At 33.5% G+C, this 72,089-nt stretch overlaps 4 protein-coding genes and 1 non-coding gene across 6 annotated transcripts; 3 read left to right on the top strand and 2 right to left on the bottom strand.

Annotated features, from left to right (window-relative positions):
• The first annotated feature begins 3,939 nt into the window (after positions 1-3,939).
• LOC107624620 (secretory carrier-associated membrane protein 1) lies at positions 3,940-11,430 on the top strand. 2 transcript variants are annotated; one of them, XM_016327078.3, is made up of 14 exons: positions 3,940-4,458; positions 5,622-5,678; positions 6,965-7,072; positions 7,171-7,233; positions 7,649-7,682; positions 7,767-7,889; positions 9,650-9,712; positions 9,803-9,896; positions 10,120-10,165; positions 10,259-10,326; positions 10,778-10,826; positions 10,959-11,024; positions 11,105-11,192; positions 11,273-11,430. In XM_016327078.3, exons 1-13 carry the CDS (start codon positions 4,405-4,407, stop codon positions 11,189-11,191), a joined length of 912 nt encoding a protein of 303 aa, XP_016182564.1. In that variant the 5' UTR covers positions 3,940-4,404; the 3' UTR covers position 11,192; positions 11,273-11,430. The 2 variants fall into 2 exon arrangements, with proteins under 2 accessions (XP_016182564.1, XP_016182563.1); XM_016327077.3 differs by having other exon boundaries at positions 4,000-4,458; positions 11,105-11,430.
• A 12,097-nt stretch (positions 11,431-23,527) lies between these two features.
• Positions 23,528-24,027, top strand: LOC107634252 (uncharacterized). Its single transcript, XM_016337802.3, has one exon. The coding sequence runs from the start codon at positions 23,592-23,594 to the stop codon at positions 23,796-23,798; it is 207 nt and encodes a 68-aa protein (XP_016193288.1). The 5' UTR covers positions 23,528-23,591; the 3' UTR covers positions 23,799-24,027.
• A 4,472-nt stretch (positions 24,028-28,499) lies between these two features.
• On the bottom strand, positions 28,500-28,606 carry LOC148570009 (small nucleolar RNA R71). The gene has a single exon (XR_015908650.1). It is a non-coding gene; the product is annotated as a small nucleolar RNA R71 (small nucleolar RNA).
• A 16,582-nt stretch (positions 28,607-45,188) lies between these two features.
• Positions 45,189-48,208, top strand: NAF1 (nuclear assembly factor 1). Its single transcript, XM_016332833.3, has 3 exons — positions 45,189-45,932; positions 46,617-46,694; positions 46,901-48,208. Exons 1-3 carry the CDS (start codon positions 45,405-45,407, stop codon positions 47,963-47,965), a joined length of 1,671 nt encoding a protein of 556 aa, XP_016188319.1. The 5' UTR covers positions 45,189-45,404; the 3' UTR covers positions 47,966-48,208.
• Positions 48,209-48,664: 456 nt separating this feature from the next.
• LOC107629892 (protein ULTRAPETALA 1-like) lies at positions 48,665-52,400 on the bottom strand. Its single transcript, XM_016332834.3, has 3 exons — positions 51,792-52,400; positions 50,712-51,027; positions 48,665-49,466 (listed from the first exon to the last, which is right to left on the bottom strand). Exons 1-3 carry the CDS (start codon positions 51,997-51,999, stop codon positions 49,292-49,294), a joined length of 699 nt encoding a protein of 232 aa, XP_016188320.3. The 5' UTR covers positions 52,000-52,400; the 3' UTR covers positions 48,665-49,291.
• Between the last annotated feature and the right edge of the window lie 19,689 nt (positions 52,401-72,089).

The raw sequence follows: 72,089 nt of genomic DNA, 5'->3' as shown, positions 1-72,089 counted from the left end.
GAGCTTTGTAGCGTACAACTTCATTTTTCTCATTTCATTTTCTCACAAATACCCATCTGTATCCAACAGGTTTTACATCTTCTGGTGTACGGACTACATGTCCAAAGACTTCACGTGTTGCAAGTGAGTTTAACTCAGCTTTCATAACTTCTTCCCATTTTGGCCAATCATTTTTTTGTCGACATTCTTCAACTGTTCTTGGCTCAAGATCCTCACTTTCATGCATGATATTTAATACCACATTATATGGAAATATTTTATCAATAATTGTCTTATTTCGATCTCATTTCTCTCATGTAAAGATATAATTTATCGAGATTTCATCATTTTCAGAATTTGAAGGTACCTGAACGTCTTCTGACGTTAAAATATATCAGAATTTTAGACAATTGCAGGTGTCTCTACTATGCCTTTTTCAACAGGAATAGTATTTACTTCTTTTTTTCGAGAATATTTGTCTTTGGAACCGACAGGTCTACCATGCTTTTGGCGTGAATTTGTTTCAGTGGTCACTTGTCTAACTGGGACATCAATTCGAATTGGGACATTTTTTGCTGGTATATAAGATTTGGTTATCCTCTTTGTATCAAAAAATGCATCAGGCAATTGATCATTTGCTATTCTTTGCAAATGTATAATCTTTTAAACTTCTAATTCACATTACCCTGATCGAGGATCTAAATGCATCAAGGATGATGCATTCTAATTAATTTCCTTTTCAGGAAGCTTATTCTCTCCCCCTAATGTTGGAAATTTTGATTCATCAAAATGACAATATACAAATAAGGTTTTAAATACATATTCAGTTTGTATCTCAATATACCTCACTATAGAGGGAGAATCATATCCAACATATATCCCTAATTTTCTTTGGGGTCCCATTTTGATGCGAGACGGTGGTGCAATGGGAACATATATCGCACACCCGAATATTTTTAAATGAGAAACATTTGGTTGGTGGTCAAAAGCTAATTGCATAGGCGGGAACTGATGGTAACTTGTTGGCCTCAAACGAATAAGTGCTGCGACATGTAAAATAGCATACCCCCAAGTCGAGGTTGGGAGATTTGTTCTCATAAGTAAGTGTCTAGCAATTAATTGGAGGCATTTAATAAGTGATTCTGTTAACCCATTTTGTGTGTGAACACGAGCTACTGGATGTTCAACACTTATTCTATTAGCCATACAATAAGCATCAAAAGCTTAGGAAGTAAATTCACCAGCATTATCAAGACGAATTTCTTTGATTGAATTTTCTGGAAACTGTGCTTTTAATCGAATAATTTGAGCAAGTAATATCGCAAACGCCAGGTTGCCAGAAGACAATAATCACACATGTGACCATCTTGAAGATGCGTCTATCAGGACCATAAAATATCTAAGCTCCACATATATCGCCTTGAATTCTTTCTAGAAATTCAGGGGACTCAAATCCAATCTACTAGTGATGGCCTTAAAATTATTAGCTTTCCTTGAGAACATACAGCATAACAAAATTCACTAGATTTAAGAATCTTCTGGTTCTTTAGTAAATGTTCATAAGAGTTTTCAATAATTCTCCGCATCATAGTTGTTTTTGGATGACCCAATCGATCATGCCAAGTTATGAATTCATTTGGGTTAGTAAACTTTTGGTTTACAATGACATGTGATTCAATTGTACTAATTCTAGTATAATACAACCTAAATAAAAATGAGGGTAACTTTTCTAATATAACCTTTTTATTTAAATCATGAGTTGTGATACATAAGTACTCATGATTTTTCTCATTTATTGTTTTAATATGATATCTATTTCGGCGAATATCTTATCTTTGAAACTCAATAAGTTTCTTAGAGACTTAACAGACAATAGTGTATTATTTATTATGAATTTTGTCCTCCAGGAAACAAAATTATAGCTCTTCCGGAGCCTTCTTTCACATTGTCTGAGTCAATAATAGTATTAACATATTCTTTTTTTGGCATAAGATGAGTAAAATATATATTACTTTTGAGAATAATATGCGAACTTACACTATCCGCAAGGCAAATCTTCACTATATATTCTTGTCATTTTCTTCAAAGACAAATAATAAAATGAGTAGAAGTATATGTGCATAAAATTATTTTCTTGATTACTTTTCTAAAAAATACTGTACATAGTATCATATACTAAAAAAATTATTATTATTATTTTAGAATTTAACACATTTAATAATTTTGAAATTCATAAATACTTTATTATACATCACACTTGAAATTCAGATGTATAGAAAATAAAATTCAACAATAAGTTTTTTATATTATTTATTTACATGAATACTTAACAATCCCACATATTAAACTATTCCATCATTGATCAAATGATCAATATTTCTTTCAAGATCCTCAAAAAAATCAGATACATAATAATGAGTGGTGGAATTTGCAGCATCATTTGAAACGAAATTCGTCTCCTTTCCTTTGTCGTCCTTTTTCAAGGATACTTGATAAAGATCGACTAGGTGCATTGGGGTACGACAGGTATGCGACCAATGGTTCTTTTCACTACAACGGAAATATATATCATCTGTTGATTTATTTTGCCTAGTATTTTTTTCTTTATCCCACTTCTGGTGAGATCATTTCTTGTGAACATAATTTTCCTTCCTTCCATCATTTTTCTTGTTGCCAAAACTTTGCCATTTACCTCTTCTAGGGTTATTATTTGTCGCATTTGCTTCAGAAAATGGGGCGGCGCTAGCTAGGCGCGCTTCATGATTTTTTAAGAGCAACTCATTGTTGCGTTCAACAACAAGAAGGCAAGAAATTAGCTTATAATATTTTTTAAATCATTTTTCTCGATACTGCTGTTGCAGGAGCACATTCGAGGTATGGAAGGTCGATAAAATTTTCTCTAAGGTCGATAAAGTTTTCTCTAACATATCATTAGCAGTTATCTTTTTCCCACATAATTTCATTCGTGAGGTGATTCGAAATATTGCTAAATTATATTCATTTATGGATTTAAAATCTTGTAGACGCAAGTGCGTCCATTCATATCGGGCTGAGGAAGTATCACTATCTTTTGATGATTATACCTTTCTTCAAAGTTTTCTCACAGATCTGTAGGATCTTTTAGTGTGAGATATTTATTTTTCAATCATTCATCAAGATGACGACGAAGGAAGATCATGGCCTTAGTTTTATCCTTCTGGAATGCATTATTTTCAGCTTTAATGGTATCTCCAAAATTCATTGAATCAAGATGGATTTCAGCATCTAGTATCCATGATAAATAGTTATTTTCAGATATATCAAGAGCATTAAATTCAAGATGAGAGAGTTTTGACATAATAAAAATTTGTTACATGAGTCTTCTTAAAATTTGATCAAAGTCTCGTGCTGATAACGTGTTGTAAAATAAATAAGGAAGATCAAATATATATAAAATAAAAAAGCGTAAATAGATAACTTTATTATTAATATTTACCAATATAATTATTTCAAGGCAACAATTAATGAATGCTAAATAAGACAACTTATAACTGTTTTTGACTGATTTTCTTTGGTTACCAAATATTTTTGATATCTATTAATATATGTAGCAATTTATTTGCAAAAGAGAGAAAGAGAAGAATAGTATAAAGAAAGAGAGAAAATAATTTTATTATTACTGCTGCTGTGTATATTCTGTCTCAACTACCCTCTCTTATTTATATACATATAAGGAGTCACTTTTTTAAACTTAATTAATTGTAATTTCTGTTGATATTATGATGAAAAATGGGCATCCGCTTCAAATTATGTTATCACAACAAATAAAATAAAATTTATTTTCCTAAAATAAAACATTTATTTAACCTCTTATTATTGAGTCAATATTTTACTGGTTAAATATAGAATTGTTAGCTCGACTCTTATCCCTTACCTTCCCTAAATATAGATTTTCTTTATTTTTGTATTTGTTAATTACTTAATATTTTTGGAAAAAAGAAACGGTGTGTACTTGCTCATCCTCATCTCTTACCTTAAAATGCTTTTGTAAAGGCACTCGTAAGTCGTAAACAGGCTGCATGAGTTCCCATATTCTCTCCCCCGACCTATTTTCTCGCCGTATCTCTTCACTTTTCCTACTCTCCAAACAACAAAACAAATCCGCAAACGAGAAGAACCCGTAGATTCCAACGCGCACCCCCCTTCTTTCACTTTCTCTTTCTCTCTCTTTACGGCACACTAAAAAACAACACCAGTAACCGCATTCCACATTCCCTTCACTCTCTTCATTCTTTGTCTTCTTAGTTCTTACCCTCTCACTTATCAAATTCACTTTCACTTTTTCCTTTTCTTTATTTTCTTCTCTCTCTCTCTCTCTCTCTCTCGCACATTCCGATTCAGATCTCTTCACTGCCGCTCAGTTCAGTTCAATTCACTCCTTGAATCATGAGCCGTTACGATCCCAATCCCTTCGAGGAAGACGAAGTTAATCCGTTTGCGGTGAGTTTTCCCCTAACTGCTTTACTTTATTTTATTTTTTAATTTTTTTTATTTAGGAACTGAAGTTTCATTGTTTAACTTGATTCCGTGTCTGTTTCAATTGATATTTGGATGTTTCTGGTTTGCGAATGCGTAAATGATGCTGTCTTTTGGTTAGTGGATTTGATTTGACTAGATCCGTTTGTGGTGTTTGAGATCATTCATGAACTGAAAAATCTGTGTTAAATCTTGTTTGGATGTGGTTACCTGTAGTGATATATGTATGAATCTGTAGATGCCATTAAATGTAGCTCTTGAATGAATTTCGGTATATAATGCAGATTCGAGGTTCTTCAATTTTGTGTATAAAAAATTGTCCTCAAAAAATAAAGCTTAATATCCAAATAACTGTTGAGAAACTTGTTTTGTTGTATTTGTTACTTCACTTTTTCTCTAACACTATTAATGCTATTGAATTGATTTAAGGATTTGAGATACAGAACTATGATATATTGTGATAATGTTTCATAGGTTTCTCAATGACATCATTAATATGCAATGTCGTACATACTTGAAAGAAACTATCATTTGTCTTCTTATTGCAAGCTTCCTGCATAAAAAATTGGGGTCAATCGTTTTACCTTTGAACTTCCATATGTCATGATACTATCTGTTATACTGGATTAAAAAAAAAGCATGTCTAATAAATTTCAAATGTCAATGGATATGTTAGTAAGAACTGGATAATTCTTGTGGTATCCACAATATCACTGAGGCCACTATTTCGGATGAGGTTAACTTATTTCTAATTGTGCTCACCTGCTGTGCCTATACCTAAAAACGAAGCACTTGAAAATCTGCAAATGCACCTACCTAATGGAAGAGTCAATGCCTTGTTTCAGAAGAAGCATTGGGAGCCTTTCTCTCCCCATCCCTAATGCCTTCAATCTTTTCCCAACCAGCCATTTTGTTTAAAACCGAATTGATATTTGTTATTTCTAATTAATCGTTTTGTAGTTGTGTATTGGAGATTGTTAAGTAGCAATTGATAATTTAATTATATAATGATGATTTGAAACTGTAGATATGCCACCTCACACATACTAAGTTCTTGTACTCTTGTTTTCTGATTTGATTGTTGTTTTAATGACAAAAAACTTATGCATTTTCATTAATTATATTAGGCTGGAAAAAAAGGTACAGGGCAGTCAAGTTATGGTGGAGGTGCCTTTTATACTACTGTAAGTTTTTCCTTTCCTCTACTGAGGTCATTGAATTAATATACCAATATAGCATAGGTTGATTCATGTGTCATAATCCACAACTGCTCAAATGCAAGTTCATGGTGAATGGTCATGGGTTATTCACCTATTCATGTGAAATAGTGAATGAGAACATGTTTTACTCTTTGATGGACACATAATGTACATGTGTACTTCCTTTGGATGGTTCCTCAATTTTTTGTAGCCATAGGCTGATGTAGCAAGATGTTAGCCTCATCCAAGATGATATGAGTGGTGGGAATGTTGGAAGACAGTTGTCTCAGGTCCTTTGTAAAGCTAAATGTTGTTTTAGTATATTTGAGCATGGGGTTGTCAAGGTGAAGATTGGGCAGAATATGTTCATAGAGTATAATTTGTCTAGGTGCCTTAGCAGCAAAGTTTACCATGGTTCCTTGGAAAGCTTTCTTAAGATATTCTTGGTTGGGAGTTTGGAGGCTGTAAAATGTACATTTGATCAATGAATAATATAAGGAGTGGAGGTTGCTTCTTTTGAATTGCTGTTCTATATGCTTCCAGACTTCTTAGTTGAATAGCATAAGTTCGCAAACAGAACTTAATGACATGATGGCAGGCCTAAGAAATATGCTAAGGGTCAGTAAGAGCCAAGTATTGTGCTGTCTCCTATTTTTTGTTATGATGTCTTATATCTGAGAATCCTAGAAGTTTGCTATCATGGAGTTTGGTAGAGATAGCCCTATGTGGTGTTTGGAACCACAACACCGCATTGTTATTAATGGTATCGATATTAATGTTGACCAACAAAGGATTTAACCAAGTGAGCTCTGAACTAACATATAAGTTTATCAAGAGGAGAAGAGGTTCTACTCAAGGAATGACTTTGGAATTGAAAATATGATCTTAGACCAAATATGAAGGAGCAGTTAGCTGAAAGATATTTGATTTAAATGTCTTCTTCTTTGTCATCGGGAGTCATTTTCTAAGACTATTATTTATTTATTTATCTACTTCTACTGTATCTACTATATATCATGAGAATTGAGAGAAGTTTGGTACATAAATCCATTAAAAAAAACGAAAAACCTTTTGCTATTTCTGAAACTTGAACCCCACACCTCTTAATTAGAATGTAAGATACTATCTTAACTAATTTCACATTTGCTGTTATTACACACATTTAGTAAATAAAAAAAAGTAGATTAATTGGCATGAATGTGCATACTAATAACTAGTTTATTTATAACATCTGTACTGCGTAAGAGGTTATTAACACACGTTATCTTCAGAACCCTGGAAGTGTTCCTGCAGCAACCTCAGTGCTCTCACCACTTCCTCCTGAGCCATATGATCGTGGGGCAACTGTTGAAATTCCTCTTGATAGCTCAAACTCAAAGGTTGACTAGATTATGAAAAATGCTGAAATAAATGTCTGAACTATATATCCCAATTCTGTTGTTCACTGAATATTTGATTATGCCCTCTTCAACTATAGGACATTAAAGCGAAAGAGAAGGAACTTAAAGCTCGAGAGGCTGATTTGAAAAGAAGGGAGCAGGTGATTAATTTTCATATCATGTTTGGTAGCTTTAGGAACAAATATGAATGGCTTACATTTTATGAGTTAGAGCCTTATATTTGTCACATTCAATGTCATATAGGACTATTGATTTTGCTAAATTTTAAGAATCTAACGATTCTCTGTTATTCATGAACCTAATTGTTTACAGGATTGGCTGTTGTTAATTCTATAAACATGGCTAGTTGTTTTCCTCCTTTTCAATGTATTGATATTGATACTTATTGTATAGTCGGTAAACATTCTGTTTAGAATTCAGTTCAGGTTACACTAAATCTCAGTATTTTCTGATTTTTAACGTCACACGTTCACTTTGTCCTTGCTTTTCATTTAGCTGCTATGTTATGATACCATATGTTTTGTTGGAAATTGACAGTCTCATTATATTTTATAGGAAATAAAACGAAGGGAAGACGCTATATCACGCGGTATTTCATTTTGGATTCCTCTGTTTGAAAACCATTAAAATCAATATTTGTAGTTTAGCATTTCTCACATCTTTCTGTTTGCAGCTGGGATAGTTATAGAGGAAAAAAATTGGCCACCATTTTTCCCCATCATTCATCATGACATTGCAAATGAAATACCAATACATCTTCAAAGGACCCAGTATCTTGCATTTTCAACGTGGTTAGGTATGTTGAACTCTTAAGGTGTTTTCTAGAATTTTTTAAAGTCACAACTACTTTCTTTTTTGCTTGGTGACTGATATAAAAGCTTTTAGTATAATTTGCAAGGCATCTTCATATATGCTCAACACAACTACAACTTACACTGATATCATAATTGAAATAGAAAAATACTCGTGGTTTTTTTGCCTTACATGTCCAATGTGGGTCTCTAATTTAGTTTTTCCACACATTTTTTTACCTGTATTTCCTTCTTATTGGATGTCCCTAAAGCGACTATTGCATATTTATATTTGTTTTATGCCAGTTGAATGAAATACCTATGCTTTGGAATATAATACTTTCTTCTTCTTTTTTAAGCTATGTTGAAATATTACTTTGTTTCCTTGATACTGAAGCAAATGCTGAACTTAGTCTCTAAATTAAGCTCCATGTATTAAGTTTAAGACAAGGGAAAAAAATGTTGGTTCTATAGGAGGTGCAGGTTCTATCTTAGAGGGGTAAATTGGAGACCATACCATATCACAAGTCACACAGGTTAAGCGTGTTATGGCCATCGTACAAAACAACAAAGAAAGAGTGAGGTGTAAACCATAGGATTCTAGCTGGGTAGATGAAATGGAGGAGTGCTTTGGGTTGTTTGTAATGGAAAAGTACCACTCAAACTGAATGGAGAAGTTTATTACACAATTATAGCAATTGTGGCTAACAAGAGAATACACTCAGTTTCGCATTGATGACAATGTTATGTTAGATAAGCAAACAAGCCAAACCAAATAAGATCAAGAACGAATGCATTAGGAACAAAGTAGCAGTAATGCCCTAAAAGAGAGATCTTGAATAGTATGGGATGCCCAAAATCCCACATTGATAGTATGAGATGCTTGCTGTATATTCAGGAGCAGAGGATCCTTTATAGTTAGCTTTTAAGGGTGTGGTTCCTCACTTCCTCAGATGCTTATTAATGTTATCAGATCTGCTGGCGACAGCACAAAGACAGCTACTTGAGGAGGGTTTTGACCGGGAAGAGTTCGAGTGAAATACCACTGACCAAAGTACTGCACAATGCAGCTGCCAGGTTGTTGGCTTTCTTGGGGCAGTGTGTCGATAGAGAACTTGGTTAGCATGGGATGCCCAAAGTCCCATATTAGATGCTTGGCGTTGTATTAAATATTTAGGACAATGGTTCTCCCCCTTCATATCCACTTTCCCTGGGTGCTTATCATGGCCATTCCCATAAGAATTCAGTAAGATCTCTCCTTAAGTGGTTTGGTCATGAGTAAGGAAGACCTATAGAATTCCCATTGAAGAGTTACCCAGTAGTTAGAAACGGAAGGACCAAAGGAGTTGAAGAAAAATTATATGTACCATTAAGACTGCATAGATTTGTAGACATAGTTTGTAAGTGGCCATTATGGCTTTGTTTGATCTATGTAGCTAACCCAAACTTCTACGATAAGATTTGGTTGTTGTTTAATTAAGTGAAAGCAACTCAAACTGTTTTTGTTCCGGTGAAATTGTTTTCATTTCTATCACATCATGTTCTATGGACTATAACAATCTACTTGCATGTAAAATAGGCATTGCTAATTAGTTATAGTAGTTCTGTGAGATCTGAAATGTGTCCCTCGCCCATGTTTCTAGATGTTTTTTGCATGGTTATCTTTTTAATATATATTTAATTTATCTTCATGTAATCACTGTAGAGTGTATATGCCTGTGATTCTGTGAATTCCTGAATTTTTCAACTTTGTACCACATTGCAGGTTTGGTTTTGTGTCTTACATGGAATATTGTGGCAGTAACTACTGCTTGGATCAAAGGAGAGGGTATGTTCTACTTATTACAACTTGATATTGATCCCTCACTCGTGTAAGTTCAGGCTTAATTTACACGCAAGGATTTGTCTTTTCTTGTAGGTCCAACGATCTGGTTTCTCGCTATCATCTACTTCATATCTGGGGTTCCAGGATCCTATGTACTGTGGTATCGCCCTCTTTATCGTGCAATGAGGTGGTGTTCCCTTTGATTTCATGCAATTTTGTAGTTTTGTAAAGAGGCAGTTGGACTATTGTGTTGCTTCACCTTGTATCGAATTGTATCAGAAAAGCATTGACATGTAAATGCTTTAGTATCAGGATTATCCACTTGTATAAAATTCTCCATTTATTTTATAATTTTATTCCCCATTGTGGTATCATTTCCGTTTTATAATTATGTGTTTCTCTTGTTTCAGGACTGACAGTGCTCTGAAATTTGGCTGGTTTTTCTTGTGTTACCTGGCAAGTTTTTAACACTTTCTCACTGCAGTCTGTGTAGTCACTCGTTTTACAAAAATTTTAAGTTCATCTGAATTATCCATTTTCTCTATGCAGATTCACATCGGCTTTTGCATTTTTGCAGCAGTAGCTCCACCAATTATCTTCAAAGGAAAATCTCTCACGTGGGTATTCTAATCTTGCATTGATTTGTACATAGTTTTGCACATGATATTCTTCTCTGCCTGTTCTTTTTATTTGAGTTTTGGTTGCAAGGAAAATGGTTGGAATGGCTTCATTATTCAGCTTATTGATTTCTTTTATGGGGTTGTCCTTAAACTATTTAACTGAAGGGGCATAAGTTGCTAGAATTTGTTCTCTGCACGATTGTGTCTACTTGATATAATAACAATCCTATGTTCCTCTTTTTTTTTTTCCTTTACTTTTTCTTTTTTTTTTTAACATTACTGTTGATGGTATGTCTTCATGATTTCTTGTAGATCATTTATATGACAAGTCAATAGATTATCTCGGTTTTCTTCTGTACCCCCCAAAATAACAAATTTTGATAGTGCGCTATTCCACTTCTACTGAAACTAACGGTTGTATTTTATGTTATTATGTTGTGCATGACAGAGGGATTTTGCCTGCAATAGATGTTTTGGGCGACAATGCACTGGTTGGGGTATGTACTAATTGTGTATTTATTGGGTTCGACAATATCATTAATTTCTTGGATGCTACATTAAATGGATATTATCAGTTCAAAGTCGTGATTTCATATTGAAATAAGGTTAATATTTGTTCTAAATTGCAGATATTCTACTTTATTGGGTTTGGATTTTTCTGTCTGGAGTCGCTGCTCAGCGTCTGGGTTATTCAGGTTTTTATAATCTTAAAGCAGTACTTTGGTATTCTATCTTGATTCATAAGCTTTTTCTTACTATGTTTATTTACTTGCAGCAAGTATACATGTACTTCCGTGGAAGCGGCAAGGCTGCAGAGATGAAGCGTGATGCTGCTAGAGGGACCATGATGGCAGCACTATGAGGTGGCACTTGCAAATGTTATACCCAGAATTTGATTTCCTCGGTTACTCAGTATTAATATTTTCATGTGTTTTTTCCGTAGGTTTTGGCCTTGGATTGAATCAAACACATATTAAGATAGAAGTTTTAGTTGTTCATACATACAATGATACAAACATTTGATGGCTCCCTCTTGACAACTGACTTTGTTTCAAAGAATATTTGTTTATAATTGTATCAACAAATGGTTCATTGATTCAACTGAGTTCATGTTTTGCTCTCTTGACAATCGGATCAAGGCACTCGGCAAAAAGAACGAACCAGAACAGCCGGTTAATAATATAGCGCATAATTAATCAATAAATTCTATATGTGGTTAGGCCTTTGTTATGGGTAAGTTCATAAATAGTAGGTCGCTATGGTAGTTTACATTGTAGATGGTGTGTTAATGTATGATAGGGTTGGAAGGTTATATAGAGCTTTTTTTACAATAGTATATAAGTACCTTTTGGAATGATCTTACAAACAAGAAAAGAATCATATTAGTCAATTAGTTCGCTCTTTCCTTTTCCATAGCTTTAGCCGATGATTTTGAATTACTTAAGTTTTGGTTCATACTTCATAGCACTATCAAATAATTTGGTTTAAGTGGTTGGCAAGTTATGACAATATTAGTGTCTTGAATGCACACGTGAAGAGTATTATAATGATCACTAAATCAAATTCGTTTAGATAATTTTTTAAGTAGTGAGTTTGAAAATAATTTTGTTATAATAATATGCAATTAAATGTGTGTATAAAATTTTTGTACATTATCAACACAAAAGATAAATTAAAAAAAATAGTTGTGGTAGTAAAGTAATATTTTTGAACTCGAGTATGGAATAATTTCAGGAGATTACAATTATGAACACAGGGTGCATACGGGTTGAATGAGGTCAAATTTGATTATATTTCAATTCAACTTGAATATTTTATTAAGTCTGTTTTAAAGATTCAGATCTGAATCTAACTCTAAATTAAAGCACAATATTATGGATTAAATTGGAGGAAGAAGGGACAAAAGTACACCTGAAAGTTCATACGTTGGACAGTAATACACTTGAATCGTTTAATGAGTTATGCGTGCACAATAATTATACACTCCGGTGCATAGTTGTAAAAACCGGTGAACCGAACCTTGTACTGGTCCGGTATATTGACCGCTTAAGGAAATGAACCGGTCAAAACCGGTACGAACTGCTCAAACCGGTCAAAACCGACACGGACCAGAACTGAACCGGTCAACCTGCGTACCGATGACGTCACGCTGACGTCAGCATGCGGGTTTGAAATTTGGAAAAATGCATTGCAGGGAATAGAAGTCAAACTTGGATCTCCTGAATTACAAACCAAGTTGGCAACCACTACACTATCCCATTTCATTAGTATTGCTAATGCTTTTTATAATATATATTTCAATTCTTTATAACTAATACATATATACATATACATGGAAATACTTAACTCAATATTTTTTAAATTAATTATTTTTTAATTGAAGTACAAATTAATTAATTTTAAAATAAAAAATAATAATGAATATAAAAATAAAATAAAAATTATTTATTCTGAAAAAAAATTAATTTATATAATTATTTAATTATACAAAAATATTTAAACCTTGAAATTATTCTTCGAATATAATTCATAGATTGTTATTCTTATTGTGTCTAATTAAGATACTATATAGTAGTATGAACTAATTATATGTCTATTTTTGTATTAGTTATTTATAGAATTCGACTTAATTGTTCTTAAAATGTTAGTAAAAATATATATATTTTTCAAAATTTAATTTTAGGTTTTTGACTATTTTTATTTTTTATTTGCATAGTATCGAGTCAACCGGTTCAACCAGTGACCCACCGGTTGAACCAATAACCCAGTGACCCAGTGACTTGATCGGTTCGATTACCGGTTCGGTTCTGACAACTATGCTCCGGTGGACAGAATCACCATTCCGGCGATCAGCGTGTGGCGTGGTTAGTGAGAGTGGACAGGTGGCTCTATTTTATCCCTGCTGACACGTTAAGAGTTAGTGAGTTGGCCATTTAGTGCCAACTCAGATAAAATATTTTATTTTAATGTTTAATTAGGCAAAATTAACCCTGAAACCCTAACACCTTCGTTCTCTTTTATCTTCAGAAGAAAGAAGCTCTGTGTTGAAACCCTAACACCTTAACCAATAACTAAGAACATGGCCTCACTCAAGGAAAAATCAAGCTCTTTATCCCTAAATTGTGGCAGCGCTGTTGGTGGCGGGTCTTCGTTGTTGAGGAACAAGAAGAAGAAGAAAAAGTTTGAGTACAACAACGGCAAGTGTTTGCACGGATTTGAAGCTGTGGTACTCAAGTCTGAAACACAGTGGAATCCAGACAGATTATTTCTGCGATGTCCTCTGTGGGAGGTAGGTTTCGAAATTGCCTTTCTTCTTGTTACTGGCGTTATCCGTTTGTTTCATTCTTCACCCCTCCTTGGATTGTTGTGTCTAATCTTCAGAGTGCTGAACATCGTTGTGAGTATTTTGTTTGGCTGGACGAAGTAGAAGGAAAAACAAGAAACGTGTGGGTAGAGGTTGTATATGAAGAAAGGCCATTGACACAATCATACAAGAAGATGAATGAATTTACAGAGTGTTCCAGCAAGTTGGAAGAAGATGTGCAACTGTTACAGAAGACAGTTGATATGATTAGGGGTGAAATAACTTGTATTAAGAATATGGTTATGGGTATTTGTTTAGGATTGGGTTTTTGGGCATTGTTGATTGTGATGATATATTCTCAGAAGTGAGGATCCTGTGTAATAACTTTCAAACTTTCAAAGTTGCATTGAATAAATGGAAGAAAAAAAAAAGGTCTCCTTTTTTTGTGAATCACATTTTGTAAGTGGTGTAACATCAACCATTGACATAAGAGAAAAATGTAAACCTGTGAGAATTTGGTTGAAAATAAGCAATTCATAACCAAGCTAACTCATACAATATCCAACAACATCTTGTAAAATCAGAAGTCTTTGCTTCATTGTAATCACAAAATAGGCAGAGTAGTTACCATAATCATTGAGTTTTCATACAAGCCAGAAATACCTGATTAACAAGCAAAGTCACAATGTATATAACATAACATACCACATACTACTAGATTACAAAAAAAGGTCCCAAGGTTTATGCTGATAAACAAAACAGCCTTCCCCACAAAAAACAAAACATGCACATTAGTTTTCAATAAAGGTTCTATGTCTCTGTTGCAGCCCCTTGCATGGTCCCACCTTCACTTGGGCCAACTTGATCAGTTGCTGCAGCTGGGCCATTGCTTCTTCCAGGAACTCCTCTTGGGACTAGTTTTGATGGTCTTGGGCCCGGATTTGGTTGGTGCCTCAGAGTTGGAGTTGGCATAAATTGTTCAAACCTCTGCCTCATTGCTGGGCTTGCAGCATTCATGGTTTCAGTGGAGACCATAGGTTTAGACTTGGGTCTTGGAGCAGTAGCAGCATCATTAGGGTTCTGTTGTTGGGGTGGTGGTGGCTGTGCAGGGTTATCAGTAGCAGCAGCAGCTTCCTCTGCTTCCATAGCTGCAACCTCATCATTCATATCAGCATGCTTTTTTTTACAACCCCTACTATTGTGGCCACTCTACAACATATAAACATGAGAAAATGTAAATACAACAGTATCAGTGATCTCTAGAACAAACTCATAAAACATGATATTCATACCTCTCCACAGTATTTGCAAATGATTGTTCCATATCTCCTTTTAAGCTTATGTGGGTTGGAATTTGGCCGTACCTCTCCACTGTCATCCCCTGCCCATGTGGGAGTCCATTTATTACTTTCTTCTTTCTCTCTCTCAAGCCTGCTAAGTTGTCTTGGTGCAACAGAACCAACATAGCCACTTAGAGACCTTTTGTTCCTCGCCATAACCCTCATGATATGAACTCTGACTTCCTCTAACATTGTTATGATTGGCTTGCCTCTGTATTCGAGAATCTTACCATTGAAAGTCTCACAGTTGTTGTTAGTGACATTGTTCACCTTAGGCCACTCACTGAAATGTGCCTTTGTCCAAGTTTTTGGGTCAAGTCGATCTAAGTATTCTCAGGCAGCATTGTTGATTCCCTTTAACCTCATCATTGTAGCCTCAAATTCAGTAACAGTGGTGGCTCTACAACATTCCCACACTGCTCCTTTCAACTGTTTATCCTTCCATCTTTTAGTGAAGTTGGCCCAAATGTGCATTGCACAAAATCGATGATGCACTCCGGGCATAACCTGCTCCATGGCTGGTATCAGACCCTGCATTCACACAGACAACAACAATTAACAAGCTGAGTAATACAAATCAACCAGGAAACACATTTAACAGTTACCTTCTATTGGTCACTCATGAAGTTCCAACCATGCACCCTATAGTTTCCCAAATCACGATGCAGAAGTTCTAGAAACCATCTCCAGTTATCTCTTAACTCTGAGTCAACGACTGCATATGCAATGGGAAAGATCTAATTGTTAGCATCTTGTCCCACTGCCGTAAGCAATTGCCCAATGTAGTAACCTTTTAGGAATGTACCATCAAGTCCAATAAATGGTCTGCAACCTTGTATGAAACCTTTTTTGCAAGCGTCAAAACATATGTATAGTCTCTTGAAGATCGGGAGGGAATCAGGCATAGGGGTAGTGTCCATATCAATAGTTGCTCCTGGATTAGCTGTCAACAAGGCAAGTATGTAATCCCTCAACTCAGCATACTGCTCCCTCTCAGAGCCCTCAATATTCTCCCTTGCCTTCTTCATTTTCCTTTGTATTTTTTTGTAGTTGATGGTTACATTGAACTCTCTCCTAAACCATGCCTCAGCTTCAGATGTTTTAAAGTCCCTTTGGTCCCTCAACTTCTCCTCCAGCTGTTCAATAACCCACTTTCTATCAGCTGACTTGTTGGTGTGGCTTCTTGCACAAACATGTTGGTTGACAAACGTCTTAACTTGAAAACTCTTTGGTTCATTAGACCTCAAAAATCTGGCTGGTTTTTGACTCTTTTGTGCCCTCTTCTTTATCCTCCCCCCAGGTGATTTCACACTCTCTACATTTACATTGGCTGTTTCAGGGGTAAGGACCTCTTCCGCATCTACATCAACCACCTCAACCTCAGTTGGAATGTCTACTGTATGCTCTCAATACACATGTACCACCCTATCATCATTTCTAATTGCATCCGCATACATGTTCACCACATTCCTATCTAGCCTAAGTAGCTTAAGAGCAACACCACCTCCGGCATCAGGCTTTCTCCAGTAAAATTCCTTCCACTGAATATAACCCAAATCCTTGAACAACCCCTCCATGAAAAACAGGTTCAGCGTATCCACATTGACTCTAGGTATTAAGGACACTTGACCACCGCTGTATACTGTAACCCCTTTAGAATTTCTCACCAACCTCCCCCCATGATGGGATACACAAGTGTGATGTGAGTTGACATCTACGAAGAAAAACAAAACCCTCATAACCACAACTAAACCCAGAAAACCCTAACTTTTTTCGGACAGCCACAAACTAGTTACTAAACAAACATCAAATAGCATGTTTGATCATAATAGGTACAATGGGAAGTTCAAAAGATGTTATCTTTAGATCGTCCCTGCCTCCAGTGCGTGATCGTCGCTGTGGTCATGTGGGTTGACTTCTTCGAGTACTCCTCCAATGATGAACTGACTCACCACTTCAGAGCAATGCCATTGCTCCTCTGCTAGGGCTGTCTAATTCTCTCAACGTGCAAACTATGTTACCACCAACAAAACCTTGAAGTTCATAATTCGATTAAAGAGAACGAAGCGTCTCAGGGTTAATTTTGCCTAATTAAACATTAAAATAAAATATTTTATCTGAGTTGGCACTAAATGGCCAGCTCACTAACTCTTAACGTGCCAGCAAGGATAAAATAGAGTCACCTGTCCACTCTCACTAACCACGCCACACGCTGATGGCCAGAATGGTGATTCTGTCCGCCGGAGTGTATAATTACTGTGCATGCGTGACTCATTAAACGATTCAAGTGTATTACTGTTCAGCGTATGAACTTTCAAGTGTACTTTTGTCCCTTCTTCCTAAATTGGATTAATTCGTATATAATTTTTTTTAATGTAAGATGTATATAATTTTATAAATCTTATATTTAAAGATTAAATTTAATAAATATTATATCATATTTATATTAAAATAAATTATTTTAAAATAAAAATAATATTATGTAATAGTAAAAATATTAATTAAACTATAAAATATAACTTTGGGTTACACCGAGTCTATTTGAAACATGAGTCGAACTCAGTCAACAAGTCAACATATAATATTGAATAAAAATAATAAACACAAATATGAAAAATATATTTTGAGTCTAGATCGAATTGGGTATTGAATATTGTACAAGACTTCACTGGTACGAGTTAAAGGAAGGATTGGGGACTCACCAGTCTTGGTGATGACGCGATCGGACCTTTAGAATAGTGGGGTGGTGCTTGTAAAGACATTCTGACGTTTAAATCAGAATGAATTTAAGAGATATAGGTGAGGGTTATAAATATGTAACATATCTGAGGAAATTCTTGGCTCCCTTTTTATAGTTTGTGTGGTTATTTTATCTTATTTTGTTGACTAAAATAAAAAAAACTATTTAAATTTAAATGTTAGTTATTGATGTTCGATTTTCTAACCTAATTTGGACCGTACAGAGAACTTGGGCCTAGGAGTCGAGCTGTTATTTAGCCGTTTTGGGACCCGGGTGCCAGGCCCGGAACAAATACCCTTATAAACAATATATACAATTTATGTAATGCATAATTGCCTATAGTCAACCAACCAAATTAGAATGTTGCCAAACAAAGACTTTTCGACGTAAAACCATGTGGAACGCCGCCTCGTATGCTGTTGGCGGGGAGTGGATTATAGGAAGAGGAATTGAGGGATTTAATTTTTTTGATATTGTACTAAAATTTGGATATATTTGGAGTAAATATCTAAAATGGTCAACGAATTTTAAATCGTTATCTAATTTAGTCTTCCACTTTAACAAATGATCAATTAAATTTCTAAAATTTTTAAAACATGCATCTCCGTTAATCCTTTAGAGAAGTGGTGCCTAAACATCAATGACGTGAAACATGAAGTGCTAGATAAATATTTTAGTTGTATGCTAATGTATACAAAGATTGAATGTAATTCAAATTAGTATTTAAAATTGTTTAATAATATCCAAATTAGTCCATCTTCCATTACAAAATCCTAATCCCTAAATTCTTGTCTTCTATTCTTCTTCTCTTCTTCGACCACCGGTTACATATAACAAAAATTGGGGGCACCAATTCTACCGAAAAAAAAGGAAACTAACCCATCAGGTGTTTCTTCTAGTTCGTACTCATCAGCCAATTATTCCATATTCTTACATAACTTTTCTGGGCACTTACCCAGCTAGAGAATTGAAAAGTCCAATTGATAAGCTCTTGCTCAAGGTGCAGATGCAGATGTAGAAGCAGGAGTGTCAACGAGTTTACGATTGTCGTAGACTTTCTTGACGACCTCGTGCTAGTAATTTTCATCTTCCAAATCGAGAATTTCCTCCTCCTCTCGAACCTCCCTGGAGTCACGATTAAGAGTATATTGTGTCTAAGGATAGTACTTTTCATCGTCGCTATTGTCGAAGAAGTTGAGAAAATCATACAGGGAAGCTCTTGGAGGTGAAGGTGGCGGGAGCTGGCATCAGAGTGAGGCAAAGAAGACGGAGAAAAAACGTGCTTCGCTAGGTGAGCCTTTGTCAGAGTGGAAGGCAAAGGAGAGGCGGCACTACCTCCTGCCGCTGATTCCTGTCTTTCTTGATGTATGCCATGTGCGCCGCCACGAGAGCATACCTCTGGTGGATAGCTTTGTCGAGGAAGGTGCATTGAACTCGACACAACGTCACCGCTGGCAAATCCTCCACCTTGGCGTTGTGGCGGAGGAAGGTGGAAAAACATTGAGAATGGAGGACCAGTACGAATAGTTTATTCGAAGAAGAGAAGACAAAAATTTGGAGATTAGGGTTTTATAATGGAAGATGGACTAATATGGGCATTATTAAGCAATTCTGGATACCAATTTAAATCACATTCAACTTTCGTACACATTAGTATACAGTTGGAATGTCCATCTCGCATTTCACGTTTTATGCCATCGACGTTTAGACGACACTTCTCTAAGGAACTAACGGAGATACACATTTTAAAATTTTAGGAATTTAATTGGTCATTTATTAAAGTGAAAGAGTAAATTGGATAACAATTTAAAATTTAGAGACCATTTTAGACATTTACTCGATATATTTGGTTATTTTTGTACAAGTAAGTTATATACTGCTACTTTTTTTTGGTGACTGTGTTATATACTGCTATGAAAAGTACAAACTGTTACCTGCGTGTGTGTAATATTTTTTATTACTTTAAAAAAAATGGCGCCAACGTTTTGATTAAGAAAAGTTTTTTAAAATTTTGTAACACAAACATCAAAACCATTTTGATATTTTAATTTTGTACAAAACGTTGTCGCCGTTTTATAGTAAACGTCGACGTCATTTTTCTATTATAACTTTGTAAGTGGTCGCCTCTCATAACCGTATTAAATACATCTTTTGTATTATTTTAGTAAGATACACTACTACAAACAGAATATTAAAAAAAAGTTCGAATTGAGGTGTCAATGGTAAAAACTAAATTGATAATTTGCACATTAGTTGTTCTATCTCTTTCTTTTTTAAATAAAAATAAGAGTCTTGCTAACTATATTTGTTAAAAATATTGCTAAAAATATTTTATATAAAATTTAAAATAAATAATAAATATTATATTTTATATTTTTTATGTACAATTTTTTTTTATTTATTTTTGTGTATATATTTTTGGTATTTTAAATAAAATTAAAGAGAAAAAAAGAATATAATTTTTAATATAAAAAGAATATATATTCTTGATATGCACAAAACATAGTATAAGTATTATTGTTTTTGTGTTTAGCTATATCCGGAAAATAATTACAAATTAATATATATATTATATACCCTTACACTTGCTTGATTTGTTCAATTGCATTTGCATAATAGTGAAAAAGAAGCAAATGCCTAACTTATTATTTGTACAATAAAATCAACAAGGACCTATCAACAACCACCTGTGTCCATATTTATATTTCACTACACCATCATGGCCCCCTATTCATTGCAACTAGGGGTGCATATCCACAGACTCGGAATTAATTAGACTTGGATTTGATACAAACATTTTATTAGATCTATATTAAAGATTTAAAATTGATTTTAGTTTGAAATATCTGGATTAAATTTAATCGATTTGATATATAATCAATGTATAAGTTTATAAATTATAAAATTAATAAATTCTTACTTTTAAATATTAAATTTAATAAATATTATAATATTTATATCAAAATAAAATATTATGTTAATTAAATTATAAAACTATAATTATTTTAATAATTTTAACATAAAATATATATTTGAATTATAAAATACGACTGCAAAACTTAAAACTTAAGCTAGGCCAAATTTACTGGATGAACTCCATCCGAAATTTATACCATATTAAAATAAAATGACATAACCTTAGATTCCGATTGGATTTGGGACCAGACTGAACACCCCTTTGAGGCTTTAACAAGCAATCCCCAAGAGTTGCCACGTGGACGCACCAGATATCAAGGTGCATCGCCCCACTACCATAGTTATTCTTCCAGCTGGACCACACACGTGGAACAATATCACAGGCCACTCACAGCTATTGACCAGTTGTTGACCCTAGGGACCACCGCAGTCCCACCTTCACTAAACTTCGAACAACTATCCCATAGCCCACTTCACTTCAACAAATCCAACGGTTGAGATTCTAACCCACTGTCTCACTTCTAAAACATTGCTCGAACTTTAAACGTAAAACGTATTTGCAAATTGCAATGAATGGACCATACCGCATCATTATTTTTGCAATTAATGCGTTTAGGAGCACAATAAAAATTAATTAATAATCTACTAAACAAAAAACTTACATTTATTTAAAAATTATGCATTTAGAATCTAAATAATATCTCAAAATTTTATGTTAACTGGTGTTTACCAACTAGTTTTTATAAAATGATTTTATAAGTCTAAAAAAAATTTAATTATTCTATCGATTTTTATAATTTTAATCGAATTTTTAATTAAATTTTTATATTTTTTATTTTTAATTAAGTTATCATCACGAAAATATTAGAATAAACTAAGTTAGGCATATTCGTTTTGTTTAATGGAATACTCTATTAATTCCAACGGTTTTGTTGCGACAAGAATTTAATTACAAAATTTAAGATGATATAGAGATTCAATTGAATAGAAAAAATATATAAAGACCCAATTAAAAATTTGATAAAATTATATAGACTAATAAAATAATTAAATCTATAAAAAATTAATTATTAAATTAATTAATAATAATCTATTATTTGAATAATTATTTTTTACAACAATATAATTCGATTATATTTATAATTACTAATAAAAAATCCTACATGATCAATATAATTTATTTTGTTGAACCAATAATTAGTTAATAATATTTAAAAATATTAACTAAAAAAATTATAAAATTATTATATTAAAAATCTTGAGTTACTAATAGTACTACTCAAACTCCAATTTGACCAACGTGAATCCAAACACACACTAATTAATAATACTACTCAATATAAATTAAAATTGTTGATCCTTATAAGTTTTCTATATTATTTACTAGTGGCATTCATGTTGGAGGTTTTTTTTAATAAATAAAAAATTTCATATTTATTATTTTACAACAAAATAAAAATATTTATTATTTTACGTAGTATGTTTTAATTTTGCAGGCATTAATAGTGAAAGAAAATTAATGTTTGTAATTTTGTAGTCAGTGTCAGCAAAATTAGACAAACAAAAAAACGATTAATTTATTGACATTTTTATTGATCTGTTTTTTGCTTGTCCAATTTTATTAGCACTGTTTATGAAATTATAAACATTAGTTTTTTTATTTTATAGGCATTGACTTAGAAATTGTGTGCCTGTGAAATTAAAAAATAATACGTAAAATGATAAATATATTTATTTTTATGTAAAATAATAAATATGAAATATTTTTATTTGTTAAAAAAAAAGCCCCATGTTGGAGCATGATTGTCTTTTTATTAACTTTTTTCTTTTTTGTTATTTGGTATTTATTCATAGAGATGCTCTCATAAAGATACGTAAAACGTCTTTTTTGTAAAGATGTTTACGTGTCGTATTATTATTGGACGTATTAATGAACAGATTATTTTTAAATTTCTTAACAAATTAGAATAAAATCGATTACATTAAAAATGTCTTTTTTTAAAGGCGTTTACATGTGTTATATTATTATTTGATATCTTTATTAAGTCGATTAATAATTTATTTTTTAATAAATAAGAATAAAATCGATTTATTATAGTAACAATAATAAACATAATTGTCGGCATTATAATGATTAGACCCAATTTGATCTGATCGAATTACACAATCTAAATTGAATATTTTTAAATTTTTTAATAAAAAAAATATATCCCTGACTTTTTGTTTTGTGAACATTTAAATCTCTAAAAATTTAAAAATATAATTAAATTCTTAAAAAAAATTTAAATTTGATCTTGCTTGGGAAATAGGTCGGCTTCAACTCCTCGAGACTAGTCGAGCTATGTGCTACAAGGTCAGACGTCCGCTCCTCAAAGTCCGAGTTCTTTATGTTCGTTGTAGATGTGAAGGTACGAGCAATACAAAGGGAGTGGAGTGTACCTGCAATGACACTCCAATGCTTAAGTCAGTTATGGTGTTAAGTTCTACAACGAACATAAAGAACTCGGACTTTGAGGAGCGGACGTCTGACCTTGTAGCACATAGCTCGGCTAGTCTCGAGGAGTTGAAGCCGACCTATTTCCCAGGCAAGATCAATTGGCGCCAATTGATCTTGCCTGGGAAATAGGTCGGCTTCAACTCCTCGAGACTAGCCGAGCTATGTGCTACAAGGTCAGACGTCCGCTCCTCAAAGTCCGAGTTCTTTATGTTCGTTGTAGATGTGAAGGTACGAGCAATACAAAAGGAGTGGAGTGTACCTGCAAAGACAAAATTTATTATTATTATTATAAAATAGACGTTTTACGTGTCTTTATGAGAGCGTCCCTTATGCCCTTTTATCCATACCCTATATAATAGCCCATAAGGAGGCCCTTGCTTTTCGATCCTCGTTCTTTGTCTCACTTCACTTGGCTCAAAGAAAAAGAAAGTTGAATAAGGAAGCTAGTAAGCAACGCAAAGCATCATGGTATGCTTCTGTTTCTTGGTGGACCAAACGCGCAAAGTACGGAGGAGCAAACCGGCGGCGGGAATATGCAGCCGGTGCGGCGGTGGAGCTAGCGTGGCCGACATGAAAACCGCCACCAGGTTTTGCTGTGTTCCCTTTTACTGCAAGTCTTGGAGAGCCATTATCTGCACTTTTTGCGGTGCTGTTCTTCGCTCCTACCATTAGTCCCACCACCCACCATCATCGTCATCCATTCGTGAAATGCAATTCGACTTCTTTCTGTTCTTTACAACATACATTGAGATGAATTTGAATAGAAGTTCGCGATGAACTTCACCAACTACGAGTAGTTAGTAGTCTAATTTATCTTCTGCTTTTTTTTTTTTTTTGCTAATTATTCTTTTTCTTCATTATATGTTGTAGTCAATCACTTCCATGTTAATTTGAGAATCATGATCGCTTCTATCTGTGCCTTTGTGCATTTTTTTGTTCTTTACTATTACATATATTATTTGTTTGAGAGTTGCAACTTGCAAGTTGCAACTATAAGGAGGCGGATTGAACAAGAATTGAGGTAGCTTAAAAAGCTGAAAATGTGTATCAATTATTTATTTGGAAATTGAAAATGAAAGTAAGCAATATGCATAATAAGGCAGACCACATCGATCAAATATGTTCCTCCCTCCATGACCATTTTTTATTCTATCATCAGTTTTGGGTGCGAGAACCAATCTTAATTCAAGAGCAGTACAGTTTCAATGCTATTGAAGTATTGATTCACATGGCGCACAACCAGCTATATTAATTATGGGGAGAAATTAAGCATGAGCAGTTCAGCTTTCCACCAGTATAGATGTCGAGTCCAATAATGCATAGCGAAAAGTTATTACTGGACAGTAAATATTTGGTGATACTGTCAGATGACAGCTTACAGCATTATAAATTGGGGAGTTCCATGGTGACTATAGTTGTAGTGAGTATCATTGGAAGAGATTTATGCAACGTGGAGTTAAACCCCAATTGCACAAATGTGATTGACAAAAAGTGCATCATTTTAATTTTTCATTTTTCGTTATCGAGTTGCTGATACGGTTTTATCATATAGACCGTTGATAACATATGTAACAATAAAATATAGTCACTCGTGGATAATCGTATCACATATTATAATATTATTTATTTAAGTACATTCAATTGGCCTATAAATTTATAAGGATGTATTTATTCTAGTCTCTAAAATTGAATATTGTGAATAAAATTAATCTTTACATTAATTTGTTTATAAATTAAAAAATATCAATATCTTTTTAATATAGTAATTTATTTTTAACTTTTCACAATATTATTTAAATATAAGTATTTATGTAAATATTTTACAGTTGTAGTTTTAATTATATAATTTTTTTTGTAATAATATAATATTAATAAGATTAGCCAACTTAGTTAAATTTTCAATAATTTCAACAAAATTATCTAACTTAGCTAATTTTTCACTGAACTAATTTAGAAAAGCATAATAATTTTATGTGTCTATATATAATTATACATTATCCTTATAGCTAACTTTTATACTTTAATTGAAATTGGAATAAAAATTCTTTTTTTGTTATTTTATTATTTTTATTAAGATAAAAAAAAGGTTTAAATAAATTTTTGATTTTATAAAAGGCATCAGTTGGTTAATCAAGTTTTTTAATAGATTTTAATATTAAAAAAAATATCAGATGAGTAGAGAAAGAATACCTTGATACCTATGTACAAAAATAAGGGAATATAAAGAGTTGCAAAAATTATAGAATGATTAAACTCATGATTTATACCATGAAGTTATGGAAAAGGGTGGGGAATGGATCTTCTCAATTTTTTTTAATAATTGAGGGAGTAAAGTGTAATCTCCCACCATTAATTTTATAAGTGGGATCAAGAATAAATATGAGAGAGAGAACAATGAAGGGTTAGAGATCACTATTTACACTCTCAATTTTTTGAACAATTGAGAAGATCCATTCCCAAAAAGATGATAGAACGAAAATTGAGACAAGAGATACAAGTAACAGAGAACCATTTTAGTTTTATGCAAAGCTACATACATGTTAAAAAGGATGATAGAGATGTATCATAGTAATAAAAAGAATCTATATATGGTGTTTATTGATTTGGAAAAGCGTACGATAGGGTGCAAAGGGAGGTCTTATGGAAGGTTTTAGAAAAGAAGAGAGTAAGGATCGCATATATTCGTGTAATTAAAAACATGTATGATGGGGCTACAACTAGTGTGAAGACTCAAGGTGGTGTAACAGAGAAATTTTCTATTGGTATAGGATTATATCAGGGATCATCCCTAAGTCTATACATTTTCACATTAGTCTTGAAAGTACTCACTCACAGAGCATATCCAAGAGCCTGTGACATAATGCCTGCTTTTTGCCACCGAAAATAGTTAGTGATTACGATACACAAATTCAATTCAAAACAAGCACACAAATAAGACTCAATCAGCTACAGAAATATGAGTATCTAGTGCTTCACGAGAGAGAATGCGAGAGAATAAGCAAAAAGTAAACAGAAATTGACGACTTAGATTCTTATTACCTTCAATAATGTATTGTCTTTTTTTTCGGTGTTTCTTGTTGAAGATTTCAAACCTAGCGTAAAGAATTTTTCTGAGTTTTTACAAAGATTTTGAGAATGGTTTGAAATTTCTGTGTTGGAGTTACGGTGATTGATAAATCATTATTTTATGATTTATATTGTGTTTAATTGAGTGGTTTTATCAAGTCTTTACCCACTTATTCATATGATTAGCATGATATTAATTCCTTCCCAAAATTGTTCCATAATTGAAAACTTGCTTCCTAGAGATCTTTTAACTATGTATTTTAATTCTCCTTTATCCCATTCGATGTCGTGATATGTGTGCTAAGTGTTTCAAGCTTCATAGGGCAGGAATGGCTTAGAGAATCGAGAGGAAGCTTGCAAAAATGGAAGGAACACAAGAAATCAAGGAGATGACCAGCGAACAATGACACGAGCGCATGGCTCACGCGAGCGCGCGAAAAGAAGAAATCGCAGCGACGCGAACGCGTGCCTGATGCAAACGCGTGGATTGGAGTCTGCACGAATGACGCGAACGCGTGACAAGAAAAATCGCTGAATGATACGAACGCGTGGACGACGCGTACGCGTGACCTGCGCGATCTGCAGAAATTACAGAATACGCTGGAGACGATTTCGGGCCGCGTTTTAACCCAGTTCTCGGCCCAGAAACACAGACTAAACCTAGGAAACATGCAGAGACTCAAGATGCATCCACACACATTCAGATATACTGAGATTAGGATTACTTTTAGTTTTAGATCTGAATCTAGATTAGTTTTATATTAGTAGTTTATGCTTTTGCTTTGGATTTTTGGATGCTGAAGAATCATTACCTCCGTGAAGACATCACTTTAGTTTGTTTCCTTATTCCTTTATTTTTGTTTGTTACTCATTGACCCTATTCAATTAAGTATGTTGCATTTTGAATTTATTAATATATAGAGTTATTTTTATTTTTAATTAATTTTAAGTCTCTATTTTATTTCATTTAATTATGTCTTCTTATATTTTTATGAGTGTTAATTCCATGTCAATGGAGTAGAAATTCTACTTGACATGGAGGTTGATTAAGAGGAGACACTTGAGTTGGAATGCTCAAGTGCTTAGTTAAACTGAACATTGTTGGCTAATTCTGTATCTACTAAAGCTAGACCTTCCCAAGGGAAAGGGCTAGGATCTGTGGATAAGAATCAGTTCAATCACTTAACTTCCCTTTACTCAGTAAGGGCTAACTAAGTGAAAACAACAACCGCTTTACATTACACTTGAGAAGATTCCAACAAGGATAGAACTTCTAATTAATCAACTCCCCAGTCAAGGCTTTTTATATTAATAATAATTCTCAGTTTTATTACTTTAATTTACAATTATTTTAATTACTCATTATCCAACTCAAACCTTCTGGAAAATTTCTAATTAATAAATTAGCATTCTTTCCTGTAATTCGTTGGGAGACGACCTGGGACTCATACTCCCAGTATTTCTAATTCTAAATTTTGTGACAACCCTTTTTAAATTGAGAAGGCGGATCTTAGCTAGTTAAGAACTGTACTTGCAATACATTTTGTTTATTAAATTTTTTAACTGGTCAATTTTCGCCACCATCAATTTTTGGCGCCGTTGCCGGGGAGTTGCAATAGTGTGCTAGATTATTAATTAGTGTACATATTTTCATTTTTTTTATTCGCATATTTTATTTTTATTTTGTTACCATGAGCTATATGTCTTTCTCATTGAATGACGCGTTCGTTGCCTGATCCGGGCTTAGCCGCTTTTGATCCGGAAATTGAAAGAACTCTTTCACGTATTATGCGAGCTCGACGTCGGTTAGCCTCTGAGGGTGGTGAAGTGATTGTTATCGATTCACCAGTTTCATCTGAGGGCGAATCTGAACCGCCATCTGAGAGCAGGACAAGCTCATTTACTACTGATTCAGTTGATTCACGTGCAGGTAACATGGCAGTACCTAGGAGGATTACTCTCCAAGAAGCTGGAGCCCCAGATTTTACACTGCAACCGTATCAAGTGCGTCATCCAAATCTGGCTGCAGATTTTGAACTGAAGACTGCACTAATCAACTTGATGCCCAAGTTTCATAGCTTACCTGCTCAACAGCCTATCAAGCACCTTAGGGATTTTCAAACAGCCTGTTCTACTGTTAGGCGTCATGGTGCAGATGAAACCTCTATTCTGTTAACCGCTTTCCCGTTTTCTCTTGAGAAAAAGGCGAGAGAATGGTACTACACCCAACCTGAAGCGACTGTTACTAACTGGGATACGCTTAGAAGAGAATTTTTGGAAAAATACTTTCTAGCTGAAGTTACTGATAGATTGAGGAAAGAGATTTCAATGATTGTTCAGGGCGAATCTGAGACTCTCTATGAATACTGGGAGCGCTTCAACAATCTACTAGACGCATGCCCCCATCACATCATTGATAGACTGGTATTGATCAGCTACTTCACTCAAGGCATGAACCCCCAGGATAAGACAACACTGGATGGTGCTAGTAATGGTTCCCTGAAAAAGTATAGGACCGCAGATGAAGCATGGCAACTGATCAGCGACTTAGCTGAGTCTACTAGAAATCACAGGCAGAGGCGTAGCCACTCAAAAGTTGTTGCAGAGATTTCCTCTAGCGTTGAAACTACTGCTCTTACCCAGAGCATATGTGAAATGACCAACCTACTGAAACAGATGTAGATAAACCAACAACAAAGACATAAAGCTCAGCCTTCCCCACCACAGCAAAGCCAACAGTTGGTTCCACAAAGAGTATACGAGATCTGTGCTGATTATAGTCATTATACTGATGAATGTCCACAGCTCCAACAGGAAGACAACACTATGGCAGCCACTCATAACTTCTATGACCGCCCAAATCAAGGATACAATCAACAAGGTGGCAACTACAACCAAGGTGGCAACTACAACCAAGGTGGAAACTATAATCAAGGATGGCAAGATAACTCCAACCAAGGTTGGAGGGACAACTACAACAGAGGAGGCAGAGACAACAATGAAAACCAGAGGTGGAATAACAATAATAACAACAGACAGCAAAATCAGAACCAACCTTACAGAGCACCTCACCTAAGACAGCCCCAAGGACCCCAGCAAAACCAACAGCAGGTTCCTCAGATCACTTACTCCAATTCTTCATCAAATGACGAGATACTCCGTTCTCTTGCACAAGGGCAACAAGACATGCAGACGCAGCTGAACTCTACTTTAAACAGTATGACTGCCATTTTACAAGCTCTCGTCTCCTGGTTAGATTTATCACCAAATTCCACTAATCAACCTTCAAGCTCCAGTGGAATTCCTTCTCAACCCCTACCTAATCTCAAAGGTAGCATCAATGCCATCACTTTAAGGTCCGGAACCACACTACAAGAGAGGAACCATGAGGAGCCAAGCTCACTAGAACATGTCCCAGCTGAGGATGTAGTGGAAGTGGAAGATGCTGAAGAGGAAGAAGACGTACAAAACATAGTTGAAGAAGAAGCAGCTCAACCACAAAATGAAATATCAAAGGATGCAGAAGCTGCAAGTAATGCCATTCATATCCCATTCCCACAACTTGCAAGGAAGCCCAGAAAGCAGATGGAACTTGATCCCAAAATGGTAGAGATATTCAAAAAGGTCGAGGTAACTATTCCCCTTTTGATGTTATTCAACAGGTACCTAAATATGCAAAGTTTCTAAAGGATTTGTGCATACATAAGATAAAATTAATGAATTAGAAACTATTCCTTTAGGTAGTTCTATATCTGCTTTAATGGGAGGTATACCTGAAAAATGTAGTGATCCAGGTCCATGTATGGTTAACTGTACCATTGGAGGTGTAATTTTTTCTGACTGCATGTGTGACTTAGGAGCGTGTGTTAGTATAATGCCTTTGTCTATATATGATACTTTGAGGCTCCCTCCCTTAAAAAGGTCGGCAGCTCGTTTTGTGTTAGCAGATAAAAGCATTATTACAGTAGTTGGAATTGCTGAAGATGTATTAGTGAGCATTAAGGGGCTCACATTCCCCATTGACTTCTATATCCTGGAAATGCCCCCTAATGACTCAGGAAGACCGTCGTCAATCCTACTTGGAAGACCATTCCTGAAAACTTCAAAGTTCAAGCTGGACGCATTCTCAGGAACTTACTCCTTTGAGATAGATGGCAGAACAGTGAGTTTTAGTTTAAATAAAGCTATGAAGCACCCTCCGAAAGATCATTCTATCTTTCAGTGCGATATTATTGATGAAACTGTAGCTGAAGTTCACCAAGAAGAAATGGAAGAGAAGCACATGGAGCAAGGTCCAAGTGTGGGGACACTTTCTGAAAACAATGAAGACCCTTTACCATTATCACCAGCCCCCGATGATCCAGAGCCTAGCTATGAGCAGAAATTAGAATTAAAGCCCCTCCCTCCACACCTCAAGTATGCTTACCTTGAGGACAAGCCGAAGTTTCCAATTATCATTGCAAAGGAACTCACCTCTCAACAAGAAGAGCAACTGCTTAATGTGCTAAGAAAACATAAGAAAGCAATTGGATGGAGCTTGGTGGATATAGTAAGCATCAGTCCCCAAATTTGTGAGCATAGAATATTCTTAGAAGAGGGAGAAAAGCCTATCTGTTAGCCTCAAAGAAGATTGAATCCCACATCTTAGAAGTTGTCAAGAAGGAAGTGACCAAGCTACTTGAAGCAGATATCATTTACCCGATCTCAGATAGTGAATGGGTCAGCCCAGTACAAGTAGTGCCCAAGAAGTCTGGAGTCACGACAGTAAAGAATGAGCATGGAGAGCTCCTGACAACTAGAGTGCAGAATTCATGGAGAGTTTGCATTGACTATAGGCGTCTCAACCAAGCCACTCGCAAGGATCATTACCCCTTGCCATTCATTGATCAAATGCTTGATCGCCTGTCAGGTAAATCTCATTATTATTTTTTAGATGGCTATACAGGCTACTTTCAAATTCATATAGCTCCTGAAGATCAGGAGAAGGCCACTTTTACATGCCCCTTTAGAACTTATGCTTATAAAAGAATGCCTTTCGGTTTGTGTAATGCACCTGCTACTTTCCAAAGATGCATGATGAGTCATTTCTCTGATCTCATTGAGAACTGTATGGAAGTTTTTGTGGACGACTTTAGCATATATGGTGATTCATTTAGCCTTTGCTTGGATAGTTTATCTAAAGTATTAGACAGGTGTGTTAGTACAAACCTTGTGTTAAATTTTGAAAAATGTCACTTTATGGTAAAACAAGGAATTGTACTAGGACATGTTGTGTCTAATACTGGTATTTCTGTAGATCCAGCAAAGGTGGATGTCATTTATAGTTTACCTTACCCCTCCTTCGTGAGGGAAGTCCATTCGTTCCTTGGCCACGCAGGTTTTTACAGGAGATTCATTAAGGACTTCACTAAGGTAGCATTACCTTTATCCAGATTGCTGCAGAAAGATATTGAGTTCGAGTTCAGTGAGGATTGTATGCAGGCATTTGATAAGCTGAAGATCACTCTAATTCAAGCTCCAATTGTAAGAGGACCAGACTGGAGCCAGCTATTTGAAATCATGTGTGATGCTTCCAACCATGCTGTAGGAGCAGCGCTGGCTCAGCGCGAAGGTAAGGATCCTTTTGTAATTGCTTATGCATCCAAGACTTTAGATGCTGCTCAATCTAATTACACTACTACTGAAAAAGAGCTTCTTGCTATTATTTTTGCTTTGGATAAATTTCGAGCCTATTTACTTGGTACTAAGGTAATAGTGTACTCAGACCACGCAGCTCTAAAATATCTATTAGCTAAAAAGGAGTCCAAACCAAGGCTAATACGTTGGATACTGCTGCTGCAAGAATTTAATTTAGAAATCAAGGATAGAAGTGGTAACCAGAATTTAGTGGCAGACCACTTGAGTCGCCTTGAGCACATTAAGGATGATTCCACTCCTATAAATGATAATTTCTCATTTGATAGCTTACATGCAGTATCTGAGATAGTTCCTTGGTATGCACCTGTAGCTAATTATCTAGTTAGCCACACTTTTCCTCCAAATTTCACTAAGCATCAAAGAGACAAGCTGAAAAGCGAGTCTAAATATTTTATATGGGATGATCCATATTTATGGAGGTGTGGTGCTGACCAGGTAATTAGACGATGTGTGCCTCAATCAGAATTTCCGTCCATTTTAGAGGCCTGCCACTCATCTGAGAGTGGAGGACATTTTGGCCCTCAAAGAACAGCTAGAAAAATTCTAGACTGTGGATTCTGGTGGCCTACTCTTTTTAAAGACGCTGCTAAATTTTGTAAATCTTGTTCCCCATGCCAAAGGTTTGGTAATATATCCAAGAGGGATGAGATGCCTCAACAGATTATGCTTTTCTGTGAAATTTTTTATGTTTAGGGCATTGACTTCATGGGTCCATTTTCAAATTCTAATGGTTATTTTTATATACTGTTAGCTGTAGATTATGTTTCTAAATGGGTGGAAGCAATTCCTACCCGTACTGATGATGCTAACACTATTGTTTCCTTTGTTAAAAATCATATTATTTGCCGTTTTGGATCACCACGAGAAATCGTGAGTGATCAAGGCACTCACTTTTGTAACAGGAGACTAACAGGATTACTAAAGAGGCATGGGATAATTCACAAAGTAGCAACAGCTTACCATCCCCAGACCAATAGGCAAGCAAAAGTCTCCGACAGAGAGATAAAACATATTCTGGAAAAGATAGTAAAACCTCATAGGAAGGACTGGAGTGTCAGCTACAAGATGCACTCTGGGCATATAGAACAGCATACAAGACACCCATTGGGATGAGCCCCTTCCGCTTAGTATACGGAAAGGCTTGCCATCTTCTAGTAGAGGTGGAACACAAGGCTTTCTGGGCTGTGAGGGAGTGCAACATAAATCTTGAGAAAGCTGGTGCTGAAAGAAAGCTGCAACTAGCAGAACTGGAGAATCTTCGCCTAGAAGCATATGACAACTCCAGGAGATACAAAGAAAAGATGAAGGCTTTCCATGACAAGCACATAAAAAGGAGAGAATTCAGACCAGGGGAGTTAGTTCTTCTTTATAACTCCAGACTGAGGCTTATGCCAGGCAAACTGAGATCAAGATGGGAAGGTCCATACAGAGTAGAAAAGGCAGAGCCATACGGAGTTTTCCACCTGCGTCATCCTTCTAGCTCCAAATTCTTAAAGGTCAATAGACATCGCCTGAAGCTTTATCATGGTGAGAAGATGAAGAATAACAAAGAACTAGAGGTTTTCCTCTTGGAAGACCCACCAACAGAAGCAGAATGAGCCTAACGAGCGTCCAACTTAAGGACGTAAAAGCAAAGTGCTAGGTGGGAGACAACCCACCATGGTATGATCGTTCTTTTTCAGTCTTAGTTTTATTTTATTTTACTTTGTTCTATTTTCATTTATGATGATGACTCTTCTCATAATCTCAGCATATAGCTGTATATAGTTTACAGTTGTATTTGCATTCTGTATATCTTTAAAAAAAAAAAGAGCACAAACAGAAGTGCATTAGGAAGAAAAGAAGAGTAAACAGAAAGTCACGCGAAAGCGTGGCTGGAGGCGTGCCTTAGGCACAAACATGCCCACGCGACCACGTGACCCACGCGGCCACGTCATTTTGGAAAAATAGCCTCCCACGCGTCTGCGTCACCCACGCGACCGCGTGCCCCTAAAAATCGACGTAAAAAAGGTGTATGACAGCAAGTTGCGATGGAGCTGGGCTGGAATGATGCTGGAAGCACCAGCCCCATCATGCGATCGCGTGCCCCACGCAGCCGCGTCATCCTCCAAATATGGCCATTCACGCGATCGTGTCACCCCAAATTTTTGGCAAAATGGGTTTGAAACAGAGAGTTGCGCGAACGCATGGCTGCCCTCGCGCCATTCGCATAAATCAAGTCACGCGACCGCGTGACCCACGCGTCTGCGTCACTTGACAAAAATCACACATCACGCGTCCGCGTCACATGCGGCGCACAGATTATCCACATCAGCCAAAATATCTTATCTTTTCTTCCCCAAATCCTAATTTTTCTTTTCCCTTATTATTTCTTTCTTCCCCCTTCTTCCTTCTCTACTCATTCTCACTTTTTCCTTTCTTCTTCTTTATTTTTCACATCCATTATCAAGGTTCTTTTCTTTCTTTCTTTACTTTTTACTTTTCCTTTATTATTTTTATTTATGTTTTCTTTTTCTTTTCACTTTCATTATCTATATTTTCTTTTCTTTCTTTTTATTCCTTTAATTGGTGTTAGCAAATTAATTAGGTGATTATTTTCTTTTATAATTTTTGCTTGTGAGTTATTGTGGAATTGTTTGACAATTATATATTACTTTTCATAAGGGTTGCTTGCATGTTCAAATTCCTATTTCCAATAACATATTTACCATGCATGCTAGGTGTTTGTGAAAAAGCCCGTATGGCATTGTGTATTATTCTAAATTATTCTATTCTATTACTTTAAAGCCTGTTTTTTCACAAAACCCCTTTTATATTTTATTAATTAAATATAATTGTCAATACAAACAGATTATTAGTTTGAAAGGCTTGGTAATCTAACTTGGACATTGAATGCTTGATCTATGCTACTCATGCCTTTGCCGGCATGCCAATAAACATCTTGCATTTAATTGCCATCACATGCACTTGCTATATTACCTTTGATGAACTTGTCACATGTAGTCTAGACCATGTGTTAACGACATTCCTCTTTACCGTGCATTGATTATCACCCATAATGTTCGCTCCCTTACTCGAACCCTTAGCTTTACATGTACTTACCTCTTTCCTTTTTCGTACTTACCTCTTTCCTTTTTCAGGATGGCCACCAAGAAAGGCAAAGAGAAAGCTACTCCCAAACCACCAGCAAGGAGAGGAACAAAAAGAACATTAATGGCAGAACCATCTTCAGCAGCAGTGAAACCCTCAACAAAATGAATCAAGAGGATCATCAAGGTCGATGAAAAAAAAAAAGCCTTCCCAGCAAAGGACACTGCGCGGTTCACTAACCGCTACTATGAGCAGATGTTCCCCATCCTAGCTGAAAGGAATTATAACAATGAGTATCTTCTCATCCTCCCAACCAACATTGCTGACATTTTTGAGCCCCGCATTGAACAAAGACAATAGAAATTCCTACGGAGACAGCCACGGCAGGTTAATCTATCATGGGTAGTAGTGTTCTACTCAAATTTTCACATGCCAATCATGCAGTCTGTCTATGTCCGTCAAAAGCAAGTCCCTATAACAGAAGAAGCCATTCAACGAGCCTTAGATCTTTCTCCTGATCCAGAAGGATTGGACGCATTCCAAGAAGCCCCACTCAAGCGCCAGACATACCAATTTGACTGGGACGTCGTTCTCAAAGTTATCGCACAACCTGGCAGCCTATGGATCTACAGATACCATCGTTCCCGACCTAAGGGCATATTAGCTTCAGCACTTACCTTGGAGGCTCGAGTATGGGCACAGATCATGTCCCATTACGTCTTTCCGAGCACTCATGAGTCCTCTTTCACTGCGGACATGGCTGTTTTACTCTGGTGTATCCTTACAGACCATCACCTCAATTTATCAAGACACATTCGGCATGCTATGGGACACATACAAATTGCGGGCAACCTACCCTTTCCCGCCTTAGTTTCAGATCTCATCTCAGCAGCCGGAATCTCCTATAGAGCTGGGGATACCAAAGCCATGATTCCACGAGATGATCAATACGTCCCTAACGGGAAGTATATCAGACCTCCAGCAGCCACTATCAACCAGAGCACAGAACCAGCAGAAGATACCCCTTCTTCTTCCACACCACAAGCACCTTCAACAAACCAACTACTCCACAAGATCCTTGAGAAGCTAGACCGGCTTGAACAGAAAGGAAAGCAAAGAGAGCGCCGTAACAAGCGCAAATTTACATACCTCAAGAAGCTGATTGTTGGAAGCCAACCACCTAGAGAAGACCCAGACACCCCGGACTCCACTTCATTTACAAGCATAGGGATCCATGACGGTCCCGATGGTGGAAATACTGCTACCAACCCCCCTCTGTTCCTGATAGATGGCATCGAGGACGGTGCAAAGCCTTAAGTGTGGGGAGGTCGGTCAGTACCTGACTTCCAGAGGTAATCTCTTTTCCTTAAACACCAATAAATTAGTATATTTAGTTAATTTTTCTTTTGTAGAATAGGATAAATTGCACAGTAGTAATTATTTGCATGCATGTTCTACTTGATTGAAAAATAATAAGTTTCTTTTTAAGACCCTATTTTTGAAAATTTTCACTAATTTAAAATAAATCTTTTGTGTTAAACTTGTTAGAAGTTGTAATTGGAACATAGTTTAAAAAGCTAAGAACACACAACCCGTGAGATTTTGAGTCTAATTACATGGTTACATTATTTAACCATAAATATTTTATTCTTGTGTGTTTACTTCTCTATGATTGTAATCTTTATTTTGTTTCATCCTATATGTCCAATGTTTAATGTATTTATATGCATGCATATGATTGAGGCCATTATTCATTTAAGCTCACTTATCCCAAATAAGCTTACCCTTTAAATTACCTTTGTTAGCCACTTTGAGCCTTTTAAATCCCATCTGTTCTATATTTTACCACATTACTAGCCTTAAGCAGAAAAACAATTAAATATTCCAATTGAATCTTTGGTTAGCTTAAGATAGAAATTGTGTGTTAATTAAGTATGGGAAAATTGTGGGAACATGGGTTAATAAGGGAATGTGTCATGATAAAATAATGGGAATTTGGGTACCTACTCATGTGAAACTAGAAAAATTAAAAATCCATGTGCATTGATAAGCTATGTTTATTTTCCTAGTTAAAAAAATCCAAAAATATTCAATAAATATTTAAATAAATAAGGGGACAAAATTACCCCAATTCTAAGTTAAGTAAATCCCCAATGCATATGTGATACAAGTTAAGATAAAAGGTTAACACATGAGTATGTAATGCAAAAGTAAAAATTATGGGAAGCTAGGCATGAATTAGAATTACATAGAGTATATGTATGTTAGGTGAAAGCTCAGGTTAGTCAAAGATTCATATTTTAGCTCACTTAGCCATATATATACCCTCACCCTTACCTTAGCCCCATTACAACCTTGAAAAGACCTCATGATTTTGCATTGGTACATTAAATATTGTTGATTGGTTAGGTGAAAAATAAAATTTAGAAAGCATAATTAGAGAAGAGTAGAGTGATTACCCTATACACTTGAGAGACTAGAGTGCACATACACCATCAGTGAGGGTTCAGTGCTTGATTCTATGTTCCCTACTTTCATGAGCTGTCTTCTTACAATGTTACCTGTTTTTACTATATAATTTGAATTAGTGAAATCTAATTTATATTTGTCTTGAAGAGCTTGTTTCCTTTTAACCAAGTAGACAAGAATCATATAGTTGCATTCATATATATAGGTTGCATTGCATTGCATGAGTTTTACATTTCCCTACTCATTCATTTTATCTCCTTAAACTAAGCATGAGGACATGCTATTGTTTAAGTGTGGGGAGGTTGATAAACTATTATTTTATGATTTATATTGTGTTTAATTGAGTGGTTTTATCAAGTCTTTACCCACTTATTCATATGATTAGCATGATATTACAATTCCTTCCCAAAATTGTTCCATGGTTGAAAACTTGCTTCCTAGAGAACTTTTAACTATGTATTTTAATTCTCCTTTATCCATTCGATGTCGTGATCTGTGTGTTAAGTGTTTCAGGCTTAATAGGGCAAGAATGGCTTAGAGAATGGAGAGGAAGCTTGCAAAAATGAAAGGAACACAAGAAACCAAGGAGATGACCAGCGAACAATGACGCGAGCGCATGGCTCATGCGAGCGCGCGAAAAGAAGAAATCGCAGTGACGCGAACGCGTGGATGATGCGAACGCGTGACAAGAAAAATCGCTGAATGACACGAACGCGTGGACGACGCGTACGCATGACTTGCGCGATCTGCAGAAATTACAGAATACGCTGGAGACGATTTCAGGCCGCGTTTTAACCTAGTTCTCGGCCCAGAAACACAGACTAAACCTAGGGAACATGCAGAGACTCAAGACGCATCCACACACATTCAGATATACTGAGATTAGGATTACTTTTAGTTTTAGATCTGAATCTAGATTAGCTTTACATTAGTAGTTTATGCTTTTGTTTTGGATTTTTGGATGCTGAAGAATCATTACCTCCGTGAAGACATCACTTTAGTTTGTTTCCTTATTCCTTTATTTTTGTTTGTTATTCATTGATCCTATTCAATTAAGTATGTTGCATTTTGAATTTATTAATATATATAGTTATTTTTATTTTTAATTAATTTTAAGTCTTTATTTTATTTCATTTAATTATGTATTCTTATATTTTTATGAGTGTTAATTCCATGTCAATGGAGTAAAAATTCTACTTGACATAGGGATTGATTAAGAGGAGACACTTGAGTTGGAATGCTCAAGTGCTTAGTTAAACTGAACATTGTTGGCTAATTCTGTATCTACTAACGCTAGACCTTCCCAAGGGAAAGGGCTAGGATCTGTGGATAAGAATCAGTTCAATCACTTGACTTCCCTTTATTCAGTAAGGGTTAACTAAGTGAAAACAACAACCGCTTTACATTACACTTGAGAAGATTCCAACAAGGATAGAACTTCCAATTAATTAACTCCCCAGTCAAGGCTTTTTATATTAATAATAATTCTTAGTTTTATTGCTTTAATTTACAATTATTCTAATTACTCATTATCCAACTCAAACCTTCTGGAAAATTTCTAATTAATAAATTAGCACTCTTTCCTGCAACTCGTTGGGAGACGACTTGGGACTCATACTCCCAGTATTTCTAATTCTAAATTTTGTGACAACCCTTTTTAAATTGAGAAGGCGGATCTTAGCTGGTTAAGAACTGTACTTGCAACGCATTTTGTTTATTAAATTTCTTAACTGGTCGATTTTCGCCACCATCAGTGATTTTAGAAACCGTTTTTTTAGAATATATTCATATTAAAGATCGCGGTAAGCGGAATGTTTCGTTGCTTGCGTTAGTAGAGAGTTGGAGCGTATGTAACACACTTTCACTAATGAAACTGATTTTTGTTAGGTTTGATGAGTTAATACTCAAAATGACCCCTGAAGTTTGACCTCCAACTCAATTTAGCCCTTAAATTACCAATTGACTCAAATTGTACCCTAAAATTTTAAGACGTGGCTCAAGTTGGCTCTTCCGTCTATTTTCATCATCGGAAAGCTGACATGCACATGTAATTGACACCTGGCAGCCTCAACGGTTGTTTGACGTGGCAAAATTCTTGTATGCATCAATTTAGCCCCCAATAATTTGAAAAAAAAAAAACTCTGCATAAGTCTTCTGATCACCTCTTCCTTTATAAACCTTGTACAATTCAACTTCACCCCCTCAACTATGCCTCAGATCCCTCCTACTTTTCCTGTCACCACCACCATCTTCTTCACCATAACCACCATTTTCTTCTTCACACCCATCTCTCCTCCGCTTCTCATATCTATCCTTATCCTTATCCCTACCCCTATCGTTCTCTCTATCCCTTCCCCTTCTCCTAGAATCCCCTTTTCCATCATCATAATCATCATTATCTCTATCTTTATCTCTATTCCTATCTCTATGCCTTTCATCTCTATCATATTTATCATACATGTCCCTTCTATCTCTTCTATCCCTTCTATCTCTGTCTCTTTCTCTGTGCCCATCTTCACCGTGTATTTCTCTGTCTCTATCACCACCATATTTCTCTTTGGCTTCAGCTTCAATCTCCTTTGACCCAACTCGGTGATGAACTCGGGGAGTACATTGTCACCATTTCCGGTGTGAGACTCTATTTCGGTGCAAACCTTCGAAACAAGAGACAAGTACTCGAGCTTCTTCAACGAATCTTGTGGGTTCTCCACCGCCATGGCTCTGATGAAGAACTGAAGCGCGAATGACAAATTGGGAATTAGTGTGGATTCGTGGTGTTATGTGAGTGCAAATTACTGGCTTGTGTGTGGCAGTCAGTGTGTGAGTGTGTTAGCTGTTGTGACCGGGTTGTGTGAGTGCGAGACGAGAGAGTTGAGAGACTGAGGTGAGATTGTGGAGAGTCTGAGGCTTAGCTGCTGGAGCTACCTAAGGCTTGGTTGCTGCTCCCCAATTCACTAGAAACGATTATGATTTGGGAGAAATGGGGTTTGCTATGGTTTTTTTTTTTTAATTATTGGGGGCTAAATTGATGCATACAAGAATTTCGCCACATCAGACAACTGTTGAGGTTGCCAGGTGTCAACTACATGTGCCACGTCAGTTTTTCGGTAACAGAAATGGACGAAAGGGCCAACTTGAGCTACGTCTTAAAATTTCAGAGTACAATTTGAGTCAATTAGTAATTCGAAGGCTAAATTGAGTTGGAGGTCAAATTTTAGGGGTCATTTTGAGTATTAACTCTAGGTTTGATCCAACTTAGTTGCTAAAAATGCTTAAATGTGTAGCAAGACTCTTATTATATATGATCCTACAAATACTAATATAATACTTTGTGAGATCTAAAACAAAATTAAAATAAAAGTTAACATTGAAGATTAGAGGTGACAAAGTGAAAAGCCGGCCCCACTCCGCCCACCCCGCCAAGGCCTATTCTAAAAATGGGGTGGGCTGGTAAAGTGGGTTTAAGATGCTAACTCATCCTATAGGTTGATGGGCTAGCCCACTTAATTCCTTCTTTAAAATAAATTAAAAATTAATAAAAAAATATAATTAAAAATTAAATACAAATAAAAATAGTCAAATTACAATACATTTTTTTTCTAAATTTTTAATTTTAATAGAATTGTTTAAAATAATATCCGTCAATAAAATCATCTTTATTTTAAAAAAATAAGTCACATAATTTAAGCATATATATTAATATAAATAAAATAAGCTAAGTTAATAATTAAAAAAATAAAAAAATAAAAAATATGTTTAAAAATTATATAATTGTTAATTTTTGTAGCACTGATATATCTTTTATTTAATATAAATAGAAAATAAAACAACCTTTAACCCGGTGGAGTGGCCCGCTACGCCCCGCAAAAACTTGCGAATATTTTTTTATTTAGCGGGTTTCAAATCCTAGTTCGATCCATCCTTTTTGGCGGCTTCAGTCCTTTTGCCACCCCTATTAAAGATACTGTAAAATCTAATTTTGAGTTTATTTGGGTGAGTTTTTGCGAAAATATTTTTTTCAAGTGATCTTTTTTTAAAAGATCTCTTAAAAAAGTAAAATTAATTTTAGAGATATTCTTCACATCCAAGTAATTTTGGCATCCAAGTTCATCCAAGCAATTTTAGGTCACGCGCTTTTCCCGTTTTCTTCTTTCCTCGTGCTTCTTCTCTTCTTCTTCTTCTCTTCTCCCCCGCGCTTCTTCTTCTCACGCTCGTTTACGCACGGAGCATCTTCTTCTTCTTCACCTTCTTCTTCGTGTTCCTCTGCCTCCTCCTTCTCATTCTTCTCCTTCTTTTACGCGTTCTTTCTTCTTCACGATTTTCTCCTTATCGTCATTCTTTTGTTATTGTTGATACTGTATTTTTTTGTCTTTTTCTCCTTCTCTTCCTAGTGAAGAAGCAGTAGAAGGTGCGGAGGAAGTGTTTTGAATTGTGCAGAATAGCAATGAACCGAACATATTATTTTGGTGAAACAATTGTATAGTACTAAATGAATGGAACATTATCCCTTATATAAATTTAAATTCGAACAACTTTTTGCATAATGAACCGAACACATACTCATGGTTAAACAACTGTATAGTACTGAATGAACAAAACATAATCCATTATATAAAATCAAATTCAAACAGCTTTCTGCATAATAAACTGAAAACGTACTCATGGTGAAACAATTGTATAGTACTGAATGAACGAAACATAATCCATTATATAAAATCAAATTTAAAACACCTCTATCTATAATTTAGAGATTATCAATTCAATTCAATTCAATTCAGATTCAGATTCAGAACACTTGCATCCATTCAATTCAATTCAATTCAATTTAGTAATTGTATTCCATTCAATTCAGTTGAAAAAATAATTCATTAGCAAAATGTTGGTGTTGTTGGTGATAATGATAACGAAAGAGGAGAAGAAGAAGAAGAGAAGGAGGAGGAGGAGAAGCAGAAGAAGAATTTGTGTGCGCGAAGAAGGAGGAGGAGGAGGAGGAGGAGGATGTATACATGAATTTGAAAAAAGAAGAAGATGACGTATGCGTGTATTTGAAAGAAGAAGAAGCGCAGGGGAGAAGAAGCGCGTGTAATGACGCTCTTTTAATGAGAGTGGTTTTTGTTGGTGTTAGACCTACTTGGATAAAACTTGGATGAAAAAATACTTGGATGTGTAGCATAAATAATGCTCTACATCCATATAAAAAATACATCCAAGTTATCCAAGTAATATTGGTCAGACGCACTCCCCTCCCCCCTCACTCGTTTGTCATACACGCGCTATATATAACGTGTTGCAACCTAAAGCTTTGCTCAAGATCTGCATTGCCTTCGTCGTTCTCCTCTGGTTGTGTTCATCTTACGTTGCATTTATCTTCTTCCTATTCTTCTTCGTTTTCTTCTTCGATCTGTACTTTTGAATCGAAACAATGAATGACTAAACTTCAAATCAGTTGAATGACAGCGATTTGGATTATTCTTCTGAAATGAATCAAACTGATGAAGTTTGGATTATTCAATTTTGAATCGAATTGAATGGAATGCAATTGCTAATTTGAATTGAATTGAATGGACGGAGGTGTACTGAATTAAATTGAATTAAATTGATAATCTGTAAATTGTAGGTAGAGCTGTTTGAATTTGATTTTATATAATGAATTATATTTCGTTTACTCAATACTATACAATTGTTTCACCATGAGTATTGTGTTCGGTTCATTATGCAGAAAGTTATTTGAATTTGTTTTTATATAATGGATTATGTTTCGTTCACTCAATATTATACAATTGTTTCACCATGAATACGTATTCGGTTCATTATGCAGAAAGCTGTTCGAATTTGATTTTATATAATGGATTATGTTTCGTTCACTCAGTACTATACAATTATTTCACCATGAGTACTGTGTTCGGTTCATTATGCAGAAAGCTGTTTGAATTTGATTATATATAATGGATTATGTTTCATTCACTCAATATTATACAATTGTTTCACCATGAGTACGTGTTCAGTTTATTATGCAGAAAGAAAGATGTTCGAATTTGAATTTATATAATGGATAATGTTCCATTCATTTAGTATTATACAATTGTTTCACCATAATAATATGTTCGGTTCATTTCTGTTCTGCACAATTCAAAACTCTTCCTCCTCACCTTTTACTGCTTCTTCACCAAAGAGAGAAGGAGGAAAAGACAAAAAAATATAGTAGCAACAAAAACAAAAGAATGATGATAAGGAGAAAATACGTGAAAAAGAAAGAACGCGAAAAAGAAGGAGGAGAATGAAGAGGAGGAGGAACGCGAAGAAAAAGGCGAAGAAGAAGATGTTCCGTGCGTAAACGGGCGTGAGAAGAAGAAGAAGAAGCGCAGGAAAGAAGAGAAGAAGAAGAGAAGAAGGGTTGGGCAAGAGCAGTTTCGTGTGTGTTGGGCGCGTGTCTTTCACATTTCATTTAATGGTATTGGGTTTTTTTTTGTGTTGGGCCAACTTGAATGAACTTGGATACAAAATTACATGAATGTGTAGCATGACTGCTTTAAAAAGAGCTTATCCATTAGTTTATCTAGGTGTTTGTTTAAAGACTAATTCTACAGTGCCTATGAGTTGGTACCTAAATTTTGCCTAACTTATTTTTTTTGTAGTAAATTTTAAATTTTTAAAAATTATTTACTTTTATATTTTTTAAATTAAATATTAATTTTTAATTTATTTTTGGTAAATTAAGTATCACTAGGGACAATTGGTAGGGTATGTTAGGGCTTGAACTCTACCCTAACTCTACCTGCGGGTTGAAAATTTTCTTAAAAGGAAAAGTATAGGTTACCAACATATTATCTGCCAACTTCTGCCAACTCTTATTTATAATTGTGTTTCATGGAAGTGTGTTCATGGATGTGTCTAATAATTAATATATTTTAAATACATATATAAAAAAACACATCCAGAAAATATATCTATAAATACACTTCTATTAAACACAGCTATAAAAAATACATTTTTATTAGACACATCTACAAACACACTTCTATGAAACACAATTATAAATAAGAGTTGGCAGAAGTTGGCAGATATGCTGTTGGTAACGTAGCGAAACCGTTCTTAAAATTCAACTTTACCATACTCTCGAGTTGAGAATCTCTCGATCTTAATCCTACTCGCACCTTAAAGTTGTTAACCCTATCTTATCCGATCTTACCCGCAAGAAAATTAAATTTTTTAAAAAAATATATAATTCAATCATTCTATATTTTGTACATATTAATAAAATAAAAAATAAAAAATTAAATTTAAATTAAAATTAAAAATAATAAAATTAAAAATAATATGATTATTAAGTTCTTAAAAATATTAAAATAATACAAACAAAAATAAATATTTTGTCATTTTTTTTCTAATTCTAAGTTCTTACAATATTATTTTTAAATAATAAATATATTAAATTAATAATTTAAATAATTAATTTAGTGAATTAGTTTGAGTTTTTATAAAAAGGAATTTGTGAATTTAATATCCACTTTTTTTATTATACATATAATTTTTAAATATATATATTATATAATATGTTAAAGGTGTGAGTAGAATATTGGCTGAACCCGCATCGAACTATACTTGTAAACAAATTCGCACGACACCCTATTTTATTTTTAGCGGATTGGATAGCTTGCTGCGAGTAAGATATGTGTTGCCAGCTTTTGGCATCAATAGCAATTACCTCTTTTACAAGGAGCAAAAAGTAAAAGGGAGCATAAACAAAACGACGACGTAGGGTAAACATAATTGATGTTCCCTCGTTTTAGCTGCTTTTATCAAAAACCTCGAGCTCCTAGGGTTTAAGCATCGAAATCAGAACGCAAATACAAACCGCACACTCTTCACTTTCAACGTTGAAGCCTTTCCCGCTCTTCGTTCTTCATTCCTCCATTCAATATAGTTTTGTTGCTTTCTAACCCAACTATCTCTGTTATGGATTCCCAACACAGCGCCGCCACCACCACGACCAACAACACCGACGGTGTTCCACTCGCCGACACAAACGAGTCGGGTCTCTATCCGAATTCCAATGGACCCATAAAGTCAAACTGTGAAAAGGTTGAGACTTTGGGGTGCGCCATTGAGGAAGGCGTAGAGAAAATCAGCTTATTGGGTGCCTCTGAAGCAGAAGTTAAAGCTGAAATTGAAGCCGAGAGTGAAAGTGATGAAGAGTCTGAGAGTTCCACGTCATCATCGTCGGAGTCTTCTTCTTCAAGTTCTGAGGAAAGCGGTAGCGGGGATAATGACAGTGATGACGATGATGATGAGGAGGAGGAAGAGAATGGGGAAGATGCTGATGCTGACGTAGAAGTTGAAGAAGGTGAGATTGATGGTTCCGATGATGACGATGATGGAGAAAAGATGGTTAGTTGGAGCATGGAAGATGATGGTGGTGACGGCGATGATGATGAAGCTGATGTTGGAGGAGGAGAACCCATTAAATCAAAGAATGAACTTGAGGTATGACTGTTATTGATTATATTTGCTATTTAGATTTTGGATTTTATTTGTTTTAATGCTGCTTCATTGGAAAAAAAATATAATCTTTTAATGCTGCTTTTAACAGAGAAGGTAAATTAAACTATTAGCTATTTAGTAACTAAAGATGTTTGTAAATGTGATGCTGGTCGCATAGGAACTTTATGCATATACACTGATGAGTTTAAATTTGCTGAGAAATTTTTTGTTATGTTCTTGTCATGTTTAATCAGTTTGATATTAGCACTGGTTACTCTTTCGACTTTGAGCTCTTCTGATATAGGCTCTGTAGCATGTATTATGTCTTTTCTTGTGTGGGATTTTCACATGACATAAATGTTGTAGTGGGGAACTGAGGATTGGATTGTTTTGATTTCAGTTCAAAGATCTTTGTTTTTATTTGGTTTGTTCAGGGGGAATATTTTGTTCCGGATATTGTTTTGAAAGTTTCTATTAAGTTGGAAGTAATGGAAATTAGAATGTAATACAAAAGAAAATTTGAAAATCCCTTGACAGTTGATGCAATGTTGAATTAATGATGAAGAATGCTTTGTATTGAGCATGATACATGCATCTAGTTTCAGTAACTTGGAGGTCTAGCTTTGTGCAATTCTGCAAGTTTGTTTTGCTTTTGGGATTTCTTTTGATTGGTGTAAACTTTTGCAGGATCTCCCTCCGGTACCCCCTATTAATGTGACCTTAGAACCAAGTCATCAGATGCGGCCAGTGGGAGTTGTTATGTCGGTAAGCTCACAAGAACCTTGGTACTATTAAAAGAAATGAAATGAGCAATCTATTACACACTTTGTTGATTTCGTTAATTTCTTTAGTTGCTCGGTGACCCCTCTGTTTGAATTAGGTGTTTGTTTTAGCGTTATGACGAGTGGAAATAGATTAGTAGGGTATAGTTTATTGTTGGAATAATCTCATTCAAGTTTCTCATTTTACAGAAACTCGGTGCTAAAGTCATTGTGGAAGGAATTGAGAAGCATGATCCTCTTAGCGAAGGTTCTATCCTCTGGATAACTGAAAGTAGAAAACCACTAGGTTTAATTGACGAAATCTTTGGACCAGTCAAAAATCCATATTATGTTGTGAGGTACAATTCCGAAAATGAAGTACCCACTGAGGTCCAAGGGGGAACCTCAATCTCATTCGTCCCTGAATTCGCCAATTATGTGCTTAATAACAAGGATCTTTACAAGAAAGGTTATGATGCATCTGGTGCAAACGACGAAGAGTTGTCCGATGAATTAGAGTTTTCAGATGATGAGAAGGAAGCGGAATACAGGAGAATGCAAAGAATGGCCAAGAGAGGTCCAAATGATCAAAATCCTAGTAAGAGTAAACATAATAAAAAGAAGGTTTCACCACAAAAGCATGCGGTAACTTCCATCCCCAAAGCATCTGCTCCACCTGCCGCAGCACCTCATGATCGCAGAAATTGTTTACCTTTTCCAGGCCAAGGACAAGGCCCTTTTGCCGGAACTTCTGCATTTCCACCATTTCCGATTCCAAACTCAAACGCAGGTCCTAACATCCCACCCAATGGAGTTTGGACAAATGGGGCAACACTTCCGCAGCAGCCATTGCCTACTGTTATTCCTAACGTATTTCCAACGAATGGCATGCCTTGGTGCCCGCAAAACACTCAATTTCCTCATCAGTTGCCAATGGCAATGCCCGGAGTTCCATTTCAACAGCAGTTGCCTCAGGGAGCAATGTTGCCTGGGGTGGTCCAGCAAAATATACTTGCACAAGCCGCCATATATGCGCAGGGGCTTATGGCTCAACACCAAATGGCATTTGGGTTGAACTCCCCACCCTTCCCGCAGATTCAGCAACCACCTATGGTGCAACAGGGTTTTCCACACAATGAATTGTCGGCACAATCTAGTCCTAATCGAGGTGGTCCTCCTCAATTTCATCCGGGTGCATCTGCTAGTAATAATGGAGGGAAAACATTTCATGGTGCTGGTAGGGGTGGTAGGAAAGGATGGAGACCAGCCAAGTGAAGGTTATTGTGTTGTGTGCTCGTAGCACATTCCAATGAGTTGGGGCGATTTTGAAGGATTGTGCTTCGCTTTCCTTGTAAATTTGATGAAAACCTATCCTTTTTATTTTTTTTTTAAAAGAAAAGAATGAATTCAATGAGCTCTTGAAATAGAAGAGGTCTAAAACTTTAGTTATATGTATAATTAGTAGTTTTGGAAGTGTTTTCCTTGAATAGATTCGGAATGGATTTTTGTTGCGAAACAGTTTTGTCAAAACAAGTCATCCTATCACTTTTGGGTTAATACTATAAATAAATTTTTGTCATCATGTTAAATGGTATTTAACGTGATATATTATCGTCTAAATGATGAAAAGACTAATTTAATTTATAGTTGTATCTTTCATAAATTACTTTGATTGATCAAATCTTTTAGAGATCGATTTAGAAATTAGGTAATTTTTTATAGACAAATTTCAATATTAATTCTATCAATTTTTTTTTAATTACCAGTACTAAATTTTGGTTATTATAACTACTTTGAAAGATGTAAATAGATTTAATAGATAATAGTATCCAAACTTCTATTTTTTGTCCTTGTAAATAATTTAATCTTTTTTTATAAATATAATTACCCACGATCAGTTTACAGAAAATACGGATTTAAAAAAAAAAAACTAATAAAAAGATGAGGAACTAAAACACAAAACCAAGACGACAATTTTAGACATATCAACATTGAAGTGACTTGTATTTTTAGATATAAAAAATGTTTTACACTTCATTTGATATTAGTAAGGCAAAGAAAGGAGAAAGTGAGTCCTCTCTGAGCATCTAAAGGTAGTGCCTATATAAGCATGTGGTGAAGTGCTCCCCTTAACAATGACTTGGTTATGGTAACTCCTCCACTCCACTCCACTCCACTCATTGTTATTGTCTATGGTAACTCGTCCAATCATTAATACACACACAACAACTTGGGCATTATTGGGGTACAAAATCTTCACACTACTACCCAATAATTCCCAAAACAACGAAGCTGGTCGCACTATGTCACCATCACTTGTATATCATAATTAACACCACTACTTTCTTGATCTGTTGATTTTTTCTATTGATAAATATGGAGGTCTAGAACAAATTTATTCACTACTAAGAATCAATGTATGACTATATTAGGTAAAACATTATGAGAGAGAACAGAATCAGAATCACTAACATTGTAATTTTATGATCCAGTCAATGAGAACAATGATTGATGAACTCAGACTGGAAGTTGAGTCCAATTAGAAAATTAAAAATATTGATATAGGCATAAACAAGCCTATATGAAGAAGATGGATGAATATCAAACTTTGACATTGCTTGTGAAGTCAGTACAAGTCTGGCAGCTGCAATCTGAAAAGCGGCAGATGCTGCAGCCGAAGCAGACACAGGAGGTGCAACCTTTGCATGTCGGAGAGCGAGTGCATCCCCTGTATACTCTGCGGCTCCCTCGTTCTTCTTCATCATCACATGTAATTCTGAAAGAAGCTACTATTAATCAATTCTCCATCAAGTATAATATATAACAGCACCATTAGTGTAGTAAGGAATGTGCCCAAAAAACTTGAATCTTTTGATAAGGACACTAAGTTAGAACTTTAAGATATTCCATATAACTTAACAGCCAAACACTGTGTGAAAACAAGCCAGTACTTGTAAGTTGTAATTTTCATTGGTACTGAACTACTGATACTGTTTTCTTATATCTTAATAGCATAGAAAAGATTCTCTTATTTTCAGATTTTAAATCAATCATTTATATATGCAATGCAATGTACACTTAATTGGAAAATCCCCATCAGTTTGATCTTTGTTTTCATTAGTAAGATGTTAGTAAATGTTCTTCAGAATAATTTCATAAATGCATGATAGCATCTCCAAGACACAGTAACTGATGTTAATGGTTATCACTAATAGCTGTTAACAAGTACTAGCATACATAGATATCAATAAAATATTACCACATACTATGTCAAATTTTCATTATAATGAGATCAAATAATGGAATTAACACTTATTTATTATATTTTGCATTACTTAAAGTAACGTTACACCATATATATAATATATATTCTGACACTATACAAAATGTCCATATCAATGTAAATTAGTTACTCAGAGAACAGTATTGTGATTTGACTACTAGTATTTAAAAAATTATCTGCATCAAATCAAACATGAAGGAACAGTATGTTATTAGTATATAACCTTGGATAATTAGAAAGGATTAATTTGTTCATATTCAGATAAGTTCAGAAACATGAACTTATATTTTCTTCTATACTAAGCTGATTTATTTTATTATTATATGACTTTAATCAACTAAATCTTAATTCATGAAAAGAAGATTGAGGGTGAAAAAACCATTTCTCTATTTGCATGAAAATGTTTCTTATTAGTTAAAGGAAATTGATCAGATTCACTCTCAAGTCAACTAACCATGATTAAAACAAAACAAATATAAAGAGGTCAAAGCTAATGGACACACCAATAAATTTGGACTAACACCCCCATCCAATGATGAATTTATCATGTATAAAATGGAAGACACGATTAGGCTTAAGCAAAATAAAAACAAGGACATTAATTACTAACTCTAATTACTAAATATATATCAACACTAAATCAATACAAGCTATGTACATACATTTATTATTGATATCAGCAATAAAAGCATCCACTATTGAAATGCAAGAGAAAGATAAGAAACAAGACATGCATACTTGTCATATTGGAGATCAGAACATTTCCAATTAGCATCTGCCAAAGCATCATGGTGAACTCGGCATTCCTCTTTACTCCTCAGACGGAACCTGCGCTCTTTGTTGCACACTGTGCACCTAACAAACTCATCACGGTGTGACCTTCCACTTTGGGATTTAAGAGCAGCAGCTTTTGAAACTTGGTTGTAGTATTTGAGTAGCACTGTTTTGAACAATGGAACCTTCTCACCCTTCACTATTACCCATATGTTGTTCTTCCACTTTCGAGCTGTCTCTCTTCCAGAGTGTTTCTCAAATGCAGAAGGACTCAACTTGTCTAACATCAACAAAAAAACACAGTTAAAATGATGAAATGTGCTATTTGTATTCATTCTAATTTCATGTACTGAGACTATACAATAAGGACATGAAGGAAAACACTGTTATAAAGAAAATTTTCTAATTCAATATTTCATGGCTTTCGAGATCAATCATGATCACATGTAAAATCTCTACTAAAATTCAATTATCAAGTCACTATTTCATGTATTAGGTTGAAGCTATATGATACCATCGTGCATTGTCGCAAACAAGATTTCCAAATCAGCAGAGGTACTATTCAATTCCTTCTGTACCGGAGCACATAGTCAATCATGTTCTAACTACACAGTGAATGAAATTAGATTGTACATATTAGCATATCATACATTCCAAACCAAGAACTACATTGTATATATTAGCAGCTAAAAGCTTACACTATTCTACTCTGCCAAACACACTTGAATTAATGACCTTGGAGCAACAAAGATCACACCTCAAACTACCGTCATGGTTATGCTTCTATATTATTATGCTATGTTATTAAATATGTACAACCTTAGTTAGAAATAACCTATCTTCAAACGTGTTAATGAAGAATTTTCCACATTTCTCATTCCACTGGCTCAATACAATATAATAGGTTATATCAAAACCCAAACAAGTTTCACTGAGACAATTCAACATACACTTTAAGTGTGTATATCAAAAAAGACTAACCCTCACACAACACACATGCACATTCATAAACAAAACAAATATTTAGAGAGAGAGAGAGAGAACCTTCTTGGCAACCAGGGGTGCATTCACAAGTGATTTCAAGGTAGCCATTAACGAAAACCCTAAGCCTTCCAACAGCATCACCATACCTGTGGCTAGTACAACCGCACGTGATTTCAACATAGTCACCAACTCGCTTCACGCCACTCACCTCACTCAGCTCATCCTCACTGAAGATTGCTGCCACTACCCCACTCTCTCCATTCGCCATTATTATTATTATCTCCCCCAAAAGACTCTGTTTTTCGTCACAAACAGATGTGGGTCGATCGGAAAAAAACAATCGAACGATATGATGGGGGTTTTCGATATAGAAAGTTAAATGAAAAAACAAATGTGGCGTGTGCGAAAGAAAAGGGATATATAACGGGCTTTTAAGGTACCCAAAAAGAGAGAGAGAGAGAGAGAGGGCCAAACACCACGTTGTTCCGAGAGAGATCTGGCCGAGAAAACGTTGAATATATAGTTTTGAGAGAGAGAGAGAGAGAGAGAGAGAGAGAGAGAGAGAGAGAGAGAGAGAGAGAGAGAGAGAGAGGTTAGTTGGCGAATGGTGATGGGGTGTTTTGATTTTTGAATGAATATAGTGTGAGCTGGATGGCGTATAGTGAAACAAAAAATGTTAGTTTGCGTTTGTGAATTGTGATGTGTGATGTGTCCTTCCTTGTTTTGTTTGTGAAAAACAGTGGCTTTATGATGCTACTTGCATCATATGACATTGAGAGAGAGATGAAGACCATATTTTTTTAAATTTGAATGGTACGTATTTTTTTAGATAATTGGATAGATGCGCGTAGTGCATATAGTGTATGAGGTTTTCGGGGAGTGGGGGATTCTAGTTTCTAGCCTTTTAGGCTTCTTGTATCTTCATATTATTACTCATGATCTTGTGCATTAAAGAAATGGTGGACTAGTTTGAAAAAGAAAAAGGAGGTGGGGTTATGGTTTTTAGAATGAGAGAGTGATTCTGTTCTCATCTGCATAACCTGCAATTCGGTTGATCAACTATCTGCTTTCTGGCCTAAATTAATGTTAGAACTCATACTCATATTGAAACTTCAACCTTATTATTGTTATTTGGAAATAGAATTTATTATTTTCACTTTTCATGCCCGTTATCATGATATATAAAGTCATGACTTATATGTTCCGAACACGGTAAGCATATAAACTGGTAAATAAGAAAAATGAATAGCAATTATGATTGTTCCTTTTTGTTTTGTTTTGAGTACTTACTGTTACTATGCCTATATATTGATCCAAGCAAAACCACTGTGGTGATTGTGATATAATTATATATTTACTTTGAAAATCCTAACAAGGTCAAGAGGAAATAATTGATGAATCCCATTTCTACCCCCATTTTTATAAATTTATTAGGTAAGAATCAAACCAACTTTTTAACGGGAATAAATTCTTTCAATTGTTAAAAAAAATTGATAATGTAAAGTGTGATTTCTAACCTTTTATTGTTCTCTCTCTCATATTTATTCTTGATCCTACTTCTAAAATTAATGGTGGGAGATCACACTTTATTCCCTCAATTGTAAAAAAAAAATATATAGAGGATCCATTCCCGTTTTTAACAACATAAAAAAAATACTAATAGTATATATATAACTAATTTTACATAAAATGTATAGTTTCTCACATTAAATTTTTTAATTGTTCTCTTAAAATTTCATTAATATAATTCAATAAATTTTAAGTATATATTATATTTAGTATAAATTTTGATAAATGTTAATATATTTAGAACATATTATTTCATAACAAAAATATGCAAGGGTCTAAAATAAACCTCATGATTAATTTATTATATTTACATGGGATGACTTTAGAATAACTTGTCGAATTAAAAAGTTGATGTAGACTGTCTAGCACGAGAAATTGACAAATATAATTTATTTCTGCTTCTTTTTCTAAACCCCCTTCCTAATTTTTTCTCTTGTTAAAATTAAATGTCACAACATACAATCTTCATTATTATATTATATATGATTTATTTTTATCTTTTTTATTTTTGTTAAAATAAAAAATTGAAAAACTCATTAAAAAATCTTAAATTAAGCGTTAAAATTTTTAAATTATCCTCACTACTTGAATTATTTTTCTACTATCTTGTTTGTCTTTACCCTTTCACTTAATTAATCTATGTGTTCATAAAAAGAGCAAATTGTTTATAGTTCTATATATATATATATATATATATATATATATATATATATATAAAGACACACAAAAACGGGCTGTATATATAATAGTTAATAAATATAATGTAATACAGATAAATATAGCACAATTAGATGATATTTCAATTTTAATCACGAACTTATTTTTCTTAAAATTGGATTTTGAGTTTAGAATTTTTTTTTACAAAATATTAAGAAACTTAAAATATTTAGTTTTCTGGTACAACATTTTTATTTGTAATAGCTAATATTTTAAAATTAGTTTAATTAAAGATTTTTTGTTATGCAAATCACACAGTTCTATATATATATATATATGCGCGCTAAAAATATAATTATTTATATATTTTTTATAAATTTAAATTTTTATAATAAATAATTTTATATTATGATATTAGAATTTTTATCACCTAAAAATTTATAATTCGGTTTTTTAATCATTAAAAATTTTATTATTATAATATGAATGAATAAGAGAAAAAAGCTTATATGAAATGTACAAACCCGTGTGACGGACATGGTTTCATGACATTACATCAAATTATAATAATTTGTGAAAGATGTGTGAAGTCATCTATATCTGAACAACTTGGCATAGACGTAACTAAATAAAAAGTTCTCTACTTCCATTAAAGAAAGGAAAAATCGCTTGCTAGTTTAGCAAAGGAATATGCGGATATGAATATAAATGGTAAACTATTAAAAATATACTCAAATAATTTTATTGTCCATAAAAATGTATTTTAATTTTGTTATTGGTAAATTTTTTTTAAATAATTTAGAAATATAACAAAAATATCTTATATTAAATATATATTTTGTAAAAAATATTTTAAAATTAAATTTTAATGTAATTTTTTACAAGCATATTAAAAAAAATAAAATATTTTTATTCTTATAATTTAGTGATTTTTTGTTAAGTATATATTTTTTGTGATTTTTTAAAAGTATTATTAGTTATTGATAAAAGAACACAAAAAATATATACTTAACGAAAAATTACTAAATTTTAAGAATAAAAATATTTTATTTTTTTAATTATGTTTGTAAAAAATTACCTTAAAATTTAATTTTTAAAATATATATTTAATATTAAATATTTTTTTAAAATTTTAAATTATTTAAAAAAATTTTGTTAATAATAAAATTTAAGTATATTTTTAGTAGTTTATCCAATAAAAATAAAAGAAAAATTTATATTTGATTATTCTCATGGTGAATGTTATGGTGTCTAAGACATGGTGTCTAACTTATTAAAAAAAATAAAAAAATAATATTTAATAAATTTTAAATATTTTATTTTTATTTTATTTTTTACTTATAAAAATAAGTTAGACAATTTAGGCACCACAATAAAAGACAGAATCCACCTCTTCTCATTGGCATACAAACTAACTTTAAATGCATAGCTTATAGTTTGGGCAAAGTGTCAGAAATAATATATAGGTATATACCACTTTTTTAAGCACTGAATTTGTTTTAGTTGCCACATTATTCATATGGTGGCAGAGAGATTTAAGATTTTAATAACAAATTAAAAGTTTGTGTTCCCTTTAATTAATGCACTAATAATCTAATAAGATGGTAAATAGTAATAATTACCTAAGGCAAGGGATTGAAGGGAAGGCAAGTGTCAGTTGCATTTTCAAAGATTATATGGCAATGGCATGGTATCAAATGTAATTATCAAGAAACAATTTCAATCAGATATGGCCTCCAACTAATAATTAACATAATTTCTTATTTTAGCATCATTAGGGAAGCTCCAACCAGTCAACCACCACACATCAGTGCACTACATCTTTGTTCTTTGGGAGACAAATTGAAAATAGAGTAAAGGAAAGTCCTTCAAGATTTCAATTTTGAATTAATTAATCACTTAAAAAAATATCAATTTGATCATTTATAATAGTAAATAATAAACATGTTATATTTTTTAATCAATTTATCATACAAAATTTAACGAAAATACTTATATATACTGTTAATTATTATGATGTGTCTATTTATAAAAGATCATTATTTAAATAATAATTTTTAGAATAAAATTTCATCTATTTTAATAAGATTCATAGTAAATAGAGAGAATTTGATAAAAATTATATAAAAACTCAAAAAATAATTAATATTTCACCGTCTAAAATTATATTATTTTTATATTAATGTAACCGCAACAGAACACATTTCATTATAAATAATAAAATATATTGATAATTTTATTTTGTTTTATATTATTTATTAATAAAAGGATATATATCTATTATTTATTATGGTAAATAATCAAATTAATATTTTTTAATTAATTAATTTAAAATCAAAATTATTAAGAATCTAATTATTACTTTACACTTGAAAATAACTATGATTCCCATAGGTCTAACTTCTAAGCTTCAAGAAACAGCGCATGCCTATCTGGTCCACTAATAAGAATTCTGTTAGTGAGTGTTTTGATTAAGAAACTACCTTGAAATTGTGGAATATTTATGTTTATGTTATGCATTGAATGAAGTCAATGTCTTTTAATGGAGGCTTCTTAGGTGAGGAAAGAATATTTGGGTTTTAGTGGTCTAAGATTCTTTATAAATCTTATCCATTAAAATTTTAAATCAACGGATAAGATTAAAATATTTTTATTATATAAAAGATAATTTTATAAAATATACTTATATTAAAATATTAATGTCTATTTTATATTTTTTCTTTGTTATCACTTCATTTTCTTTTTTTTTAATTTATATGTGGCTAATTTTTTTTGTTATGAAAATAAAAATAGTAATAAAATAAAAAATAATAGAAGATAATTGTTTGTCAATTATTAAGAGAAGTTGATGGAAATAAATAAAACAGATGAAGAGTAGGAGATAACCATTTGTCAATTGTTAGGAGAGGTTGATAAAGATAAATAAAACAAAAGAAGAGTGAGAGATAAATCATTTTAAAACATGTTTATTTTAAATGAACAGTACATATTTTTTATTATTTAATTGTTTATCTTTCTTATTATTTAAAATAGTCAATCTTCTCTATTATTTGAAACGTTATATTTTTAAGAGTTTGGTCCAATTAAAATTATTAATATTTTTTATTATTTTAAAAATTATATTTAATTATTTATAAATACATATATCTCGTTTATATTGTAAACGAGATATATGCAAAGAGATAAGAAAATGATATTTATTTTGGTAAATATTTTTAAATTATTTATTTCAATAATTATTATAATTATTTTATTTATTAAAATAAAAAATCTACTAAAAAAATGAAAAAAAGTAAAAAAAAAAAAGTAAGTATAATATAGTCATTTTACATTATATTTTGTATATTTTTTTAAAAGATCCTGATTTTAGGTTTCCCCACCTAAGTCAATTCCCTTTTAGATACACAATAATGAAAACATTGGCTACTTGAAAAAAATAGTTGAAGTAAATATCCGCAGACTTTTGAGGTATAATAATGCCCAAAAGTAGTTTCACTCTTCCACGATCCACGATCCACATATATGTATATGGGATTTTTTTTCATATATACAATAAAAAATACAAAATTATTTTGAAGTAAATTTGATTACATTCATAATTTGATTTTTTATATGTAAATCGTCATTTAAAAGGATGATTATGAACTGTTAATTGGAGAGAATAAATTATCTATACCAATATATAATGGGATAGAAATGTTTGGTATCCAATTTCTTCTCCTTATTTTACCTCTATTTTTTTTTTCATTTTTGTTAGACACTATTTTCAATATAACAAACAGCTACCATGTCCTCAATTTTTTTATTTTTTTATAAAAAAAGAATTTATCTCACGACCTCACGACAGAGTATTAAACTGATTCATTTTCAACCCACGACATATTTTAAAACTGATTTACTTCCAATAAAAAACTGCTCCCACTACGTACTCAATTTAAAAACTGAAACCCCAACAGAATTAAATACTTTTTCACTTTCAATTTTGGTCTCGCAAACATTCTTCTTCTCTGCATCTTGCTATCTTTTTGACAAATAGAAATGGAAACTTCACAAAAATCAACAATCACATCATCGTCGATCCAAACAGAATATGCTAGGCGGAAACTACAAACATATGAGTAGTCCAATTGACTACAATTAGACAAATGAGCAGAGCTACCACCATCATCAATTTGATACCGGTAATACGATAACTAATTTTCTTTGTTATGAATTCAATTAGTTTTTAATAATTATATTTTACTTTTGAAACATACATGAATGAAGCGCATGACAATGGAACAGGCACAAGTAACAGACAGAAATCTATAACAATATATAATGTGGATACGGAGTTTTCGTATCCAAATTTACTTTCTAATGTTGCCCTTAATGATAGAGATTTTTCCGTACATGCGTCAGTTACTTTAGATAAAAGAACTTTCACCGTTAACACCAACACATGTTCTTCTATCTTATTTTCATTCTATATTTCACTAATAGTTGTAGAAACCGTAACATCTTCTTCAATTCTTTATTCCAATAATTTATCCATTTAATTAATTTTATCCGTTTTCAATTTTTCTTACTTCTCTGTATGTAACAATTATTTGGATGAATTTTTGTAATTTTCTGAACTAGATAATGACTATGCCAAATGTTGATTTTCGACGCCAAAAGAGGAAAAAAATAATTAGGGGTGATAAATATTTTTTTATGGATCTTATCGTTTTATTTTTGGTATATTCTTTATGTGAGTACTTTATACCAAGTTTGATCTCATTATTCAATTTTTAGTGCTTCTCCTCTCACCATTAGGTGCACTCTTCTATATTATTACTGTTGTCATCATTCTCCTTCCTTGAATATCGTGATTGTATCGTCTCCATCTTTTCCTCGCATTCATTTACTACAATTGCAAATTTTATACCATTTTACTGCGTATATTAATTTCACGCATAACTTTCACCTTCATTTTCCTTTCTCTTCATTTTACTTACCAAACTGTATTCATTTTATCTGATATTTATTTTTTAATTTTTTTTGACATGTATATACCTATCAATACTCTCATAAGTTATTTTGTTAACTCATTCTTATATATTTTTAATTTGTCTTTCACATACAAAGTGATGAACAAAAATGAGAGCTGCCATAATGCTATTATGGTAATTGATTGCGGTTGTGGTTAATAGAAGAAGAAAATAAGAAAAAAAATAAAACAAGACAACATAATAGTGACGGTGAGACGATAATACTAACAGTTATCCATGTAAAAAGAATGATAAGAAAAAATGACAGTGTATAATATGATGAGATGATATAATCAAAATAAAAATTAATAATTTTAAAATAATAATAAAATTAAAAATAATTAAAGATGTTTAATATAAGATTAAAAAAATATTTTTTTATCTATTCGAATTATACATAAAAATAAAGAGTATTTTGAATATAAACTTTTAAATTTGTTTTAAATTAAATAAGATTGAGAAAATAAATAAATTTAATATATAAATAACTAATTTGTAAATCATGTTAGTAAATCTTTATCTTAATTTTAGTATACATAATAATAATATAACTTTTTACCTTTTTTAATTTAAATTTAATTATTTTATATTTTTTACATATCTTAAATAATTTAAAATATTTTATTTTTTTATAATTAATTTTTATTTATTGATATCAAATTTATAATTTTAAAAATAAAAAAATAAAAAAAATTTTTAACTCAATAAAAAAGCGGCTGAACAGACACTTTCAGCCACTTTTTTATTGTTTTTAAGAAATTAATTTTATTTTTTTGTTAATATATCATTCATTCTTTAAATTTATTAGATAAGTATTTTTTATTTTAATGTTGATGTGACTTATTTATATCATATTTTATTAAAATTAAAATTACTATAAACCAAAATATAATTCAAAAAATAATGATAATAATATTATTCTGATTCAAAAAGAGTATATATAAACCAAAATACATGTTAGTTATTTACAAAAGATAATTTTTACTTAAATGTCAGATAAAAATACTATTATTTTAATATTAAATTAAAAAATATATTTTTTTATCTATTAGAATTCTGGATGGAGATAAAAAATGTTTTGGATATAAATTTTTAAATTTGTTTATAATTAAATAAGATTAAAAAAATAAATAAATTTAATAATATTTATAAATAACTAATCTTTAAATAATATCAATAAATTTTTACTCTTACTTTTTAATTTAAATTTATTTTTTAATATTTTACATGTTAAATAATTTAAGATATTTTATTTTTTATAATTTCTTCTTTAATTATTATTAAATTTATAATTTTAAAATAAAAATATAAAATTAATTTCTTAAACTCAATAGAAAAACAGTTCAACAGCAGTGCCTGGTGAGCTGCTAGTGGTTTATAATTTTAATTTAAAAAACAAAAGTAAATTATAGATAAAAACAACGATTTTTAGTATTAAATATTTCAACATAAATCGTGGATGAAAAGTGAAAACACGCTACAAGAGGGGGAAAAAACGCCACCTAAATTTGTATTCTAACCTACAAAGTGATCATGTAGTTGCGATAACAGAGACTTTTGTAAGGAACTTGTGCTGCGAAATTTACACGGGCATGCAGGCCTATTGGGCCCCACAAGATGAAGAAGAGAGCACGCATGAAAATTCTGTTGGTACTCCCAAACGGTCTATATCATAGAAGCTCACTCTCTTACCGTTATTTTTATATAAAATTAATATTTAAAAATTATTAAATAATCAATTCTGTTACGTAACTACTAACTAACAATAATTCTACTAATTTCTGTCAATTTTGTTTATAATTGTGTTTAATAAAAATATTTTTTGTAAATGTGTATAATAAAAATATATTTTTTTATGGTTGTATCTAATAAAAGTATCTTTATAAATGTGTTTCTTTACACATGTTAATGTTAATGGTAATTAAAAATTTAGATTTTTTAAATTTTGAATTTTTACTTTAGAAGATAAAGTATGATCTCTTATCCTTAAATGATTTTTCTCTCATATTTTCTTTTGGTCCTACCTATAAAATAAATAGTGAAAAATCACACTTTACTCTCTAAAGTGAAATTCAAACTTTAGATAATTCAAATCCGATAATTAAAATATAATAATTAATTATTATTAACAATAAATTAGCAGATAATATATTGATATCCTATAAATAAATTAAAAATTTAATTAAATTATTATTTAATATTTTTTAATTATTAACTTTACATAAAAACATTATATATAAATTTTTATCGAAATATATTACTGCATCAATAATTTTTGCCAAATTAAAATGCAGTTATGTATGTATGTCAGTACGTGCGTGTTGATTTGGTTTTTTGTCGGGATTTTTTTTATATAAATTAAAAATATTAAAAAATAAAAAATACTTTTTTACTTCTCTCATCTTTTATCAATTATCATGGTACGTGACATATCCATTTCAGGAAAGAAAAAGGTAAAATAGGTCCTCCATTTTTACCATGGTATGACAAATAGGCCATATAGGGAACAGGGGAAGTAACGGTTAAAGTAGGTCTATTGTTACCGTGGCATGCCAAATCATGGTTATGGTATTTAAGCCAAAATTAACATTTATTTTAAATATTAAAGACAAAGTTAGATCAAATTAAATGTTATAGATACTTTTTATTTTTTTAAATATTTATACTTTGTCGTTATTTTTTATTAGCTATTATACCTTCTCCGAGAATGTGAAGAATATCATGGATACAGTTTTGCATTCTATTCAATAATAAATAAAAAATATTGTTAATAAATCTCTACATAATAATTGTTAAGATTCGATAAACTGTTAAAGTACTTTTTTTAAAAAAAAAATTATCAAACCAATATATTCCCAACCCAATCAGGGCTGATAGATGATAATGACATTACAACTTTTGAAAGGCCCCTGAACTGTTTATATGCGTTGTGCATATTTCAAAGAGAAAGTACTGGTTATTATGATGACAGACTTTTTTCTATTTTTAACTTTTAAGTGACCAAAACAGCCTTAGGCCTGTGCATGAGGGTGCATCCTTAACCACTTTTTGCGTCAAATATCATATTCTTAGCACAAAAATTTGACCATCCAGATAGTTCGACCATAATTGTTTAACTTAAAAGGTGAATCGATAATATGTAAGTCGAAATGTCATAGTATCTATGTTATTTTACGAAAAAGTAGGTTGAAGTATCACAACATAAGTTATTTCATAAAGTCATTAGCATAAGAGTTCGACTTATCATAGAAGGAATCGAGTTGGTAACTTCTAAAAATCGAAATGAGATAATTACACAAAGGCTTTATCTAAAAATACTTTGCGAAATGTGGGACTTAAAAACTAAGGTAAGAAAAGATGTGGAACGTCAAACTTAGGAGTTAAGATTTTTCATGGTCAAAGCAGTGTCGTGACCTGAGAAATAGGAGGAAGCTAGATCGTGGGAAGAGAAAAATACTATACAAATCTATCCTTGTGGTTTATAAATATAAGAGAGGCAAAAATAAAAAAGGGACTTCAATTTAAATACTACATCACATAAAACTCTACAAAATCCAAAATCATGCTGATGACAAGGAGATTTATGGAATGCAAATGCATTTATGGAATGCAAGTGCATGTGAGTGTCTGGAGTCAATTTTTTTTATTCATTTTATTTTTATTATTTTAATTTTCTCTTTTGTTTCATTCCATCAATTTTCATTCCTTTTCAGTTATTTTAATTTATTTCGTTAATTTATTTTAACTTCAACTTATTTGTTATTTCAGTTCTTATTTATTTTATTTCTTTTTCTTGTTATTTTGTTTTATGTTGTTTATTTTGATTCTCTTCTTTCAAGCATTTTATTTTCAAGTTGTTATTTCACTTTATTTATTTTTTTACTTTGCTATTTATCACAAATATTTAGACATATACAGTTTCGATACCTACGCTAAGTAATTCCCAGGTCGAACTCACTCTTTTTCAGATGAGACGAGTATCTGCTCCCCAAACTGAGATCTTGATACAAGCTTGATTTGACACCTTGTCGAAGTTACCAAAAATCAAGTAAAACAAATTGGCACGCCTAGTGAGATCCTGGGTTAAGCTAACGAATCAGGTTGTGTATGTGATTACGCAGTGACAAATTAATAATGTCTGATAGAGTCTCAATTTTGACTGATACGTCGAATAATGATACTGAAGACCCTACAAGAGGCTCCAAGACAGAGGTTGCTCCGTCAACAGGTACTTTAGGTCAAATGATCAATCCTGTCACCACAAAGAGAATCCTATCAACTATACCCGCTACGTGGCCTCCATATAGGTTGCCTCCAAATTATTCTCCACCATTAGAAAATCCCAATATGGGATATATAGGAGGCGCAATCACTACAAGGAACAACTCTTTGTACAATCCTGCACCTCTTCTAGGTTATCCCCAAGTGCGTATACCAACTAATTATAACCCTAATATAGTGAATTCAATGCTTATTAATATTTGATGAATAACCCTCTATATTTAGGATCAGTTCCTATGTCACAACCTACCTCAATAATGCCAAATGTCTTTTTGATACAAGGCGTAGGGGCAACAAGGCTGTCAGTAGGTGGAACACGTACCTCAATTTTTTCAGAAATGTCGAGACAAATTCATGTTGCAATATCGTTTCCTAATACGGTCGAATCCTTGGCTGTGTTTAGACAACAAATCGAGGATAGTCATCACGATTTAGTTAATATGCTTGCTCAGCAGATGGTTACAGTATTGAATTCTATGATAGAGAATAACAATGCTAGAATACAGCAAGTCACTTGACGAGTTGATGACATTGCAGGAGCAATCCATCGACCTTTTGTACCATCTATAGGTGGGATGAATGCTAATAATCTTCCTATAATACTAAATAGAGGAGATGACCCAAACATGGTATTGAATGAGGTTAGAGCAAATAATGCTACTCAAGCTTATGGTCAAATCAAAACTCAAGCTGTCAAACAAATCTTAAATAGAAAAGGTTAAATATAGGGATGACAAATCAACCTTACTTCATATCTCTTTTTGTAGGTGAGAGTGGAGAATCAACTGTCGAGCATGTGGCTCGGTACACAGTCAAAAATGAAGAAATAGCTGGTAATGAATATTTGAAAATGAGGTACTTTCCTTCTTCTCTTACAAAGAACGCCTTTACTTAGTTTTCAAACTTACAACCCAATTCGATCCATAGTTGGGCTCAGTTAGAAAGAAGTTTTCATGATCAGTTCTTTAGAGGTGAAATGAAAGTAATGTTGTTCGATTTATTCACAGTGAAGAAAGAAAAAGTAGAGTCAATTGATGACTACTTAATACGATTCAAGAATATGAGAAACAAGTATTTTACTCCTATTTCTGAACCTGGAGTAGTCAAGATGGCCATCAACGGTCTTGATTTCAACATTTAAAAGAAGTTAGTAAACCATAAATTGTTGGATTTAGCTCAGTTAATTGATAAAGTACAGCAAATTGAAAAACTAAATAAAGAAAAAGAGGAACTATAGACAAATAAAAAAAATTCTTTAACAAGAAAGTAAATTATGTCGACTGTATGAGTGAGGAAGAATCTTACAATGAATATGCCTTTGCTGCAGAATTAAAATATGGACCTCCATATGTGTGTCGATCTCTTAATCCAGCAAAAGATAAAACTCCTTTGTCGGGAAAAGAAACTATTCTTTTGATTTGACAAAAGTTGGACAAATATTTGACATGTTAGTAAAAGACAAATAGGTTGTACTTCCTGAAGGGAAGAGAATGGCATCTGTTTTTGAAATCAGAAATAAAAAATTTTGTAAATTCCATCAAGCATCCGGGCATTATACTAATAATTGTGTACGTTTCAAGGACTTGATATAAAAGACTATCGAGGATGGTCGACTAAAGTTTGCAGAAAAGCCTAAAATGAAAGTAGATTTTGATCTTTTTCAGGTCACATCGAATTTTTCTGAAACAGAGAAAATAAATTTCTCGATCAATATGGCCTCTGTCGAGACCATGGGAAAAGACGATCAGTTCGAACTTGATATCTTTGAAACAGAAAGACCGATTTATCCAAAAGTAGGAGAAGACTTGTTGGAGTTTTTGTTAAGGCAAAGGGAAGAAGAAGGGAATGTCGCCATATGTTCTCGATGTAGTGCTCTATTTGACATAGCAGCTGTTAAAGCTTTCGACTCTTAGAAAAAGAATAGAGAGCAGGTTTACCAAGAGGAATTGAGGCACGCCCAATTAAAACAGGGAGCTAAGAGTCGAGACTCTTTTAGTGCACCTGTCAAATAACAGATGTGCACTATTGTCACAGTCGATCAGAAACCTCAAGGATTGTGACTCGAACTAGAGTTCCTCCCTCTAATGTGTCAAATAATAAATGGGTACAATACAATGCTCCAAACTACTCGAAGAATTATAATTTCAGCGTTCCTAGAGAAGGTTTTGGAAATTGGGCAGGAAACTAAAAGAGAGGTGCTTCTTAACGAGGGGCATGCAGAAGAGGCAGTGGTTAGTGCATTCGCATCTTTAGTAGTTTTTCTTGCATTTCTTATGTATTTTTTAAAGTTAATTACAGTTTCTTTCATCTAAACTGATTGATTTAAGATGTTTTCTATTGTTAATATATTTTCTAAGTACTTTCAATGAAATATAGGTAAGAACAAGAAAACAAAAAAAAGCAAAGGAAACACCATCCAAGGCATAAGAACTGACTTCCAATGCTCAGGAGGGCCGTTCAGCGCCCAAGAAGCCAATCAAGCTGGCGTGCAATGCCAAGGGTGACGTTTAACGCCATGAAATCAAGCTAGGTATTTAACGCCTTCGAAGGCCAAACAAGTTGGCGTCCAACACCACAACTTGGCGTCCAACTCCACAACTTGGCATTTAATGCCCAAAAGATGAAGAAAAATGACGTTCAACGCCTGGGGATCCAAGTTAAACGCCCACAACCAAACTCAAAGTCCAAGTTAAACTCCAAGCCCATGAAGTTAAATTCCAGAAATTCTTAGCACGACCCACTCCTGAGAGATGTAATTTCATTTAAGATTAAGAAAGATTCTGTTAAGATAGGATTTGATTTGATTCTGTTAATTAGGCTATTAAAAGATAAGATTTGGTTTAGTTCTAGCTAGGATTTGAGTTATTGTTATTAGTTATCTTATTCGTCCTAAAGGTGAGATAAGATTTAGTTTTTGAATTTGAAGTTTAGGTAAAAGTAGAATATAAATAAGTGAACGTAGTTTACAGAGGGAGACATCCGGGGGGATCTTCGGATCCCAATCCAATATCTCATACCTTCACTCCTTATTTTGCTTTGTTTTCAATTCACCATGAGTAACTAATTCCTTTTTGTTAAGGATTAGGAGCTTTGTTTACTTTTTCATGGATTATTATTCTAAGGTTTTATTTTATTTTGAAGTTATGTATTGATCTATTTTTAAGATTGAGTTTTCGTTCTTCATCCTTTAAAGGTTAGAAGTATTGAAAAATATTCTAATTCTGTTTTGGATTCTGTTATTACTTTGGAAATTTTAATATCAGAATTAGTTTAAAAACTCTTTCTCATGACTTTTAAACTTGACTAGGAATAGTATTTTAAAGAGTGTGCAATGGTTTCATTCTCATAATTTTCAATTGTTTAGGACTAGTCTTGAATATGTGACATATAATTTGAACTGGAAATACTTTTGAATATTATGTGATATTAAATCAGAATTGTGCTTAACCTCTTTTCTTAATTAGTTGACCAATGTTAATTAGTTAAAGAAAAATTGAATTGCCAAGGAATTGGAATTTAATTATATATGATTTGTCATGGAAAGTTCTTTGCATGCATAAAAATAGATAAAGCATAAGGATTTATTTTTCTAAAAAGTAAACATCTCCGAAATCTTTAACATTCTCATCCCATTGCCTTCTTTTAAATTTATAAACGTTCTTGCTATCACCGCCAGCATTCTTGGTTCATAAGCATTCACATTCTTAGCTTCCGAAATCCAAGTTTATTCAATCTAATTAGAGATTTAATTAGAAGTTGCTTGCTCAATCCTTTAATTCTGGTGAAAACGATATCCACTCACCATGTTATTACTTAAAGCGATTTGGTGTACTTGCCAATATCCAAACACACCAGTTTTATGCCCATCAATGATAGAGTACGATCTTGACGCAACTTCCAAAATGGAGCTCCCTTCATTCCAAGAGTTGTTGCTCAGGCACAGGGTGCTTATGTTGACACAAAGGGTCTATATCCAGAGTTGAGCTGTAACACCTTATCACCCTAAGACTTACCTCTAGCCATAAAGTAAAGGATAAGAAAGTGCCATAATAATTCTAAAGCTCATACCATACTATATATAGATATATAGAAAGAAGTAGTAATACTAGAAGCCCGATAAAGGAGTAATAGCTCAAAATCGTATAAAGCGGAATTACAAAGTGCGAAGCGTTCACATACGATAACTAAACGCGTTGGCATGAAAAGAACAAGACATAGTATATATAAAACCTTGTAGATAGCTCCAGGATACACAAGCTAATAATAATTAAGGCAAACAAACAAATATATATATATATATATATATATATATATATATATATATATATATATATATATATATATATATATATGTATGATATACAAAAAGAGGACTAGTCACAGCCTACGGAGTTTAGGCCAGCTAGTCAAACTAAATACAACAGGATTTTAAAGTTTAAAATAGTAACAACCTATCTCTCAAAGTTTTCAGAAATAAAGCCTCTAAGGCAACAAAGTTAAATATACAAAGGATGAGAGAATAACTACTATAAAAGTAAAGTAGAATAAAATATAAGAAAGATCTTCCTCCGCTCTATTACCATGTTCGCAAACTCATCGAGGAGGGTTGTGACTTGCATCTAAAAAAACAACATATGGTATGAGAACCAGAGGTTCTCAGTATGGTAACAGTGCCCAATATGTAAGATATAAGTTTCAGAATGTAAAATCCATGAAATTAATAAATAATTAGTCAATAAATTAATTATTAGTCAAAAAAATTAGAAAAATTAATTTTTATAATTTAGAGGAGTAGAAATATTAAAAATACGAATTTTGACACTATTTTTAAAGATTTTTTCCCAAAACCAGACAAACGGGCCGAACCGATTGAACTGGACTCAAATCGGGCCCAAAGCCCAACCTATAAAACACCCAAAATGAACCTTCTCTTTTCTTCATTCCTACTGGTACGAGAAGAAGGGAGAGTTACGTTAAAACGTAAACTTAACATCTCCAAAAATTCAATTATCCGTAACTTTCAATCCAGAGCTCCGATTGATGAGCCGTCAATGGCTATGTGTTCGTCTCGGAATTTTCTTCAATTCTATTTGAACAAAGTGGTAAGAAGTTAGAATTTATCTTCCAATTCTCCCTCTCCTTAATATCGTAATTTAGGGTTTGGGTATTAAGAAATTGAATAATTTTGAAGGTTTAGTTGAACTCTAGCAGCGGATAATCACTGATTTTTGTCCAATTAATTCGTGGGTAAGGTAAGGAGCTGTTGAACCTTTGTGAAATATTGAATTAGTGAACCCTATGATGATTATAGTGGTATTGTGCGAAATAGATTGTGTTCTGATTGATTTGGAGTTCAATTGGGCGGTTTAGAACAATATCCGGGTAATTATGCTTGAGGAATTGATGTTTAGAAGCTTGGAGCTTGTGAAAGGAGAGGTTTTTGGGGTGTTCTGTGCTTAAGGAAGAATCGGCCAAGGTATGGTTTTGGTTTCTCGTAGTTAATGTTTAATGTCACGTGAAAACTTAGGCTAGAAGACCTTAAGATAGGAATGAACTGAATGAATTATTGATGGATTGTGTATATGGTATAAGATGTGTGGTTTAGTTGTTGTTAATGATTTTCTATTGGAGTTGGTTGGTTTTGGGAAAGGATTTAATATTGATTTACTTGGTACGACCCAGTGCACTTGCCGGTTAAGTTGTGGATTGTAAAATTCTGCACCAACAGCCGAGAAAGGAGAACCCTAGAGAGATCCTGAAATTGTTGACATGAGGATGATCGCCGACGACCTCACTTGCCACGAAGGAATAGAAGAGAGTCACCCTGACGTGAGGAAGTATATTGGGATCATGAGAGGCAATGAAGATCTAATTCCTAGTCTGCCAGCCTAAAAGGAAGCGAACTCCGCAAAGGAGGTCGAGTCCTAGAAGGCATAAGGATTCTTGGGAATACGTTATTATGGGACAAACTCCATTCGCTTCGCATGTTCTTCATGTCAGACTACCTAAACACTTTGACAAGCTAACATATCTTAAATATGAAGGTAAGTCGGACCCTCAAGAACACATTGGCGCCTTTGAGGCGCGAATGAACTTAGAGGGCGTAGGAGATGCTATAAGGTGTAGGGCATTTCTGGTTATACTATCTGGGTCGGCAATGTCATGGTTTAATACTTTACCTTCTGGTTCTATCTCCTCATTTCATGATATTAAGATATAGTTTCTTGCTCACCTCACTATAAAGCAAACTCAAGCCAAGCATCCCATCTCACTACTTGGTATAGAGTAGAGAGTTGGATAAAGCATTCGAGATTACCTAGATCGCTAGCGCTTTTAGAGGTTAACATGTGAACTCCCGAGGTCGTGTGCCTTTGTCCCATTGCTAGACTACTCAAAGGAGATTTCAAAAAATATCTCACTTCTAGATATGTCAAATCCATGGAAGAAATTCACAAATTGATCTAGAATACATGGGACGAGAATAGTTTTGATCGAACTGACCAACTGATTAAAAAAGTTTTGCAAAATTCACATTTGATAGGTCAGATGGTAAGTTGGTCGATTGAATTATCACAATTTGATATTCAACTTGAACCACGTTGTTGAGTTTGAAAAACTTCAAATGATTGTGATGACCAAACATTGTTAAAAATGTTAATTAGAAATTATTAATTTGATTTGAAGCTTCAGATTATTTGATTAATAATTTCTGTTTTATGTGTAGTATTTTGATCAATGGGCATATGCAACAAAAAGCCCAATAGGTTGGAAAAATATTCAGCATGTGGTACAAAAATACTCAATTAGTGTGGTTGAATTATTTTTGCAGATGGTTTTTGGGCCAAGTATCAAGAGAATAGCCCAAATTTATTTTGTTGTGAGACCATAAGCCTTGGTCTGAATTTGAAAGAAAGAAGAATGGAGTGGAGCATGTATGGTTCGGTACCCACTCCCCTCTTTGATGGAATTCAAATTTAATTAACTTGGATTTAATGCATACATTGGTAACATGAAAGAGAAAGTTTACATTGATTTGATTGCCATTAATGCATTACACGTTACTAGGCATGGGGGTTTGGAAAGTAGAAATTTAACTCATTTTGATTTCTTTCTTTACTTCCATTGAAAGTTTTTCTCTCTTCTCTCTCTAGTTTTCGGTTATTTCATCTGTCAGAAACGAAGAAGATGCAAGCTATTAGAGGTAGAAGCAGTGAAGCTATGAAGAAGCAAGCGGCCAAGGTGATGATGGCCCTTGCAAAAAGATCTACAGTATGGCGTGGCTGAGATCTTTACCACTAATGGCAAGATGTGGTGAAGAAGCCTCAAGATCTCCATACCTAAAATGGTAGAAATCCATTTCGGTCAGAGAAGAAGATCTCTGTAGTATGGCTCATTTCTACTTTTTGTTCATCTATCACAGAAGGTAGCTACTATAGCTACGTGAAGGAGGAAGCAAAAATGGAACAGATAGAGCTATTAAGGATCAAGCATTCATCAAGGGTCAGAAATCCTTCTTGGGGACCAAGTCAAGATGGAAGGCTCAGATTGATGAAGTTTGAAGAAAATGGATGAGAGAGAGGTAATTGCATGTTAGTTTTAGCTTTCGGTTTCCTCTCTCTTCTCTCTGTCTGTACCGGTTTTTGGTGTTGAAGAAGAAGAAGTTGACTCGGTTGAGTCGTTTCAACCTTGTAGGCTTCCTCTTCTATAATAAGGGTGAACAGCCAAGGCTTGAGACAAGGAGAGTAAGCACAGAGTTTTCATAGCTACCCAAGCTAACAGAAGTTTTTCTCCTTCAATGTTTCCTATTTTGTATTTTCTTTAGTTTTGTCTGTCTGAGTCTCATGGTGAAAAAGGCAAACAGTATGAGGTTTGTAAGAAAAAGCCAGTGAGTGAAAAAATGCAGAGTGTACAAAATTAAAGAAAAAGCCATAGGTGTCTTAGAGGTCCTTTGTACATCTATGTGTTGTGTATCATAATTCTGTGGGAATCCCCTTGCAAGTTGGGTTAGCACTTAGCAGTTGAAAGTTTAGTAGGTGACCAAGTCAAGTTCAGGGTTGGGGATAGATTCTGGACTTGTCCTGGATAGGAAGGGTAGTTCATAGGGAGAATTAGTGTTTGTAATCAAGATGATTATAGTGAAATTCCATCATTGTTGTGATGGAGACTGGATGTAGGCTACATTGCACTTAGCAGCTGAACCAGGATACTTCTTGGTGTTATTCTCTCTCTCTCTTCTACTCTATTTCTGTTTCTGTTGTAAAGGAGATAAAATTGAAAAATATCTTCTGACTGGTTACGAGACAAAAAGAAAATATCTCGTGTCTCGTTATGAGACAAAACACAGAAAAATCTCCTGAAGCTAATTTGAAAGGCAGCAAGTATTACTCAGCAAAAAGGGGCTAAGATTCAACCCCCTCTTCTCTTAGCCACTGATTACCATCACACGTTCTGCCATTAAGGCTCAAGTGATGGTTGATATTTTAGCTGAAATAACTTATTCGGCTACCGACTTTCCAATATTGGAGCTTCATGTAGATGGGGCTTCAAATGTAAAACATGGGGGCGCAGATCTCATCCTCACCAAGGGAGAAGACATGGTCATTGAAACTTCCATTAAATTCAATTTTTCCATTTCAAATAATTAAGCCGAGTATGAAGCTTTAATAGCAGGATTGGAGTTAGCCTGGGAAGTCGGTGTAATGGAACTCATAGTATTTAGTGATTCTTAAATTTTAACTTCCAAAATCAACGACGAGTATCAAACTCGGGATCCTTTATTATAGCTATACCTAAAAAAGGTACAGAATGAGATTTTACATTTTAATTCCTTCTACATTAA

Source organism: Arachis ipaensis, chromosome B3, assembly GCF_059453495.1.
Source record: "Arachis ipaensis isolate K30076 ecotype BB chromosome B3, ASM5945349v1, whole genome shotgun sequence".
NCBI classification, from domain to species: Eukaryota; Viridiplantae; Streptophyta; class Magnoliopsida; order Fabales; family Fabaceae; genus Arachis; species Arachis ipaensis.
The sequence above is the reverse complement of the archived record's forward strand: the minus strand, read 5'-3'. Positions and strand labels throughout refer to the sequence as shown.

Bases quoted from the DNA above. Each gene is read 5' to 3' on its own strand.
- NAF1 (XM_016332833.3), top strand. From the start codon at position 45,405: ATGGATTCCCAACACAGCGCCGCCACCACCACGACCAACAACACCGAC. The intron at 45,933-46,616 runs GTATGACTGTTA...AAACTTTTGCAG, and splicing joins AATCAAAGAATGAACTTGAG to GATCTCCCTCCGGTACCCCC. The intron at 46,695-46,900 runs GTAAGCTCACAA...CTCATTTTACAG, and splicing joins CAGTGGGAGTTGTTATGTCG to AAACTCGGTGCTAAAGTCAT.
- LOC107629892 (XM_016332834.3), bottom strand. From the start codon at position 51,999: ATGGCGAATGGAGAGAGTGGGGTAGTGGCAGCAATCTTCAGTGAGGAT. The intron at 51,028-51,791 runs GTTCTCTCTCTC...TGTTGATGTTAG, and splicing joins CACCCCTGGTTGCCAAGAAG to ACAAGTTGAGTCCTTCTGCA. The intron at 49,467-50,711 runs GTATGCATGTCT...AGCTTCTTTCAG, and splicing joins TCTGATCTCCAATATGACAA to AATTACATGTGATGATGAAG.
- LOC107634252 (XM_016337802.3), top strand. From the start codon at position 23,592: ATGGTATGCTTCTGTTTCTTGGTGGACCAAACGCGCAAAGTACGGAGG.
- LOC107624620 (XM_016327078.3), top strand. From the start codon at position 4,405: ATGAGCCGTTACGATCCCAATCCCTTCGAGGAAGACGAAGTTAATCCG. The intron at 5,679-6,964 runs GTAAGTTTTTCC...CGTTATCTTCAG, and splicing joins GAGGTGCCTTTTATACTACT to AACCCTGGAAGTGTTCCTGC. The intron at 7,234-7,648 runs GTGATTAATTTT...TATATTTTATAG, and splicing joins ATTTGAAAAGAAGGGAGCAG to GAAATAAAACGAAGGGAAGA.